Source organism: Lytechinus pictus, chromosome 18 (genome assembly GCF_037042905.1).
Source record: "Lytechinus pictus isolate F3 Inbred chromosome 18, Lp3.0, whole genome shotgun sequence".
NCBI classification, from domain to species: Eukaryota; Metazoa; Echinodermata; class Echinoidea; order Temnopleuroida; family Toxopneustidae; genus Lytechinus; species Lytechinus pictus.
This window is the reverse complement of record NC_087262.1, coordinates 2,304,522-2,376,610: the sequence shown is the minus strand read 5'-3', so window position 1 is coordinate 2,376,610 and position 72,089 is coordinate 2,304,522. Positions and strand designations below refer to the sequence as shown.

Sequence of the window (72,089 nt, the reverse complement as noted above, 5' to 3'; positions counted from 1 at the left end):
CACGCTCATGTAATATTCGAAAAATCGCACTCATAAACATTGAATATTTGTATACTGTACAATATGTCGTATAGAATGAACAACAGTACAATTAATCGTTTATACTTGTGTTACGGGAGTACGGGACCCTGATAAAAAACAATGCTAACTATTTAGTGTTAGAAAGAACACCGCTGTTAAATCGTTGTAAGTAACGGGACCGGTGTAACATCTTTGGTGTTAGTAGTAACGGCGTCCCGATATATGTTATTACAAAAGCTACAGGGGCGGATCCAGGATTTTTCGAAAGGGGGGCACATTGCCCCATGGAAAAATTTGACGAGCAAAAGAAGAAAAAAGATAAAAAAGAAGGGTTTTAACCAAAAATTAAGGGTATTTCGTCCACGAAAAAATTTGACAAGGCAAAAAAAGTATTCACTTCCAAAGGGGGGGGGGGGGGCACACTTCTGTTTTAATGGCATTTTTACATTACAAACTTTAATTGTGGCTCTCAAGGGGAGGGGGACGGGCCGGCTGTGCCCCCCCCCGGATCCTCCAGTGAAAAGCTATATGAATGCCATTTGACACTCCTTGGTGTCATTTTCAATCTCTAGGGTGTAATTTTAACACCTCAAGGTCTGGTCCTCTTCGGAAACCACCTTGTGTCAGTTTCATCAATAAAATGACTTATGGTAGTAAGGCAGTAAATACCCGTATAGCACTTAAACATATATATAATAGCTATTTGTTCATGGTATATTCCTGCTAGGAAATAGTAACAGTGCGTTCGCAGTGCGTCGATGCATTAATCGAATCATCAGCCTATACAGTTGAATATGAATATTATATCACCCTGAGTTAATAACGAGAAAAATGTATATTTCATCTTACTACATGTGATAATTTTATAGAACATATTGTTTGTTAACTGTATTTTACATTTCAAAATATCTTTAAACCTGTTTTGAAGGGGCCGCACGAAGTATACAAAGGCGAAATCGTGACTAATTTCGGAATCGAAAGACCGGATCCCAGATTGAATAGTGTTGGGCTAGCAAAGGGCTTTTTCACACGTGAATTTTGAATCATCATTGTAATGATTGCAATTCGTCTTTAAACGACGATGAGTGCATGACAATTAAATTATCTACGGAAGTGATTGAAAGGTCACGTAAGCTCCTCCCTCAAAAGATGTTTTGGAGGTCAAGCCTTTCACACGTAAAATTCGCAATTTGAGTGCAACTTATCTGGAATTCACCTCCGAAGTAGAATTTGAATTCTTGATTGTGATTAGCGTTCGTGATTCTAATCATTTTCTAGTTTGGTTTCACACTTGCTAAAAATTCGCCATTAGCCTTATTTTTCACTGGAATCATCATTCAAATTACGACTTTTCTAACCGTGTGAAGGGCTGAAAGTGTTATGTCAGGTCTATCAAATTGTGTGCAGTAGAAATATATACAGTTTAGTATACAAATGTATGATAAATAATTTGTATGATAGGTGGATTTTAAAGGGTTTTATAAATGAAAAATACCTTTTTAAGAAACGATAGTGTGATAAAACCTGAATCAGTAAATGATACTTGAATACATATAGAAATTTATATATTTGTATTTCATGATCCTGAATTCCCCTTTAAAAGCACGAAGGGATTCGAATGATGGAAACGTTTGCTAAAGATATAGACATGTATATGCATATATATCTTGTTTGAATTTCACACTGAAATGTACTCTTGTGGAAACTTGAACAAATACTGGTCCCTTTTAATTAATACCAATAATCTCCATATTTCACACATTGGAAACCGGATTAATATGTGTACCAAAATGTAAATAAACTAATGATGAATACAAAAACTGTTATTTTGGTCTCACATTTTTTTATATTTCATTACACAATATTTATTACCTCTTACCCCAAAAAACAAAACTACATTGCTATTCATTGACTAATTCTTCTGGTGTCAGTCCTACCTCTTATGTAATAACATGAAGTATGGACAAAACCTGATATTATTTCAGACATATTTTTATTCTAAACCAACTCCCATTGCAGCACATAAGCAGACAAGAAAATATCCATTAATATTCACTGTACTCATTAACTTTTGCATTGTATTGTCGCATATTTCTATGTCATTGGCTTTGGTAAACTTTTAAACACTATTATTGTTTTATTTCAGCTGTCTATAAATTTGTTAAACTGTCTCTTTAGACTGGTCGATAATCCTTTTGACCATATTTACATTTGTATATCTACAAAATATGTACTATTCTACATTTGAAGGCTATTTTCATATCACAATTTGTATAGTCACCCCCTCTCTCTGTCACACACATATACACACCCTCACCCACACCCTTCCTCACATAAACACACACCCACACACATATAGAAAGAAGCACACAATAATGTATCACAAATCCTCATCTTTCCACTGCTCCCCCCTCTCTCTCTCTTTCTTTCTTTCTCTCTCCCCACCTCTCTCTAAATTGTTCACATGAAAGCTGCCTACTCACGACTCGCCTGTTTAATTCTCTCTCTCTATGTTCTTGTCTCTCTCCCCGTCTACCCCTCCTCTCTCCCCTTCTCTACATGCCCGTCTCCATCTCTCTCTCCCTCTCTCAATCTGTCTCTCTCCTATCTCCCCCCCCCCTCTCTCTCCCTCCCCTCGATCTCCACCCCTCCACTTCTCTCTATCTCTCTCTCTCTCCATCTAGCTATCTCCTATACTCCATTCAACTCTGGCACAAAACACAAACACACCAATCGGTCACACGAAAAAGTTCATTCAAGAGTGGTGTACATATCTCTGATCTCGTCTTCGAACGCCTTGGCGATATCTGGTCTCTTGTTTTTGAGAGATGGTGTTAGTAAACCATTCTGTTCTGTAAAGGGTTCATCATGGAGCCGAATGTCCTTCATTTCCTCGAAGCCAAGGAGACCTTTTCTCCTTCCGTACTCCTGGAGCCATGCAAGGAGCGCATCTTTCGCTTTCTGTTTGAATGGAGAAAGAATCACACCATAAGGAAATGAATTGTAGAGTTTCTCAGAGGGTTATTTGTGGGTGCATGGTGCATGTCCGAAGTCTATCTATCTATCTTAACCTTATCCGAGGGCCTCCGAGCCCCCCCCCTCCTCTTAACCGCGCCGCTTGCTGACTTTTTATTTTCAAGTCTTGCGCATCTTTTGAGACGAATTTTGCGACACCCAGGTACGCGATTCCGAAATTACGCAACATTTCGTAAGTGCATGTCAGACCAAAAATTACACAAAATAAATGTAATTGTGTTATCAACCCAAAATCATAAATGTATGATTATTCTTAGTTTTGTTTGTCTAAATGGATTTATTTCATGCTGCCTAAGATCTCAAACGAGTCTCCGACAAAGTCCATCGAAAAAAAAGGAAAAACAGAAGGCTAAAAAACAGAAAAATACATAAGAATTGAAAAAAAAAAATACAATACATACGAAATTGATATGATATCGCACTTTTATTCACGTACATTTGCTAAGAGCACTACAAAGTGTTTCTTTTATATATTTAGGGATTTAGGGAGCTTTATTTACGGAGGAAAATTATGATTTTGCATACTAATTACGCATAAATTAGCATAATCACTAAATAACAATTTGCATTAAAGAAATTACTATACAATTTTGTAGATTATGTCACAGACAACCTGAGTGCCAATCTTCGGTGCAATCTCGATGGCCGAGATCTCAAGGGTGGCCTCGCAGCGCAGCTCCCCCCCGGCCATATGAGCTGCCAAAATTAAATACAAAATCAGTTCCACTTCTTAAATATCAAACTACAGGATTAAATTTCGGATCTGATGCACCGTTATTAATAGGGGCGACTTTGCACCTTTCTAAACGGGAAGGTTTAAAGTTGCATCATTAAAGCAGACCCTGTGGCATTGATAAAAAGACATTGATTTTTAAAAATCATTTGTACAGTTTATGATTGTTTTATCATCATCTTCTAATGTATTTAGAGGTTGTTCTTCGTCAGACCGATTTGGCTGTTGATGGTAAGGGGGGGGGGGGGGGGAATGAGCATTTCAGATGTCTATTCCTTAACGGGCCTCTAATGATTTTAATGTAGAAACTTAACAGTTAACACACTCATGTAACAACATATCATTATTCATTAAGAAACCGTTTGACCTGACAGATGATGGAGCCATACCATAAAGGGCTTTCATAATTAGCCGTGCCCTGATAATATTAGCGATGTTGCAATCGTATGCAAAATATATCATCGCCACATAGTCGCAAACGGTCGTACGACAAAACGTGATATCTTCATCTGCAAGATCTCTATGAATGGTTACACTAACCATCCTCATGTCTATAAAACAGTACCGGTTTGGACAGAGAGTAACGATGATTACATAAATCAAATTTAAGTAATTTCATACAATGACTATAAGATTATTAAATTCATAACTAGGAAATCAGTACAGTATTTTACCTCGTTTTGACAAATTTCAGAGAATGAGCCCTTCACCCCAGCCTTAGCTGCGAATGCAGGAAATGATTCGGGATCAGGAACCACGATACCAACAAGATTAGCCTATAAACAAAAAAAAACAACGGTCTTATTATCTAGACGATTTTTTTCTGAATCAGTATACTAAAGATTATCCAACGTGTTCTAAACAAGACCTAGCAGAGATAAAGTAAGTTATCATTAATAACAAGATCATCATCATCACCATCACCACCACCATCATCATCATTATCATTAACACATTTGCATCAAAATCCTCACCATCATTATTACGCCCATATAATTGTTAAAATAATATCACACTTCTTATAAATAATATTTTTATTTGTGTACCTCACTTATTTTGATGCAAGACAGTGCAACTACCACGAAGATGCAACATTTGAGGATCACCTCTTTCATCATCTACATGTTCCTTATTTTCATCGTCATCATGACCGGTAAAACCATTATCATCATCATCATCATCACGACCATCACCACCACCACTATCATCATCATCACCACTATCATCATCATCATCATCATCATCGTCATCGTCATCGTCATCATCATCATCATCATCCCCACCACCATCACCACTACAATCATCATCATCACCACCACCACCACCATAACCACCACCACCACCACCACCACCATAACCACCACCACCACCATGACCACCAATCACTTACTCTTCTCTTTTCCCCACAATACTCTTCCTACTCCTCCTCGTCTTCATGATATGATTTGTCATCATCGTTGTCATCATCAAACACGTACTCTTCTCACCTTAGTGCTGTCCCCATAGACGAAGACCTGTTGGATCAGTGGGTTCCTAACTAATGTATTCTCAATCTTTTCTGGAGCAATGTAAACACCCTGAGCCATCTTGAAGATGTGTTTCTTCCTGTCTATCAGTTTGAGTGTCCCAGTCTGTTAAATAAACAAATACAAAAATCATGAGGAAAGAAGGTGTTTACAGCCAAAATAAGACCATGGAATGATGAAAAGAGAGATTAATTAAGAGATAAACTGAATAGATACACAAATGAGGAATTTCTTCATTAATCTTATTCAATCAAGAAGTCAGATCATGAATAAGACGTGAAAGATTAAACAAGTTAATATCAGGTTGACTGAGTGGATAACAATATAATTAACACGTATCGTAAACGGAATGAATGAGTGAAATCATGACGGAGATATTGATAAAGAACAATGAATTAAATTAGTGCATATTAATGCAAAAACAAGTACACAATCAAGTGATTAAAACAAGAATATTGCATACCTCTGTCCATTCTCCTATATCACCGGAGTGCATCCAACCATCATCATCTATAGCTTCAGCTGTTAACTCTGGGTTGTCAAGGTAACCATCAAAGACGTTCTCTCCTTTCACACAGATCTGAAAAATAAGTATTATTCGTACTACACATTAGAGAATCGATCACCAATTTGCAGACATCGCAGGGACCGCGGAACGGTTTTGAAAGACCATGCAAAAATCACAATCAAATGGTCATGTTTACGTTTTTGTATACGGTTTTGGAAAGGGAAAAAAAGTTTTCGTGGTCCCTGAATTGGACGTGTTTACATAATAGGGACACTAACGAGAGCCTTTTACAATGTATCACATACATACTTGAGTGAAATATTCCGTGTGTGCAATTAAGATAAAGTTTCCCGGGTAGCTAGCGCACAGAGTCATCATTTTCATCATCATGATCATTTTTATGATCATGATAATCGTATTGAAGAACATTTCCTCATCGCCATCATCACATCAACATCAACAACAAGGTCTTCATAATCCTCATCAAATAATATTACCATGATCTCGACCATTATCGGCACCATCACTATTGCCATAACCACCATCACCACCACTACTACCGCCACCACCACCACTACCAACATCACCACCACTACCACCATCACTACCACCACTAATACCACCACCACTACCAACAACAAGGTCTTCATAATCCTCATCAAATGATATTATCATGATCCCTCACCATTATTATCATCATTATCGGCGCCATCACCACTATTGCCATAACCACCACCACCACTACCATCACTACCACCACCACCACTACCATCACTACCACCACCACCATCACCACCACCACCACCACCACCACCACTACCACCACCACCATCACCACCACCACCACTACCACCACCACCACCACTACCACCACCACCACCACCACCACCATCACCACCACCTTCACCACCACCACCAAAACCATCACTACCAAAGCAACTAACATCATCTCTATTGCCATCGTCAGTTCCTCACCCCTCATTCTCTCCATTATTTTCATCATCAACCCTGGAGAACTGCAACCAGAATCGTATAAACTACCATCTCTTCAATCTTACCTCTCCTTTGTTATCTGCCGCATAGTAGTTCAACTCTGGTACATCGACGAGTTTGACCTCCATCCCAGCCCCGGGAGGCCCGATATGACCGTTTGTCATATCACACGGGAGGGTATGTGAAATACAGCTTGTCGTCTCTGTCTGACCGTAGGCTTGCACGAACTGTAGATAAAACCAGGTGACTTCAATGATCATGTGATAAAAGTTTTAAATCTAAAACAGATACACAAGGGACTGACTGCTATCAGTCCTCTCTGTGAGAATATGTAAGGATATTAGTATAAAAAGGAGGATCAAATATACTATACGGGAAGCCTAGCGTAAACTATCAGAGATCGATGAGACAGCGCCATAAACCCTAAAAACAACAACACCAGCAACTATTTCAATGAGGAATTCTATCACAGCATCTTGAACTTGTTCATGAAATCAACAAGTGATTTTCACTTGCAACTCTTACTGGAATCCTAGCGGAGCAAATTTGTCAGTCAGTTTCCTGAAACACTTTTCCCAGTTACGCTTAATTTGTTTTGAAATGTAGAGAGTGGGCAATAGTAAGAAAAAAGAAAAAGTAAACAAGGCAAATCATTCTATTCTAAAATGTATTTGTTCTACAAAAGAAGAATTCCCCCTTTCTATCTCTTTTCCTCTCTATATTACTACAATTGAACGAGTGTAAATGCAGATGATAAAAAGAATATGATATTACATTTTTCCTTCCTGAGTATTTCATTAGAGAGGCTTCAATAAATAAATAAAGTATACAGTGCGTCCCAGAAAAAACGAAACCGAGATTAAGCGATGATTTATCATAACTTAATCACAAATACAATAGACAAATGACCTACCAACGTAAAGCTTAGAATCCCATCTTTCATCTGATATTACTTAGATTATTCCTCATAATAATAATAATAATCCGTTTTTTTATATAGCGCTTAATACATCGGAACGACGTGTCTAAGCGCTTTACAGATATATTATTACCCCGGTCATCGGATTCAATCAGTCATTCCCGCACACAATATGTGCACATCCTCCACTCCCTGGGGAGTATTCCAGTCAGTCGCCGGTGAGGCGCACACAGTACTGGACAAGCTACAATGACTTTCACATCCTACCGGGTACCCATTTAGCACCTGGGTCGAGAGTGGCAAAGTGTGGATTAACGCCTTGCCAAAGGACGCCAGACCGCGGTGGGATTCGAACACACGACCCTCTGTTTACAAGGCGAGAGTCAGAACCACCACACCACGGCTCATCCACTCATTCACGCATGAGTGAGCAAAAACAATTTGAAGAAAGGATACCAAAAACTCATTTGGCGAGGGGTATCTGAATTTCAAAAAGAAAATCACATGCCTAAAAAGTTCAATATCTGCTCTTTTATTTGATACCTTAATCACAAAAAATGGTCAAGAAGTAAAAAAGTTATGTTCCCTCGAAATAATGCTTGTATTTCCATAATTTCATAAAATAAACGTGCTTTCACCGGTTTCCCACAGAAGCTATCGCATGGTTATCAAAAGACTTAATGCATGGCTGATCGTCAACAAAACGGAATGTCGAGTGAGTTTGAATGAAAGCCTGTAAAACCTCATTTCATTTTATGAAATTATTGAAATTCAAGTCTTATTTCAAATAACTAGAACTTTGTTATTTCCTGACCATTTTCTGTAATTGAGGTATCAAATTAAAGAGCAGGTATTGATCCTTTTTAAAATGTGGTTTTCTTTTTGAAACCCAGATACAGCCCGCCAAATGACTTTTTGGTATCCCCTCTTCAAATTGTTTTTGCTCACTCATGCGTGAATGAGAATAATCTCAGTAATTTCAGAATTTAAAATGGTAGGTCATTGTATTTGTGATTAAGATGATTAATCATCGATAAATCTCGGTTTCGTTTTTTGTGGGACGCACTGTATAATAATATTTTTTAAATTGTTGGCATGTCCCTTACCGTGCAGCCAAAAGCACACCGGAGGAAGGTGATAACCTCTCCAGATATCGGGGCACCACCTGTGTACAATTGCCGAATCCGTCCACCTAGAATATCCTAAATGATCCGAAATATATCATTCGTTCAGTACTATAACGCATATTTCGAAGAACAAAAATCCAATGCAAAGTCTGTTTCTACCCCCAAATTCATTACTGTATCATTATTTTTCCTTTTACTGATTTAAATCAATTAATATCATGTTGTTTATGATCGGAATAGTGTAGCCAACAAACAATAGAAAACAAAAAGTCGAAAATCAAGAAACATGAAAATAAATCATATAAGAGAACATCTGGTACCGATTTTTTTTTTTGTGCATTATTTTATCAGAAACAAACAAAAAATAAGCATTTCTGGGGCTTTGTTTGTTAACTCAAAAAAGTTTGGAAATCTGACTTTGATCCATGATCCCTCCTTAGTTTTAGTAAATATTAATGTGTGATTGATACCAATGAATAGATCATTTAATTCTCTTTAAAATGATACCCTACATGATATGATTATGGTTCACATGGAGGTGCAGTGCCTTGAAATGTGGGGCAAGGTCAAAATTGAAGTGGCAAAATGACACAATATTGAAAGTCACTGTTCTTTTTTCCGTGGTGATGAGCGAGTTTCTCAGCGCTTTCTTTTGTTTTCATGTATCAACATTATAAACATGGAATCAAACACACCTCTGCACAAGCAACAAATAACAAACATGCATGGGTATTTCAAACCGCGACTCAAACCATGTTATCTCACAGAACCATCACTACATAAACCACAACAAAACATGGACAAGTGGAATGCCTCTGGCCAGTGGCGTAACTACGGGGGGGGGGGGCATGGGGGGGCACGTGCCCCCTCAATTGGCTGGCAAAAAAAAACGGGGAAAAGGAGAAAAAAGGGAAAAAGGAAGAAAAACGTAGTGGGGAAAGAATTATTGTTCATTATAATGTTATATTATATATATATATTTTTCCTCGCAATTCGAGTTATTGTTTTATGTAGTGACATATTCTTCTTTTTTATGACTACTTAAAGTGATTGCCCTATTGTAAGGTCTTAATATAAAACATTTCCTGTCCGTGCTAACGTTCGCATTAGTGGATTGGTGAGATTTCTGCTCTTCATGAACTCCTAAAATCAGTCCTTAAAATGACGATTTTTCTGATCTGAATATCAAAATTTTTTAGCTCGCGCTTCGCGCTCGCATCATTTGGTTAGTGAAATACGTAGGGTCTTAGTGAATTCCTACAAACAAGCCTTAGAATGCCCCTCTTCAGGACTGAATTTCCTAAATTTTCAGCTCGCGCATCGCGCTCGCAGTATTTGATTAGTGAGATGCGTATGATAATCATGATTACAATGACTTCAAAAAGTGCGTCATGTGTTTAGATGTAATTCTAATTTCTAACAAAATCAGCAAGCGCTTGGCACTCGCATTAGATGACTATGGTGAGATATGTATACTCTTAATGGATTCCTAAAAAACATAGTCCTTAAAATATCCATGTTTGGGGTCAATATATACAAAATTTTCAGCTTGCGCTTCGCGCTCGCATTATTTGGTAAGTGAAATACGTACGGTCTTAGGGAATTCCTACAAACAAAGCCTTAGAATGCATCTCTTCAGGTATGAATTTCCTAAATTTTCAGCTAGCGCTTCGCACCTGCAGTATATGATTAGTAAGATGCGTATGATAATCATGATTACAATGACTACAAAAGGTGCTTCATGATCTGTGTTAAGATGTAATTCTAACAAAATCAGCAAAGGATGGCACTAGCATTAGATGACTATGATGAGATATTTATACTATAATAATAATAATAATAATAATATAGGTATATTTACCCAGGGTAGCCACTTCAGTTTCGAAAACTGTTCTACCAGCGGGCCCTGCTATTATTATTACCCCGGCTTTAGCTGAGCTGCCTAGGCGCACAAGCATTAAAGGAATTTCTTCCTACCGGGTACCCATTCACCTCACCTGGGTTGGTGCAGCACCATGTGGATGAGTTTCTTGCTGAAGGAAATTACGCCATGGCTGGGATTCGAACCCACGACCCTCTGTTTCAAAGTCAGAAGACTAATCCACTGGGCCACAACGCTCCACTCTTGGATTCTAAAATATAGTCCTTAAAATTTCCCTGTTTAGGGTCAATATATGCAAAAATTTAGCTCGCGCTTCGCGCTCGCATTGTTTGTTTAGCGAGACAGTTATGTATCATGATTACAAAAAATTGCTTATAATGTCCCTTTTTAGCTCTGAATATCTAATATTTTCAGCTCGCGCTTCGCGCTCGCACTATTTAATCAGTGAGATACATATCCGTTTAATGGCACTGCATGTCCTTAAAATATTTCTATTAGGTCAGTATACCTGACAACTGAGCGCGCTTCGCGCGCTCCCTAAGTGACTCGAAATTTTTGCTGGTGCCCCCCCCCAATGCCGTGACCCACGGTACGCCACTGCCTCTGGCGGTCTCACCTGCATCACGCGATTCAATATAGCAGCAGTGCTGACTTTGAAAACTACTATAAAATAATTATTCACAAAAACACCAGACATATGATACAATACTACGTTCATTGATATTCGACCTTGATAATGTGACCTAAAACTTGTCAGTGATACTTGATTACCCCTATATCCACATTTTATACACTATATCTAAAAACTTTGAAAGTTATGACAGCAATCTAATAATTACCTCTAAAATGGCCAAAGTTCAAAGACCTTAAATGACCTTTGACCATGGTCATGTGACCTGAAACTCGCATGAGATGTTCAGTGGTACTTGACGACTCTTATGTCCAAGTTTTATGAACTAGACCAATATACTTACAGATATATGATGGTAATTCAACAAATACCCCCAACATGGCCAAAGTTCATTGACCCTAAATGACCTTTGACTTTAATCATTTGACCTGAAACTTGCACAGGATGTTCAGTGATACTTGCTTACTATTATGTCCAAGTTTCATGAACTAGGTCCATATATTTCTAAGTTATGCTGTCATTTCAAAACCTTAACCTTCGGTTAAGATTTGGTGTTGACGCCGCCGCCGCCGTCGCCGTCGGAAAAGCGGCGCCTATAGTCTCACTCTGCTATGCAGGTGAGACAAAAATGAAGAAGCAGGGGCTTAATTTTGCATGGGTTTTCATCTTTACTGACACAGACAAAAGAATCATGTTTTGTATTGACCCTTCATGACTATTTCTGCTCGTTTTGCAGCTTTTCAAATCAGACATCATCCAACACTCTTGAATCCTGCTCTTTCCGTGATGGCATGATCATAACAAGCATGGTACCATTTTAAAGAAAATGAAATAATCTTATGAATGATGTCAAATTTGCATTGTGTAAACTTAGGAGTTGAGACAAATGAATGGCCAAACTCAGATTTCTAAACTTTTTTGAGGGGTTTAGATTAACAGCCAAATTCGAATTTCATTCATAAAATTGCATAATTAATTGAAAAAATAAAGTTGAATAATTTTGGAACGAACAAATATACAATCTTGTAGACTATGTTATGTGGTTGACGTATTTGTCGATTTTGGTAGCGAGATCTTCGGGGAAAGGGGGATCTTTCCAGCCAAATTAAAGAGTCTTTTAAACACAATAAAGAAGGAACAAATCATCTGAATAAATCCTTGAAGGGCACATCCCCGCCCATTTCGTAGTTACTTACCTGAACCTTTTTAAAAACTAGTTTGTCCCAGATTGTATCTCGGCTCAGCGTACCCCTTTGATAAAGGAAGAAATTCAAGACATTAAATTTTTCTTTTACTGAAATCATGATTTAATGAAATTTTCATTGACCGAATATCAACGGGGTAATAATAGCAGGGCCCGCTGGGAGAACAGTTTTCGGAACTGAAGCGGCTACCCTGGGTAAATATACAGCTATTATTATTATTATTATTATCTTCAAACACGTGAGACATGTGAGTTAAGACTAATTTATTTCCTTCGTGGCATTTATCATTTATATATACCGTATGTGGAGCGTTGTGGCCCAGTGGATTAGTCTTCAGACTTTCAAACAGAGGGTCGTGGGTTCGAATCCCAGCCATGGCGTAATTTCCTTCGGAAAGGAATTTATCCACATTGTGCTGCACTCGACCAAGGTGAGGTAAATGGGTACCTGGCAGGAATTTATTCCTTGACATGCCACCGCGCTGTAAAAGGCTGCGGGGCTAAAGCCAGGGTAATAATATCCAATTAAGCGCATAGGGACGCATTTGGCAGTGATATGCGCTATCTAAGCATGTTGGTATTATTATTATTATCGTAGTTAAAGGGATGGTCCGGGCTGAAAATATGTATAGCTTAATAATTAGAGTAGAATTCACTGAGCAAAACGCCGAAAATTTCATCAAAATCGGATAACAAATTACAAAGTTATTGAATTTTAAAGTTTAGCAATATTTTGTGAAAACAGCCGTCATGAATATTCATTAGGTGGACTGATGATGTCACATCTCCACTTGTTCTTTTGTGTTTTATTATATGAAATTAGTTTTATTCAAATTTTTTCCTCCAAGAACTAGAAAAATTGGATTGACAACTGAATAGTGCTTTAGATATTTATTGCTGCAACTTATTTCATTATAAGGGAGACACGTTATTCACATAAGTATGTGAAATAATGAAAAAATTATGATTTTATGTAATAACATAGGAAAACGGAAAGTGGAGATGTGACATCATCAGCCCACCTAATGAATATTCATGACGACTGTTTTCACGAAATATTGCTAAACTTTAAAATTCAATAACTTTATTATTTGTTGTCCGATTTTAATGAAATTTTCGGCATTTTGCTCATTGAATTCTACTCTATGTATTGAGATATAAATATTTTCAGCCCGGACCATCCCCTTAACTAGAAAAGGAACAACTACATATCAATCAATTTTGTGTTTAAGAACACGCAATTTTCATGTACGAAGATGTTCGTTAGTCCGAAAATGAAAAGGGGTTCGTTAATCCCGACATCGGTAGCATTATTCAAAAGGTTCGATAATCCGAAAATAATTTTTTATTTGTTATTCTAAAAGTTATTTGATCTGTCAATTAAAATAAGGTTTGTTTTTACTGAAGGTTCCATATACTGAAAATGAAATTTTTATTCTTTGGAATAACAAATATTCGGATTAACGAATCTTCTGATTGTAATGTCTGAATCTCGAACTTTTGGAATGACGAACCTTCGGAATAGCGAACTTTCACTCCCCCAAACAGATCTTACCAAAACAATACCAAACCACTAGTTATGTAATTTGTCGATTTACTAATTTAGATATGAGTTTTTCTCTCGTGCGTTTCGTGATTTCGATGAAGTAACATATTCTGCAAACCAATATGAAAAAAAAGAAAATCTACTGTGCACTTACTGTTCTAAATCTTTCATTTTCTGATTAAGAGCGTAGTTGAAAACTGCTTTTTTGATGGCGCTGCCATTATCAACAGATGTCCTGATCTGAAAAATAATGCGTATTAGATGTCTAAAAATCATTTTTATTACTGTTTTATTCTTATTCTTGTCTAGCCTTTCAAGTCGCATGATACGCTTCGCATACTATGTAAATGTATTTCATAATTTGAGAATTTTAATCCAAAATATGATTTTCATAGAAAATTTTGAAAGATCGAGCCATGGACGCTCTTCGCGTCATTCAAACTAGCAAACAATCTACTGATGAACGCAATATAATCATTTTGATAACTTTGTTTCATCTTTGCATCTATTAAACATTACCTCTGCTCACAAACTAGAATAAACTCGACACCAAAATATTTTGGTATTGGAATGTTGATGTATATGACGTTTCCACCCCTCAGGAAGTAGTGCGATTTTTTAGGGGGGGGGGGCAATAATAGAAAATATGTAAAACTGGGCCCCCACGATAGATGTTATGATTTTATTTTGCTTGCAGAAAAAAAAACTATACGGGAAAATGCTCCCTCCTGTCGACAAGTGAAGATAATTTCTTTTGTTGCTTGTTGTCACATATTTGGAAAATAGGAGCCACTATGATCAAAATCATAAATGACAACAAAACTTGCAAATTATCAATGCATTAAAATCAAACACGGTTGACAATACAAACTGTATCATTCTACTGACCCGATCGAAGAGTCTATTATATAATCTTGGTACTGCAGTAAAGACTGTAGGTTTCAACTCCTGTGCATCTTCTACGAGTTTTAACATGTCACCGCTAAAGTACCCGATCTGCACACCCTTTATCATGATATTGTACTGCAAAGAAAAGGAAAGGAAGTCGGGAAATAATTATGTCTTCACAATTTTTTCGTAATCGTCAGTAGATATCATCAAATAGAAAAAAATTAAAAGCTAGCAGTCCCTTTACTGAATCAATATCAGTCATTTTCTGATTCTGAGCTAGTTAAATAAATGTTAATTATGTATAAAGTTTCAAGTTAATTTCATTTCAAGTAAATATCAAGGCAAATCTTTTAAAATCAAATATCATAAACAAACAAATTTTTGATACCATAACTATATACACAATTAAAACGTTGAGCAACATACTGTCCACTGTGTTGGGTAATGTATTGTTGGTAAAAAAAGAAAATTCTGGGCAATTATTATCCAATTGAGCAAATTTATTAAATTATTAGTTTTTATTACCCAATCTGGGCAGATTTTAACCAATAGTTGTGTGGACATTATGTTGGCCAGAGTTGATTAAAAGTTGATCATTTTGCCCAACTATTTTAAGGGTGTAGTCATGAAAAAGAGGTTATCAATAGCTGTAATTTAAATTAGAAATACAGCTGAGGAAATGGGGATTGATAAGTATCGATACCACGTGACCTATACAATAAACTTCTCCGCCCCCTTCCATCTCTGGCGGAGGAAAAGAAAAACAAGAGAGAGAAAAAAGTCTCGAATGCGCCATCGAATTGAGATAATACCACAGTCTTACATCAACATCCCGTAATATGGAGTTTTTGCAATCACTACGCATTCTACGCGCGCAGAGAATATTTCGCCACAAGCCTTTCGATGGACAAATCCGCCTCGGTCGAAATCGGTGAATCAAATCAGCAGAGTCGTCCTGGACTCTGGACTGTCGATATAATTATTTGCAATTTTTCGTCTGGGTCCGAATCTTCGGACGATCAGCTTGTCCGCCTGTCCCGGTCCACCAACTTTCGACAAAAACATATCAGCCGTCCATGGTGACCTGACGTGCATTTCAAGGGAATTGGTGCGTTGTACAAAGCGTCTACGTAGCGTTTGCGAAAATTCCCTATTAGGTGTCGACCAACGAACACAGAGGGCGCAACAATACTGTAAAGTGTAGTAGTAAAGTGTTGACACTCTTTCCGTTCGTTGATGTCGATATATCGTTATCACTTATGATGTTGGCATATACTTACAATGTTACCTCTTTCATAGACATGTGGACATGGTAGAAGGGACAGATGAATGTCATTAGGATCCGCCAATTCATGGTCCTGTTTATCAGAAGAGAAAGTATTTATTTATTCATATAATTATTTATTGGTTTACTTCTTACTTTATTTACATATTTCTTTATTCATTTATTTACTTATTTGTTTATCTATTTAATGATTGATTGATTTGTGTATTTATTTGTTTATTTATTCACATATTTTTTTCATCTAGTATTTATTCGTTTATGTATTTTGGGGGACATATCTATACAAGTACAAAAGATCGGCAATGAATATTTTTCATCATCAGTGCCCTGTGCAAAAAAAATATTACAATTACAACATCGACAATCAATATTTTACATAAATATAGCACTGAAAAAAATATTAACCAGGCAATAGTAGAGAAATTAATAAATAAAAAGTTTTACATAAACGATGAAAATAATAAAATTAATAAAGTGTTTCAGCTTTCACAACGAAAAATATTTTTGAAAAAGCATTTATTTAAGTGAAGTTATGATGCGCTTTGAATTAATTTGGTTTTAATTATATTTTTAACAAGTGGAGCGCCTCTGGCAGTCTCACCTGCATTACGCGATTCAATATAGCAGCAGTGCTGACTTTGAAAACTACTATAAAATAATAATTCACAAAAAACACCATTCATATAATAATACAATACTACGTTCATTTCAGGACTGGTTCATTTATCCTAAATGACATTTGACCTTGATCATGTGACATAAGACTTGTCATTGATACTTGATTACCCCTATGTCCACAATTCATAAACTATATCCATTAACTTAGGAAATTTTGACAGCAATTTAATAATAACCTCCAATATGGCCAAAGTTCATTGACCTTAATGACCTTTGACCTTGGTCATGTGACCTGAAACTCACACAGGATGTTCAGTGATACTTGTTTACTCTTATGTCCAAGTTTTATGAACTAGACCAACACAATTTCAGTGTAATGATGTTAATTCAACAAATGCCCCCAAAATGGCCAAAGTTCATTGACCTTAAATGACCTTTGACCTTTAATAGGGGCTCTTCATCTATAACATTCAAATGGCTCTATAACGCACCCCCCCCCCCCCCTGTATGAACCCTTCCTACATTAAGCTTTACGTTCAATCACTGGCATATAGGCACGGGGGGCCTTGGTTCCACACCCAAGAGGAAATAATTATAGGAGACAACGTATAATGAAATTAATGGAAACAATGAAATGTGTTATTTGCAGAATGTAATGGAAAAATCTATCACACAATTAGAATTTAATTTCAATAGGCACTTTTTTTGCAGCTCGCTTTGCTCGCTAGCGACTTGTTACAAATTTTCCCACATTGCTTTGTTTTGCCCCCTTAAAATATTTGGTTCATTACGCAACTGGGTTGAATAAATGTGTTGTGTAAAAGCTATATTCTGTATATACCCGCGATTTGATTAAAAATAGCGGCAATCTGCGAGGTTTAAATGGCTTTGATATCAAGACCCCAACCGCATTGCACTGCCATGGCCACAAAAGTTCTACAACCAAGAGCAAAAAAAAAAGGAGGAAAGAAAAGCAAAGGAAAAGTGATTTTCTTTACGGAATATAATGTCAAAAAATATCTCAAAGTAAGATTCTCATGAAAAGGTGATTTTTTCCTCGCTCGCTTCGCTCGGGACTTATATTAAGCAGCTTTTTAGCACATGCGCCATACTGTGCCCCTCGTTTTTGTACTCTTCACGCTACTGCGGCAACGAATCCTGTTCACAGTGGGGTACAGACCACAAAAAAAGGAATGGAAAGAGAAAAGAATGATATATTTTATTCTCTGGAAATCATGTCGAAATCTATAACAAAATTTGATTTTTTTTTGGTATTTAAAATGTCCAAAATTTTTTGCTCGCTCGCTCGCAATTTTTGAAAAGATAAATTCTGCCCGATACGCAATATCTGGCCTTCTCAAAATCGTTGCATCATTACGCCTGTTCATATCACGATATGATCGGGAAAATTTTTGCTCTTGCCCCCCCCCCCCCCCTGGCCACCGACCCTTTTTACGCCGCTGAATTTCTCTATTCCCCGTTCGGAAAATTCACAAAATATCTCGATTTACCTGAAAAGTACAGAATATTGCTGCATGGTTAGCGATATGATTCTTGTGACTGAGAGGAACACCTTTCGGTAAACCTTAAAACAAAGAGAAAGGAACAAGATGGATTTAAAAGGAATCCCGAAAAAATGCAAGTTAATACAAACTAACTTAACTCTTCTGCTATGAATATATTTACCGTTATGATTAGATTCATCATTCATCATTCATTCATCATCATCATCATAACCATCACCACCATCATCATCTCTTCCTCTTCCTTTTCTCCTCCCCCTCCTCCTTCTTTTTCTTCTCCTCCCCTCCTCCTCTACCTCTACTTCTTCCCCTCCTTCTCATTCTTTTTCTTCCTCTTCTTCTCCTTCTTTTTCTTCTTCTCCTCCTCCTTCTTCTTCTTTTTCTTCTTCTCCTCCTCCTTCTTCTCCTTCTTCTTTTTCTTCTTCTCCTCTTCCTTCTTCTCCTTCTCTTTCTTCTTCTTCTACTTCTCCTCCTCCTCCTTCTTCTTCTCCTTCTCTTTCTTCTTCCTCTTCTTCTTCTTCTCCTCCTCCTTCTCTTTCTACTTCTTTTCATTCTCCTTCCTCTCCTCCTCCTACCCCCATCCTCTTCTCCTCCCGTTGCTTCATCTCTTTCTCATCATCCCATCCATTCGACTCCTTTACCCTCCTCCTACCCCCATCCTCTTCTCCTCCCGTTGCTTCATCTCTTTCTCATCATCCCATCCATTCGACTCCTTTACCCTTTTTTAAAAATGTATTAAGTTCGACCTTACCTGTAGTCCCACTGGTAAAGCAGATTGTGTTGATATCACTTGGTGAAGGAAGCTGACAAGGAAAAAAATTAAATACTAATAATAAATATGTTTTAAACTGTGTTGTTTTCACATCTTTTTAATTAAAAGTCACATCCTCGCCTTTCAACCTAAATGTACCAATCTCAAACCCCCTTCCTAATTACATGCACCATCCCTACTTCTACCTCTCGTGTACAAATAAAAAAGTTCAGTTATTATTTTTCCCAGACTCCCATTTAACCTCCCTTTTACCATTTCATCTTCCCCATCTCTCGTTGCTTTGATCAGAATTTGTTTTTACTTCTTTCAATCTATCAATTTTTCAACTAAAAATATTTTAAAACCATGGAAAACCATTCAAATATACCCATTCACATAGGCGGATCCAGGTGGGGGGCAGGGGGCCCGCGCCCCAATTGGCGGAGCAAAAAAAGAAAACGAAAGAAAAAGAAAAAAGAAAGAAAAAAGAACAAGAACAATAAAACAAAGGTAAAAGATACGAGAAAAAGAAAAGGAAAATAAGAGGAGGAAGACAAGTGAATAAAATGAGATGGGGGGAAGAATTGGAAAAAAAATAATGTCACTATATAAAATTTTCGCTCGCTCTTCGCGCTCGCCTTGCCTGATCGATGATAAATATCTTGCTCAATAGGCTTATATAGAGCTTAAAGTATTAAGTCAATATACAAAACATATTTAAACTCGGACATCGAGCTTTCATTATTTATTTAATTTACAAATTGATTTGAAAAAAAGTTCTTTATAAAATGTCACAGTCATGGTCTGAATATCAATATTTTCAGCTCGCGCTGCGCGATCGCATATTATTTAATCTGTCAAGTACCTATCCTCTTCGTGTATTCCGTAAAGTTCTAAAAATATCCCATTTCAGGTCTGATTGTCAGGTCAAAACATATCAGCTAGTGCTGTGCGCTCACATTTTGATTGAGTTATGTATACCTCTATAATAATTATATAACAAACTTCTTAAAATCCTCTTTTCGTGACAGCTTTTCAATGAAATATTTCGGCTCATGATTTGCGTTCGCATCAAATGTTAAAAATATATTTACACATGCAATACATTCATGATTACAAAAGTGCTAAAAATGTCTAGTATTCAGGCCTTGATAACAAATTTTGCGCTCTCATTAGACTTATTTGATTAATTAATAACATAACATTTTTATGAATTCCTATATAATTAAAGTGCCCCTTTTTCAGAATGGAATATCGACAAATTTCAACTCGCGCTTAAAATGAGGAATATCATTTTCATACGATGACGATTGTTCGGTCCTATGTCAAAATAATAAGAAAAAATATCAGCTCGCGCTTCGCGCTCGCATCTTTTATTAAGTCCAATCCATATCCATTTTACAATTTTCCTAAACAGTGCTTGAAATAGTGCGTAAATTTGCCCTTTTTTCAGATCGGAATATCAAATATTTTCAGCTCGGGCTTCACGCTCGCATTATTGATTTTTATGATGAAAAATTGATTTAGAATGCCCATATTCTAGGTCTTAATCTTAAACACGCACACGCATGTTTATTGAGATAAGCAGCTTGTTCTTATTTCAGATCAGAATATCAAAAATTTTCTGCTCGCGCTTCGCGCTCGCATCAATCGTAGTTATATACATGTACCTATCCTGTTCATGATTACAAAAAAGTGCTTAGAATTCAATTTTTTTAGGTCAGAACGTCACAAAAATTTCAGCTCGCGCTTGGCGCTCGCATTATTAGATTGTTGAAATATGTATTGTCTCCATGGCTAACTGCAAAGAGTCCTTAACAGGTCCCTTTTCGATCAGGCTAGAATATATATTGAAACTTTCTGCTCGCGCTCGAAGTAATTATTTACTTACATACGCATCTTGTTCATGATCACAATCATTGCCAGGAATGTTCAATCATCAGGACAAAATACATGAAAATTTCAAAAAAATTAGCACGCGCTTCGCGCTTGCACTATTTAAATAGGGCTTATGAGATTATCATGTTGTTTTAAAAGAATAAAGGTATATAGTGACTATTAGGACTATCCCTTCAAAGAAACAAATAAAAACATATTCTTTGCCCCCCCCCCTATTGGCGAAAGCTGGATCCGCCCCAGCATTCATCATGTCTTTGGGGAGACCTCTTCAGACGGTTGTCGACCCTAACATCATGATTAATATGTTGTCATTATCCTACAGTTAATGTTAACAGCATGATATCTGCGCTGCTCAGCCAATTAAAGCCACGGATAGTCCAATTTGTCAGATTTTTATATTTTTGTATACTCCCATGTGCGGCTGAAGTATAGTTTCCGTCAGTGTTACGGTCTCCGCACACCTGGTCCACGATCCAATATTGGAGAAAAAAAACCGCATTCTGCTTATTTCCCGAAAATGGGAATGAATATCATCTCTTAATTTGCGAGTTAAATTAACTGAATGAATACTAATATAAATATTTTGGATGATGCAAAGACCTTATTTAGGAATAAAGGCCAAAATGGTTTTATATCGTAGACATAGCCATCGTGCGAAATCTGTGACGTCATTACGACTAGATATTAAATTCTCTATTATTCTAAATAAGGATGGTAGCATGTTCATAAATTTGATAATCAGTCTTCTTACGATGATTTAGAACTTTACAGAGTAAGAGGTTTCATGCCTCAATATTCGCATCTAATTTCACCAAATTTTACTCCAAAATCAGCATACTTATCGCAAGGTGTGTGCCTGTGTAGTGGCCTTTACAAATAGATACCATACAAAGTATTTTTTATCCTAACGGCACCGGTTGCCTGTTTCATTTTGCTCCGGCAGTTGCTCCGCTATAAATTCCACACACTTCCTAAATAACTCACTCCAGCACTGGATTCGATATTGTACTCTACCTTCATCCTGACATAAAATCCCGTTGCAACCCTAACCTTAAATATACGACAAAATAAAACCCAGAGAAATTGTCGCAGAAGCAAAAGTCTGTCACCCCCTTGGTCATGTTGGTTGTCCCACGGGTTGTCCCTATATATTGTAATAGCGCCACTTACGATGACATCGGAAAGATTTTGTGCTCCGTGTCTCAAAACCTCTTGGAACGTACATAGCTTGATGCCTTGTGACGTGTATCGTTGTCTGATGTCACTCGTACCCTCATCATCGAGGTCCATGACGACTACGACCCGCAAAGAGGGCATTGCATCCACGTGATCAATGATGGACGTCGCTTTGTCCACGTTGTCGACGATCAGGGTCGACATTAATGCTGTGAAAATAAGGGGGAAGCTAATGAAAGTGGTTGACGAGTGGATACCATGCGCGACCACGGGGTCTTGAAAAGCACCCTAAACACGTAATTTCCATATTCTGAAAATGCACCCCTTAACAAGTATTGGCGTGTGAAACCTTACCCTTAACTAGTATTGGAAATAAATACTATTGGCAAGTATTCCCAGAACTGAGCCCCTAAACAAGTACAGCGATGTATTTTCCATATTCTGAAAATGCACCCCTAAACAAGTATTGGAAACAAAACGATACTCTTAGCAAGTATTCCCTGAAATGAACCCCTAAACAAGTACAGAGATATTTTATTGTTATGTCACGCGTCCGTCGGTCGTCGGTTTTACCTTTAGACACCATTATTTTGGTTTAGTACGGCCCCACCTTCCACACCTCGCGCAAATCGGACTCTAAACACGTAGTGTTGAGGCAAAAAGGACATCCTTTATAAAACATTTTGATTTTGTTTTATCATCCCCGCATATTTGACCCTAAACACGTATATTTTTCCGAGCGAAATAGATACCCTTTTTTCAATATTTTTGTGTTTTTGACACCCTTATCACGTTACGTACGTAACGTGCCCTATCTTGAAAAATCCTTTTTACGTGTTTTTTTTGGTCGCGCATGGTATCCACTCGTCAATGTAAGTGGCCCCCCCCCCCCCGGGCCTCAAGCAAAGGATTAACAAAAAGGTGAAAATATTAAAGAAAAAAGGGAAATTATTACTTATACAGGGTTCCTTAGGAAAAATAAGACAACAACGATTTGAGAAAGAAGAGGCAGACGGAGAAGAAAATAAATTTATTGTGGTGATGATAATAATGAAGAAGAATAGGATTAGGGGCGTAGTGAAAATATATCCAGGCTGTATATAGCAAGGAACGTGGTTCGAATCCTACCACGGCACTGTTGTCTTTGAACAGACCATTCACCTTCATTTGTAACACTTGGCCGAGATGGCCATTTAAAATTTCGGTGAAACAGTTCTATGAGCTATATCATAGCCGGGGTGATATTAGCCTGCTATGCAGACTCTGAATGGCTCATGAGGTGGGATCTGCTGGTTTGCGAAGCAAACCAGCCTGAAAGGGCGAGCGAAGCGAGCAGCCTCAGTATAGACCTAGTCTGCTATGCAGACTCGTTGACTCAGCTGAGGTACACACACTGCAGATGTGGATCTACATTTGTAGACTAGGGTGATATAGAGTACGCCATTGAATAGGCAAATGTATAATGACGCCTCATAAATGCTATATATAGTATTATTATCATTATGAATGTCTTCATGAATATGCAATGGGCAAACGAATGATCAACACCAATGTCAAGATAAATAAGACAACGTTGATTCGAAATATAAGAGTTCGAGGACGAAGGAGAAGAAAAAAGAAGAAGAAAAACAAGGATAAATGAAGTTAAAGTTAGTAAAACAAGAAACAAAAACAACAAAAAATTAGAGGGCTTGAGAAGAAGAAAAAGAAGAATAAGAGGAGGGGACAAATTGAAGAAAAAGAAGAAATTGAATAAGAAGAAGAGATATTATGATAAAGAAAAGAACAGACGAAAGGAAGGAATCAAGAAATTAAAGATAACCTATTACTACCGGCACTAGCATATCTGATTTTTTTTATTTTTTTATTCTATTATTTTTTTGTAGGGGGGGGGGGGAAGAGAGCCATCTGACAGAAGATTGATGACCTTTATAATGCTTGTCAAATTTGACGGGAAAGTGATACTGGAAATGGGGGTAAAATTTGCCCCTCCTTCGGTGTTTCCAATACCACACTGCCGCTCAGTCTACCATTCGTTACATCTTTCATACCCCACTCAATCATCGTAGCCCCGTCTCACAAAGAGTTGCTATTGATCCGATCAACCACAACTATGGGAAGCCAGCAACGATTAAAGCGTATGTTCAACATATTTTATTACTATCATTGTATATTCATACATTAATCGTTTTTTTCAAAATCAAGTGTGCTACTTTTCGTTTACAAAGGACATTTTGCAAAGTTCCTGTCGAAAAAAATTGACATTGATGGATTTCCATATAGTTGATTGGATCAATCGTAACCCCATTGTAAGATGGGGCCCGGATTTATATCATACGAAAAAAATGCGATTTATCTAATTTATGCAGTAAAAAAAGATAAAGGAAAGGGGTCACTTGCAATATCAATCCATCGCAACTCCTGCAAGTTGTGACCTTGATCATTCCTTCGCTACAATACGAACTACTCGAGATCAAACTAAAACCATTACCTTCAAACACCACGCACACAATTCTTCACACACTCCAAATAATATATACTGTATGTACACACACTATTATTATCCACCAACATGCGTCGCATTATTCTTGACCCTTTCTTCAACTTTCTGTACACTCTTAAAAAAATCAGTCAAATTGACTAGATCAGTAGTCAGCTGGGTGCAAATGATGTCTAGTCACACTTCTGACGTATATTCTAGTCAGAAATACTTACAACTAGAAAATAGTCAAATATGACTAAAATAGCAGTTGCACCCAGCTGACTCGATTAACTAGTCATTTTTGACTGATTTGGTTTAGAGTGTGTAAAGAAATTGCTTCACGAATCCCTTCATTCCAAACTCAACTTCGTCAAATATCACTCAAAGAAGTATAAGACAGTACACAATTATGGTGAGATTGTATTGCCAGTTATATTTTGTTGTTCGATTGGCTCTTAAAAACATATTTTACTGTTATGTCTTTTGTTACCCCGTAATGGATTCCGTAAAGTTTATATTGCAAGTATCACAAAAGTATTGCAGGTCGATGTACGCGTTATTCGTATGAAAAGACTCCAATTTGCACAATGTTTGCTGAAAGGACAAAAAAAAGGATTCATGCATTTTGGCATAATTGCTTTTCGATAATATATATTACATGAATGGTTGAGTTTGATATTGGCTTTGCATTCCGCTTAAGTGTTACCTTGAATGTTCGTTTACTAAATCGGGAAGATATGCAGGATTAGTTAAAAATATTATTAAGTTTGACTTTGAAATCTTCTTTTATATTCCGATAAAAAGTGTGTCTTCAGATTTTTTGTGTGAACTATTTACGGTTTGTTCGAATGTTGTTAAAAAGTAGAGTCTATAAGGCATTAATTTCTAACTTTTGTAGAATGTTGTTTGTCAAAATGGCTTGTGGTTCTGGTATCGGCACTCATGGCCGATGTTGAGGTTTTCAGAGGGGTTTAGTATTCCTCTTCCTCATCTTCTTGTTCGTCAATGGAGTCTACTCCAACCTCCTCGTAGTCCTTCTCAAGGGCCGCCAAATCTTCACGAGCCTCGGAGAACTCTCCTTCCTCCATACCCTCTCCGACGTACCAATGGACGAAAGCACGCTTGGCGTACATCAGATCGAACTTGTGGTCGAGACGAGCCCAGGCTTCAGCGATGGCTGTAGTGTTGCTCAGCATGCAGACAGCACGTTGAACCTTGGCCAGATCGCCTCCAGGTACAGTGGTTGGTGGTTGGTAGTTGATGCCGACCTTGAAGCCAGTGGGACACCAGTCGACGAACTGGATGGAACGCTTGGTCTTGATGGTAGCGATGGCAGCGTTGACATCCTTGGGGACGACATCACCACGGTAAAGGAGACAGCAGGCCATGTACTTGCCGTGACGGGGATCGCACTTCACCATCTGGTTGTTGGGCTCGAAGCAGGCGTTAGTGATCTCTGCCACGCTCAGCTGCTCGTGGTACGCCTTCTCGGCGGAAATAACCGGAGCATAGGTCGCAAGAGGGAAATGGATACGGGGGTAGGGCACCAAGTTGGTCTGGAACTCTGTTAGATCAACGTTGAGGGCACCGTCAAAGCGCAGAGAAGCGGTGATGGAGGAGACGATCTGGCCGATGAGGCGGTTCAGGTTCGTGTATGTCGGGCGCTCGATGTCGAGGTTGCGACGGCAGATGTCATAGATTGCCTCGTTGTCGACCATGAAGGCGCAGTCGGAATGCTCCAATGTTGTATGGGTGGTGAGGATTGCGTTGTAAGGCTCCACCACAGCAGTAGCAATCTGAGGAGCGGGGTAGATGGCAAACTCCAGTTTGGATTTCTTTCCGTAGTCGACCGACAGACGCTCCATGAGAAGGGAGGAGAACCCTGAGCCAGTGCCACCACCGAAGCTGTGGAAGATCAGAAAACCCTGAAGACCTGTGCATTGATCAGCCTGAAATGCAAGAAAGATTACACAGAAGTGTCAGGTTTTTAACCCACAACAGTATTACAGACAAAGAAAATCAATCAACTACCTACACTCTTGTGGCGATTTCACTCTTTAGAAATATTAATAGATTTGGAATAATATCATAATCCTTCCCCGATTTAATCTCAGGCTTATATTCTCTAAGGAAATCATTGCTGAAAGATTTGTCATCAATTACACCTCTCTCTCTCTCTGAAATAAGATCAAACTAATTTGATTTCCAACAAATCTGAAGCACCTATTTATAAAGTTTTATACTTTTGTAGTTGTGTCTGAAGCAACTCTCTTTGCCATGGGCCCTTACTGAATTCTAAACTATGTTACCGTCAAGGGTTGTTGAACCTACCAGTTTTCTGATTCTGTCCAGACAATTGTCGATCTGTTCTTTGCCGACTGTGTAATGACCACGAGCATAGTTGTTAGCAGCGTCTTCCTTGCCGGTGATCAGCTGCTCAGGATGGAACAACCGACGGTAGGTTCCAGTACGGACCTCATCTTAAACAAGAAAGGAAAACAATAAGTGTGAGAACATAAATACGTATTTAATTTCGATTTAAGAATGGGATCCTCTGCAGAGCAAGAAAATATTGGTTTGATTGGCAAAGACCATTTTACCCGTGACAATGACATTCTCAATCTTTTTGTAGAAGTTATTATCCAGACTTCAAAGGAAAAATGGTTCTTATACTCTGGTAAGTACTTGAGCCACGCCTCCATGATATATTAACTGTATTTTTCTTTAATCTTATAAAATCAAAGGAGAACATTATTTTTTGTTGTTGTTTTACAAAGCGTTTATTAAAAAGATTTGTTCCCAACTACAACCACTAGAATTCAGTTTGACCAGAAATACAATAAATTCTAAAAGAATGAAAATTTTCCTGGCATCCATAGGGTTAGGTTTTTTTTTTTTTAATCTTCCACAATTGTTTCTTTGTAAATCAAAACATAGATTAATTTTGTATAGATTCTGCCACTTTCTGAAGCCCAGTTTAGCTGTCAATGATATTTATAGATTAAACCCACAATGCTCACTGACGAAGTAAATTGTACAATATGCCCTGCTTGTCAAGTTTATCTATTTATGTTAGACTTTATGAAAAGAATACCGTTAGGAAAAAAATGAGCATAAACATACCAACTACAGTGGGCTCAAGATCAATGAAGACAGCCCGAGGAACATGCTTGCCAGCTCCAGTCTCACTGAAGAAGGTGTTGAAGGAGTCATCACCACCTCCGATGGTCTTGTCTGAGGGCATCTGACCATCAGGCTGGATGCCGTGCTCAAGGCAATACAGCTCCCAGCAGGCATTGCCCATCTGGACTCCGGCTTGGCCGACGTGGACTGAGATACATTCACGCTGAAAAGAAACAAGAAAATAGGAATTACGTTTGAAGTTAATGTACTGATTTGACGAAATCAAATTATTCTGATTTGTTTGAAAATACTGAATAACTGATTCACCTCTCATACCGAAGCCTACACGTTCCCACAAAACTGCCCAAAAAGGCAAGTCTGCACGAAGACATTTAAAACAAAAACGATTTTGTTTCAATTTGCTACTGTTGTGATTTTTATTCTACAAAAGTGTACTTCTTTCTTTTTATTTTCAATATTTATTCGAGTATTCATTAATCTTTATATTTGCATAATGTATTGGTTATGCTATTATGAATTTCAATTTGGTGGCCCTTTTTAGTTTTAAATGTTTATTTCAGAGTCAAACAATATTACTGTGAATGAGAAATTTATTTTCATGAAATTTATTTGATTAAATTCCTCCATGATTTTGCCTTGATGCCTGGTTAAATGATTTTGATAAAAATGGCAGGAATATATTGTATTTCCTGCAAAAAAAATGACCCTGCTCAGAATATCAAACCACATAAAATTTACATAGCACACTTTCCATCTTAATAAGCTTTTTAAGCCGCTTCAGGGTAAAATACATTTTGAATTATACATTAATATTAAACATTTTCCAGCACTTTATAGAGTCTAGAGAGGCCTTGACACGCCTTAGTAATATCATAGAGCTAGTTCCTACAAATTACTGTTGATGAGAATTATGTAGGTGAACGTATCACGCGCTACTACTACACGATACTCCTGAGGACCCCAGGACATAAAGTAGTAGCATGCAGACAGACACCATTCTCTCTATGCCCATTACAGCCCTAAGACTACACAGGAACAGTAGCTTTAGGAACGCCTAAATGGGCAACATGTGCCGCAACTTCTTTTTTTTAAACACAAAAAAAAGAAGGAAGTTCAGTCCCCCACTTCAAATTGAAGTGGGAAACGGAATATAAGCAAAGAAAAAAAAATAGATGGTCATTTTCATATTTTGTTTTTGTACACTTTTACTGATGTGTGTTATTTATTTATTATTATTTTTTTAAATTTTATTATTATGTCTTTGCAAATTATTCCATTTCAGTTCACCCTTCTTTTTTTCCCCACTCAAATCACTCTTTGGACAGCAGTAAATCTTTCCAGAAAATATGAAATTTAAAGCTCCACCGAAAGGAAGCTGCATCTCCCATTCCGTTCACTGAGAATCCACACTGCAATAGTAACAAAACACGCCTGCTTTGAAACAAGGCTAATATTACCGTATCAATGTATAAATAAGATTTGCAGTGAGACTAACTGATAATTTACAAGCATAATTGATAGTTGTGTTTTCGATTCACTTAAAGCGCAAACAATAGCGCTGCATAACGATGTAAATTACATATGGTTCGATATTGAAATTTACTATACTGGTAGCAGATGTTGTTTATCGACTAGACTAGTCTTCAAATTCCATGTCGATGACTATAATAATAATTCAAACAAGCTTGATATTTCAACGCTGTTCTGGCTATAGCAGTGAAGCCTGATTATAATAAATACGTAACACAGGGCGCATGGGGTCTGAGACTGTGGGTATAAACTTACTGTTTAATTTCATTTTTAATAAAAGAGTTATCTTAATTTTACAAAATATGTGGTCAAGTCAGCATCTAATTTCTGGAGGATAATTCGTTTTACTCTCAGTAAAGGAAAATTGTGTTTCATATTTTTATGACGAAATTGAAAATGAATGAAATAAATATGTATATGCAGGAAAATCGGTTCTCATATAGATGGGTATAAGGATAAAAAAATTACTTAGTTTGAACGCGAACAATATGCGTTACTATTTTCGGTTAGCTCTAATGTTAACTTCTTCACATGGGAGCTATAAAACTTAATTTACATGAGGCTAGGCATAAACATCCTAATACCCGCATAACTTATGGTATAAATATCATAACGGCTCTTGTCAGATTACAGGCAGTCACGAGAGAAATTTGGCGCGAAATTTACAACCGTTTTTATCGTGTGCCATGTGCAAATTATTATATTCCTGTGAAGAAAAAAAAAATAGTTCAGATTTCCATGTATTTCCTGTTTATGCAATCCTTTATCATGTTCATGATTTCCTCATTCCAGTGCATGGGAGGGGAGAAGTGTACTCAACGGCAGGACAAGGATTTCATAAAGGAGTGTGGACATATTTTTCTTATTTTCTTAATAAAAAAAAGTCAACCCTTCACCGTTTTTTTCTTAATCATTATTTGGAAGAAATCACAATTATACTTTAAGGAAAAAATTATATGGGGCCGAGGGCGATTTAGCCACCAAAATGTCCAAAAAAGCCCTGGAAATCCCTGGGTTAAAGCTTATCCAATGTTGCGGATGTTGACAGTAAGTTGTAGCCCCCGAAAATATTGTTTTCTTTGCCTGCAGTGCAATTAGATTTCTGATTGAAACAAAGAGGTAAGTGGGGTGGGGTGGGGGCATGGGTAAGGAAAGTGCCGATCTGATACTCTAAAAACAGACACCAGTATGTAAAATGATTAATTTTGGGGAATCTTTCTTGTCGCTATTTGATGAGGATTTTCTGAATATAATTACTCATTGCTAATTAGGGCTATTATAATTCATGGATATGAATTATAATTCATATCCAAAATTTAAAATAATTGAATTAACCGAGAAAACCATGACCTCCTCCCCCCCAAAAAAAAAAAATCGAGCATGGCATGATTAGTGAGAGACATTAGGGTCTGAAAACCTAGACTAGAAGCTAATGCATGCTTTCATATGCCAGCAAATAAACCATGGTGATTTTTATTCGTGAGTAATTCAATTTCTTTTATGAAATCGAACCACATTTGGAGCCCATACATTTTGCGTCCTTGAATAAACAGACTGGTTAAAAATAGTTCTTTAGAAATTCCCATGGTTGGTTTCATGCTTTGTTCGAATTCAGTCTTTCTCACGTATTTTTCCCCATTTTTGTATCAAAATGAGCATACATACGAAAGGCATTATTTGCACATCGCTCTTGGCATTGACGTCGCTCAACGGCGGAAAACAACAACAGTCGAATAATTGTACAAAGAAAATGTGATAAAGGGAGAGAGAGAGAGAAAGAAAAGAGACGCCTACACCATATTTGGATTAGAATTTGCTCTTTTCCAAATTCAAATGAGTTATCCGTCTGGTTTTTTTTCTGGCGGTTGGCCTTTAAACCCACTCATCCAAACCGTCTCGCCAGCCCATGCAAGACGTTTTGTAAAACGTGGCAATACAGTATATTGGCTTATTATTGCCACTAAAAATTCCAATGCATGAAGGCCTACTCCTATATTAGTATTATTGTGTTTTCAATTATGATCGAACCATTTTTATAAACTGGCTATTTAGTATTAGAATTCAAACAAAATGTGCAGAACAAAGTCGCTAAAGCAGGAAGAGCGAAAAATAACATATTGATATTTATTATTGAAGCGAAAGTGGTTGGACTTCAGAAAGTTGATTTCTATTCTCAATCTTTTTCTTTCTGCCCCACCCTTTCGAAATAAACAAAATGCAGTAAAGTCTATCGGCATGCATCGAAAGTTGATTCCAGTACTGGCTATTGATTATCAGATTACACATCGAATATGATATCACTCAGCTGAGTGCTTATCACGAATTCAATAAATAAGGAAATACTCCATTATACTTATAGTCTGTGCTAAAGCGCTTTAAAATCTGTTCATGGACAAATTAGATCTGAAGAGATCATCTCTAGAATACTAATCATAATAATTGTCAGTGATATATCATGGAGTAGCTCCACGCATGATATATATACATTTTATTTTACTAGGGGGCGGGGTATAAATGCATCCGAGCTTTAAACAGAATACATTTTATCATTATGATTATATGAATACAAAAATATAGAACTGCTTAGTTTGAAACACCCGCGTTAAGTATGTCAAGAATCATGTCATCATGTTCAACATTCATAATGTTCAATGTGTATCTAATGACCCCTCGATATAATACATAAAGGCCCCAACCTTTTGATCATCAACGAACTATACTACTATACATAAATATAAAGAACATTCACGCGTGAGATATTGCAACATGCACTACGTATGCAAGGTATGCGAATCATTTCTCCCGCTCTTATCCAATCAATCCTCCCTTTCTCCTCCATGTGATTCTAGCATTCTCCCTCCATTGAAAAGCAAGCACCGACACACCCAAAATCATCTCGCTCCATCGCTCACAATCTCTGCGCACTCGTTCAAAATATGCATGGTTAACAAAATGTCTTAAAACCACGATTTCTTTTCATCATAAGGGAATAGATCTTAAAAAATATCATGCCAAAGATTAACAAAACCTCTTGATGTTATAACAAGTGTGGAAAATGTTTTAACACTTACCATTTTGGTAAATTTTTGTTGAGATGAGACAACTGCGCTGTCGTAAGGTGAGCTTGCAGACGTCGTATGATACCGATAGATGAATCACTACCGCTTTTGTATAAAATTTCCTCCGCTCTCAGCTCTCTCCGCCCGCGCTTTTTTTTCCTCTCGAAACTAGTCTTCACACAGAACCACTTTTACGGCAACATCAAATTTTCCGTTTATATTCAGATTATCAAACCATAATCATTATGGTGTTATAAATATCATTTTCGCAGTCCCTCGAAATGTGTCTTTATTTCATGAAATTTGTATAAGATGAATGTAATTGCGGAATTAAACGGCAATCAAAAATGGCTAGACTGATATCACAATAAAATCAGGTCTGGAAATGGCAACTAATAATGATATTACCATATCACAGACCACCTGCTGGTAAAAAAATTATGCGTGTACATTCGAACTGCCAATTACCTCGGCCGTGGTGATCTTGCTAAGATAAGGAAGTAAATGCTGTATTTGAAATATTGGCGGGAAAAGATAACAGAAGTATTGCATATTACTATACTCCATGCGATAGAAACCGACAGAAACAAAAACAATGTGTGTGTGTGTGGGGGGAGGAGGAAAAGGTGTGGGTATGTTTATGGGGGAGAGGGGCTGGGAGGGAGAGAATGGGAGAGATTATTCTTTAAAAAAATGAAACATTATATTGTGGGCTTCAGTCCAAGACTAATGAACTTTTGCTTCTCACTAATCTCATCAACATTCGTGTATTATCAAGTCAAAATAAAACCGCAGCTTGAACGAAATTGAAACTTGAAAAGATCAAAGAAATCGTGTGAATTTCAGAGAATTGTTATTTATTCTCCTGGTTCATGTAGTGGAGTGGCACATATAATTATAGTGCCTAGCAGAAAACACTCCCTCGTGTGTAAATCATGTACGAATGATAGAATATAACTGTGCAAAACGAAAAGTCGTGCAGTAATCACAGTTATATTCATGAGAGTTTCCTTCAGAATCATTCATTGTATACACACACAAACCATCGGTAATAAATCACTATAGTCTATGGATAAATACACACCATTATGAATCGTCAACGGTGCGATAAATGCAGGATAAATCTAGTCATATTTCAGATGTGCATTATTGCGTGAGCAGATATTTAGAAAAAATATAATATTGCCCGCATACATTCGTAATTCCGAAGCTTCGTTATTCCGAAGGTTCGGATATTCCGAAGATTCATTATTCCGAAGGTTCGTATTTCCGAAGGTTTGTAATTCCGAAGGTTCGTTAATCCGAAAACGAAATAAGGTTCGTTAATCCGAAAAAGAAATGAAGTTCGTAATTCCGAAGGTTCGTTAGTCCGAAACTAAATGATTAACTAACCTTATTTCGTTTTCGGACCAACGAACCTTCGGAACAACGAACCTTATTTCGTTTTCGGATTAACGAACCTTCGGAACATCGAACCTTATTTCGTTTTCGGATTATCGAACCTTCGGAATAACGAACCTTCGGAATAACGCCACAAATGATCGGATTAACGAACCCTTTTACGTTTTCGGATTAACGAACATCGAGGTATAGGCAATTTGCGTGTTTCGGAATTACGAACCTTCGGAATAAAGAACCTTCGGAATTACGAATCTTCGGAAATACGAAGTGTAACCAATATGCCATAGTAAAGACTTATGGGGCGTTGCAAGAAAGTTACGTTGCAATCAATTGCAACGTAACTTTCTTGCAACGCCCCATTAGTCTTAGCTCGCAAATTTTTCAATACATCTACAGGAATGGAGCAATGAATAATACACCTGGGAAATAATATAAGTGCTTCATGTAAGAAATAGGCTATAGTGATTTTTTTTTTCACTGACAAAATCGCCATGAGCCAATCGGAAACAAGGATTTCGGTAGCTTTTGACAGGAGTCAGTGAAAATCAGTAAACTATTGATACATATCGTTTTACATGGCATGCACTCATGCTCATGATGAAAGAAAACAAGAGGAAAACTTGATATATTTCCCCTTCCTTTTTCGAAATAGTCACCAAATTAATGCGTTTCTATCAGAGGCACCTGTAGTTCGATCCCTTTCCAATAACTTATAAGGCATGTCATACATAGGCGGCGGAAGCGGGGGGACGGGGGGGGGGGACCTGTTCCCCCCCCTAAATTTTTAGTTGAGAACCTTTTTTTTTTTTTTGCTTTTCATTTTTTTTTCCTGCGTCCCCCCTAAATTTGTTGTTGTCCCCCCCCCCCCTTAAAATTTTGGTTGATAAACTTTTTTTTTTTTGGCCTAAATTTTTTGCCTTCCGCCGCCAATGATGTCATCACTCAGATTTTTAAATGCTATACACATTCCACGATCCTAATAAATCTGTGTGCATCTATGTTTATCATTATTTTATAGAATTGCCTCTCTGTTATTTCACATCAAATTTCGGTAAATTTCGAATTCTCTGCTTGTTTCAACCATGGATCCTATGTTTCAACATAACGTAGTTGATAGCCCCGGACCGTATTTACCATGTTTCCTCTCTCTCTCTCTCTCTCTCTCTATTTTTATTTGCCTTCACTTCTCCCCTCACAGTCATTTTTTTCTTTAAAAAAAAACCTGAAAAAAAAAATCAGATAAGTATGATTATGTAGCCTACATAGTAGGATAAAGAGGAAAAGCATGCATAGGTAGAGATAGATCTATTTTATTATTCCATGGGCTGCTCAGTGTAGACCATTCAATTTCCTCATACTTGCAATTCTTCTCCAAGTCCGCTATTCAGTATACAAGCAAACATGGAGTATCAATGGATTTGTAAACTATGTCACAAACCTAAAAATAAACCATGACGTATTCATCAATACCGAAATACTATCAGTGTATTTTCTGGTCTGATTCAATCGAGAGCTGAAGTGATCAACGATAGTACGCCATCTACGACGATCTGCGCACAGCGTCGAGATATTTCCTCGATCTTGATGCTCAATCGTAAACTCGCAAGTCGTTTAATCGTTTAAGATCATGATAAGTCACTCTCTGAGCACCATCATCAGGAAAATATATCGACATACTGTCATATCAATCTACAAAGTTACATACAACATTCGAGTTGCTAGCATATAATTACATAATTCTAGTAATGGTAAGTTGTGAGTTCATATTTCAACGAACCTCATATCATACTTCTTCTCCAGCTATCACGCTGCAGTGAAACAAACGAAGTTTTTGGAAGATGAATAATTTTTACTCACTTTTGTTGACGATGTACCTGCATGATTCCCATCCAAGACTATTATATAGAGGAACGGATACCAGTGAATAATGAACGCAAGCAAGATCGCTTATAGTCCACTGGAATGAAAAAGAAATGTAGATGGGATTACTCAATATTTTACATGAGTATAGCCGAATTTAATAGCAATAATTTTTGGTTTTCCAAAATATATGTTTGTGTTTCGTCTACGTCATCATCACCATCATGGGAGATGGAGAAGAGAATGATCTTTTGTATGGGGGGGGGGGGTGCAAAAATAGATGTCCCCCATGAACAAAGGATAATCCTCTGCTCCGTCGCCAATGATCACCATCATCTTATCATCGTCGTCATCAACATCATAACCTTTGTCATCATCATTGCCACCACTACCATCATGATCATTATCGTCGTCACCATCATCATCATCATCGTCATCATCATTATAATCATCATAAACGTTATCTTCATCATCATCATCATCATCATCATCGTCATCATCATCATCTTGTCATCATCATTATAATGATCGTCATCGTCATCATAAACGTTATCTTCATCATCATCATCATCATCGTCATCATCATCGTCATCATAAACGTTATCTTCAGAGCTGCCAAGTTGTATTTTGCATTTTCAGTATTCTTATCCCCCAAAATCAGTATTTTGACAAAAAAATCAGTATTTTTACCGTGTGAGATAAATATTTTGTATTTTTCCCCAAAAAAGTGTATTTCATAATAAAATGCTGGGCGCACTCGCCCATCACGGCGCTCAAGCTGCATGCAAGCTAAAATGTGCACTGCTCTTGCAGATGAAAAAAAAAAACATTGAAACTTGTGTATATCTCACCCTGGTTTTACAAAATGATTGAAAAAAAAACAAACAAGTTACCTGAAATTACATTGATCTAATTACCATATTTGTGTACGTTTTATGAAATAGAGACATATAGAGATGATTTTTCTCAATAAATTTCGATTTTGTAAAAAAAAAAATTTGGGTTGCAAAAACGTACTAAATGCGGAAAAATCGTACTACTTGGCAGCTCTGTATCTTCATCATCATTATCAGCAGCATCCCCAACATCAAAACCACCACTACCACCATCATCATCAAAATCGTCCTCATCATCATCACCATCATCATTATCCTCCTCTCCATCATCGAATTTTGATTCTAATCATCACGATCGCAATCTTTTTTGCCAACAGACCGCCCCCTACAGACACTCCCTCTTCCACCCATCCTGCTCATATTGACCTACCTCTGGTCTATTTTGAGAGAAGATACCAACACACGACCCGGGTTGGTTACCATGAGCCAGTAGACCAGAGCCGAATAGTCGAGCTTTCTCCCCCACCTGACAGTAAGTGATAAATTAATGAAAGTGAATAAAATGAATACATTTTAATGCTCACCAATCATATCCGATTCAATATAAATTACGGTAGAGGAAGTGACCAACTGTTGCAAGAATGCATTATGTCAAGAACAATTCATATAAGTGGAAAAATTGTCACGGAGCCCCCCCCCCCCCCTCCCACTTCTCCCGGGAGGATAACTCAACTACAATGTATATTCAGTGTCCCTTAAAACGCGTCGGTAGTTTTAGTGGGCCCATTTTGGTTAAACACGGGTGAGGTTAAGATTTCAAAAAGATACCAAAAAAATCGGAAAGGAGCTACCAGCATGATTTATTAGGGGTACTTCACAGGGTTATATTTTTCTTGGGGGACAATTTTCAGAGAAAATTCGATAAGGTATGAAATTCGTCACTAGGCCTTGATTTTTAAAAATTTCTTCACAGATGTGGATAAAAATAAAGTAAAGTACCTGAAATTTTCTCCCAATCAATTTCCCTTGACCACAAAAATAAAATTCTACATCGGGCAAAAATCAAATTAAGTCTAAGATACTCATCAGTTTTTTTTATCACTACTATTATTGCTACCAAAAATACATGAAGTTACAACGTCCCAATCGCTCCTGTCATACATGACTGTGTAGCCGGCGTATACCGACTAACGTTTGGCAAGTCATTTCATGATTTATTCCATTTCTTGGTATCAAGAATTCCATTAGCTAATACTACAAAACAAATTATTGCTTGCCATACACACGTTTACATATACGCTGGCTAAACATTGAGGTGTGGCAATCCCTTTACCGCAGGTTTATTTTGACATAATGACCTAATTAATAGCATGGCCCCGGGAAGTGGGGGTGCTGAAGAACCCCCAAGATTTTCCTTGGGGGCGCTGCTGCATGCTTGTGTTATTTCCCATAGGCAGCACCCCCTGGAATTCTGGAAGCTGTGAAAAAAATAGATAAATATAACCCAAATAACCTTCATCTTTTAGTGAAAACTTTTTTCTTGTCTTTTTTTTTCTATTTGCTTTAAAAAAATTTCGGGACCAATATGACTTCCATTTTGTAGTGATAACATTGTTGTTTTTTTTTTGCTTTTAAAATTTACATCAGAACCCCAACTAAAAAAAAAAAAAAATTGTTCCAAGGGACCTGTCTATTAGAAGTAACGTACTCATTTATTGGCACTAGGCCTATTTTCTTCTTCCATTTCAAAAATTTCTACATTTTTCGTAAATATGAATTCGTACAAAAATCAGTTTGTTATGAGGAATATAAATATGTACATGTTAGGTTTATAGAAGAATGCGTACACCCTAAAAGCAAAGGCTTGTGGCGGGATACGCCTATAGACATAAATACAATAAACAATACAAAGAAAAGACGAAGGGCTAGAATAAGGGCTGGTATGAACATTTGCTTGAATTTCATACCTGTGAGTACGTCATCCATTCATATGATCTATTAGGACCGGTCCGTGCTCCTAAAAAGTTACCATCATCTACAGAAATACAGAGAAAAATTAAGAATGCTTTATCATGAAACAGTGGTTTTAACCATATTACTAGTACCGTGTAAGAGATAGAGAAAGAAAGAGATGGGGGGGGGGTGCCGTGGGGGCGGCACGGGGGTAGTTAAAGGTGTGTAACTTCTATCAACGAGTATGGCAATCTTGTCAAACCATTTCGGATTTATGAGCGCTATAAAGTTACCAATGTTTATTGTTGAAGGGCCGAATCATGAACCTAAATTCAATTGACAAATTTATTTTCATCAAGTGGACTTATTATCATGATAATATCTAAAAATAGTGGTTCAAATTGATAACAAATATAATAAATAAATATTGATTTTAAAGTGGCCAAAATTCATTGAGATAAAACTGTATTTGAACTCATAACAAATCGAACAAATAAAACAAATACCATCTAAACCGACTTCAAAGAATCTCCAAGCCTTGATATTTTTAAATGCAAACTAAAAAAAGATGCCAATTTGTCAATACTCCACACCAATAAGTCAAGCTAACACCTAAACCAAAACTATAAAATAACCTAACCTTTAATTACCAATAAATTTGTCAAATATTACTTATTTAATTTTTATTTAAAAAAATGACACTACAACATGCTACAATTGACTACGACATGTGCACATACCATCAGGGAGGGATCCAGGATTTTCCAAAAGGGGGGGGGGCACATTTTTTCGGAGGGAAAATTTGACAAGCAAGCAAAAAAGAAAAGAAAAAAGAGGTCTTCACTTCCAAAAGAGGGGGCACACCTCTGTTTTAATGGCATTTTTACCCCCCCCCCTGGATCCGCCAGTGCCTACCATGTTCCTCTGTTCATTTTGAGTTTTATTTGCACCTCCCTTCTCTCCCTCTTTCTTTCCTTTGCCTCTTTTTCCCCTCCCTTTTATAATTTTGTAAGTACTTTTTTTTTTAAATTCATTATTATTATTTTTGTTATCTTCGTAATTATTATTTGAACTACTTTCTCTTATTTTTGTTGTCGCTTATTCGCTTTATTTTGATATTTTGTAGATTACTTGTTTTAAGCTCGTCTTTCGTGTCTGTCTCCATTTTTGTATATTGTTTTGTATATAATTTGTTAATTAGTATGAAACTAAGTTTAGGGACTTGCCTTTTAAACAAGCTTTGCTTTTCTTGGCAAGTCCCTCCGTTCATTTCCACATTCTTTTCATAGATAAAATAATTGCAACTAAAAAAAAAAAAACACACACAAAAAAAAATGTCATACGCATTTTCAATGTCTAGAATAGATGGTACAGATCAGGGGCGTCAAATATTAATGACGTCAAATATTTGCATACTTTATCATGACTATTAGTAGGCCCTATACAGTGCGTCCCACAAAAAAGTAAACCCGTTTTCAGAGATTGATTTCACAATTATTATTAAACATGTTTTTACTATAAATATGACACTTATGGTAAGAGTGGAATCTCATCTTTAATTTGAGACCAAAGGCATAGCAAACTGTTCACTCATGGCAGACTACAAACAATAAATATTGAGGCTTATCAGAAACGATTTGCGTAGAAACTCACGAGTGAATGTGAATCCACTCTCATTTCAGGGATCAGTGAGATAGCACGGTCGTCGTATCATGAACCATCCTGTCCAATTTTTCTCCACACCCGAATTTAGACTATATAAAATTTCAAATTCGTCTTGCTCATTAATACGTGATGAAGTGTTCGTCTCATGTTAGGTATAAAAATAGAGGAATTGCTGAATTTCATTTACATGAAATATTTACATGAAATATCATTTGAAGGCGAAAGAAATGAGAAACCGGGTTTCCTTTTTTTTTCTGGGACGCAATGTATATTTAAAGTGTAGTACGAACTTTTTGTTGGACCTGAACTCCATTCATTCTTGGCCACTCGTTATACAGGGCAAAGAGGGAATTACATTTGAAAGTTCACGATTAGCAGATGGTTCCCTGACATTTGCTCCGGCGACAATTGCTCCGCTGTAGATTCCACACATTAATGGAATGACCAACTTCAACCCTGGATTTAACACTAGTATACCCTATCCTAAACCTAACATAAAAACCCTATTGCAAACCTAACCCTAACCCTTTATCTTAAGACGATATAAATCCCGGAGCAATTGTCGCCAGAGCAAATGTCGTGTCACCCGGTAGGGGTGAGACGCCATATCCATCGTAGGTTCACGACAATTTACGTTGTTTGCTGTGTAAACATGGCAGCAGAAGTTCAAACATGAACACGTTTATGGAATGATAAATTTTGATAATTGACCCGCGCTTATCATTGCAAGTACAGGTATACGATGATTAATCATATTTTCAGTAACTGCAGCAATATATATTAATAAAATAATACAAGTAGAGAAAGGAGCATCGGTAGCAAGATGAACCAAATATAACTGACATTTGTTTATTTTATTTGATTTTGCTACTATTTTTATTTTATTATTTTCAAGGGGGGTGATTCTAACTCGTTAGTATGTGATAAGGGGAATCTGACAAGAAAAAATACAAATCTCAAGTCCACAATACTTTGTGGGACGAGTGAATAGCATTGGGGTATTGGAAAGGGTTGATACACAAAGTTTGCAGTTAATCCACAGAAAACAGATATGTCAAAAGGACTTACAAGGACCAAAAATGAACACATATTCTAACCCACATTTAAATCTATCACTCTTCACTGCTCATTGGAATGTTTATTTCTAATAAGGAGCTGCAACAACTTGCTAGATATAGGGGTATATACAATTCACGCAGATCGCAAGACAACCGCAGTCAGAATGTTCAGATGGGGGCTTGGGCCGCTTGCAAAAGAGAAATGGGAAGAAAAGAAAAGGGAGACGTGTGAAATATAATATATTTCGTGGAGCGTTGTGGCCCAGTGGATTAGTCTCCGGACTTTGAAACAGAGGGTCGTGGGTTCGAATCCCAGCCATGCGTAATTTCCTTCGGCAAGAAATTTATCCACATTGTGCTGCACCCGACCCAGGTGAGGTGAATGGGTACCCAGTAGGATTTTTCCTTGAACGCTTTAGCGCCTATTAATATGGTGGCTCAGCTACAGCCGGGTTAATAATATGATACCAAGTATCAAAGCGCAGGTGAGTATATGTACATATATAGTAACTACGCTTTATAAATGGACATATTATTATTATATAATATATTTTTTTAATATTAAAAATAAATTCCAGTTCTGTTAACGATCTCAAAATAACTTTTTACAGAATCTAATATAATGACCACCCAAGTGTCTGTTTGTATGAATAAAAAATATGTGCCAAAGGATTCTGGAAGAAATTGTGTAATTGCTGAGAAATAAGCAAAATAAGCGCGGATTCGGTCACTTCCGTCGGGTCTTTATTCCAGCAATAATAATACACTGTCCCACGTGTGCCTATCTGTGTTGGTGATCTTCAGTGTGAACATTTTTCAGCGTAGATTTCAAGATTTCACAAAGTTAAGTTTATGTAACTGTACCAGATCTAGATCCGCGATGATATACTGACAATTGAGCCTGGTTTTACAGACTTTCTCATGAAATCAGTGTTTACTGCAACTACTGGCATTTCTCTTTAAGTCAAAATCTATCACAAAATGTGATTTTTGCTTCCCTCGCTCGCAATTTTTTAAAAGATAATTTTTGCCCGATACTCCATACCTAACCCTTTCAAAAATGTTGGCTTATTATAAGCCATTGACAGCAGTTAAACCGGCGAAACGTAATAACACCGTAATGGATCATTTACAAGCAGGCGCGGTAGAGCAAAGTTGAAAAGGGGGGGGGGGGATAATAATAATAATATGTCCATTTATATAGCGCAGTTACTATGTGCATGCTCAACTGCGCTTTGATACTTGGTATCATATTATTGCCCCGGCCGTATAGCTGAGCCGCCATATTAATAGGCACTCAAGCGTTCAAGGAATAAATACCGGGTAGCGAAATTATTTTTCCCACCGAGTTCTGGACCAACATATGAATATTCATGACTTGCGTCTTCGGATTAAGAGTACGCATGCGCGTGGACTTTGCCTCGACCAGTGCCGGTCGTAAGCATTCACGTTCAGTTGCTCAGAATGAATTAGCATCGCCAAATCACCGGTAAACTTACATAGTTACATAGGCCTTATAGGCTTAGATCTATATATATATATATATCCAATTCTTAAACTCTTATCAAACTAGCTGCAATGATTGGCAAATGGCAAGACATGTGCTAGGCTAGGGCTAGCTTGGGCTAGCGCATTAACTTTATCTCAAATCTGGACCTGTCTAATGCCTAATACTAATAGCCGACTAATGCCATGGTTAACTTTGATCCGGTAAATTCAGAACTTTACGTTTGATTTTATTTACCATGGTTTAATATGTCTAGTCCGTATACAGAACCAGTCTTAGATCTAAAAAAAAATACATTAGTTCTAGTCTAGTCTAGTCTCTAGATCTAGACTCTGATCTACGCTGTATCAGCATGGAACAACTAGTGTACCAAAGGGGGGGGGGGCAGACTGCCCCCTGACGATTTACAACTGATCCAGGGGACGTGCCCCCCCCCCCTTTGAGAAGCCAAATTAATAACTTGTAATGTCAAAATGCAACAAAAAAAGACTTATGTCCCCTCTTTTGAACGTTAAAATCTTTTTTTTTTTTTTTTTTTTTCAAATTTTTTTCAGCTTAGAAATCATTAATTTGGGGTGAAGACGGGGATCAAGATCACTGACTTTAGTTTGTGTCTGACGTTAGAATACGTTCCATGCACTGCAGTGGTGTAGCTAGGATTTTTTCCTGGGGGGGGGCACTGGGGGGTCCTTGCTTTTTCAGAAGGGGGGCACCGGCCATTTTTTCCGGTGTGTGTGTATGTGTCACAAGTGCGGATCGGACTTTCGCCAATAGGGGACGGGGCCCGAAATTATCTTCACCTATATTTTCCCCGATCAGTCACTTCTTAGTTTTATTCTTATAAAACAACATAAACATGAAATAATCTCATAAGCCTTATATTATTATGGGCAATGGTATGTGTGATCCTCAACAAGATTCGTATGTAACAAGATGGTTACTGCAAACGCCAAGCACGAGCAGAAATTTGTATTAACTGTTCTAGCATTATCGAAAAGGGACCGGTTAAGGACTACTTTCAGTTACCCACGAAGACGGTATATATTTCAATAATGCGAGCGCGAAGCGCGAGCAATTTTTGCCATTCCGACCTAAAAAATTGTCATTCTAAGCACTTTTTGTGTTAATAAATGGGATAGGTATGAAACTAAACAATTGATGCGAGCGCGAAGCGCGAGAGGAAGAAAATTGAGATTTTAGACCTAAAAGCAGGACATTCTATTCATTTTTGTAATCATAAATAGGATATGGTTAATTGGGTATCATTAATAATGCGATCGTGAAGCGTGAGCAGACAATTATTGATATTCTGATGTGAAACTGGATAATTTAAGTACATTTTAAATAAAGAACATGCAGGCTATCGCGCATGTTTTAGATTTAGACCTAGAATCTGGGCACTCTGAATACATTTGTCTAATGGAACATTTATGGAATACACGTAGACATTATGGACTTGGCAAATCAAACAATGTGACCACGCTGCGTGAGCTTAAAATGCTGATATGTAGACCATAAAACATACATTTTACAGAGCACTTAAATTTGTAAATGAAAAAAAAAATAATGAAAGCTCGAACGAAGTCCGAGCTAAAATATGTTTATATTGACTTCAAAACTTGCTCCATATCAGCCTATTGAGCAAGATATGAATCTCATCGAACAGGCAATTCTGGCGCGATGCGCTAGCAAAAATTTTATAAAGTAACATGAAAGATTTTTTTTTCAAGTCTTCCCCTCACATTATTTCATTCACTCGCCTTCCTCCCCTTATTTTCCTCTTCTTTTTTTTTCTTCTGTCTTTATTCTTTTTTTTCTTTTCTTCTTTCTCCCCCTTTTTTTTTTTGCTCTGCCAATTTTTTTCTGTGGGGGGGGGGCACACCAAATCTCAGGGGGGGACACGTGCCCCCAGGCCCTCCCCCTGTAGCTACGCCACTGATGCACTGGCGTACCAAGGATTTTCCAAAAGGGGGGCAAATTTTTGTAGGATATTTCGTCCGCGAAAAAATGTGACAAGCCCCCCCCCCCAAAAAAAAAAAAAAAAAAAAAAAAAAAGATCTTCACGTTCGAAAAAGGGGACATACGTCTTTTTCATTGCATTTTTACATTACAAATTATTAATTTGGCTTCTCAAAGGGGGGGGACCACGTCCCCTTAATCAGTTGTGACTCGTCAGAGGGGCAGTCTGCCCCCTCCCCTTTGGTACACTAGTGGTTCCATGCTGATACAGCGTAGATCAGAGTCTAGATCTAGAGACTAGACTCGAACTAAGATAATATTTGTTTAGATCTAGGACTGGTTTTGTATACGGACTAGACAAACCATGGCAAATAAGCTAACATTTGTCTAAACCTAATTAAACGTAAAGTTCGGAATTAACCAGTTCGAAGTTAACCATGGCATTACTCGGCTATTCAGTGTTGTAGTCAAGGCTCAAACTTCCAAGGCCAAGGCCAAGGCATGGAAACCCAAGGCCAAGGCCTGAAAACTTAAAGGCCAAGGCATTTCAAACTTACTGCGCTAGCCTAAGCAAGTAAGGCCTTTGTAACTATAAGGGTACCGGTAATTTGGCGATGCTTATTCATTCTGAGCAACTGAACGTGAATGCTTACTACCGGCACTGGTCGAGGCAAAGTCCACGCGCATGCGTACTCTTTATCCGAAGACGCAAATCATGAATATTCATATGTTGGTCCAGAACTCGGTGGGAAAAATAATTTCGCTACCGGGTACCCATTCGCCTCACCTGGGATGGCACCTTTTTCTCTTAAAACAAAGAAAAAATGACTTATCTACCACTCACATGACTCATGAAACTCAAGTCGGACTATTCTTACAAGTTTTTTCCTTCATAAGTAGTAACATATAAAAATTAGAATATTGTTTTCTTGTTTCTTACTAATGATGCCGTTTCTTTATGGGAATTTGCCAAAGTATTGCAAACGCTGGCTGTTCCTGTTTCCGAAATCATATAATAGAAACACTTGTTCCAAAGGAAAGGAACGCCATCAGAATATTAACACACTGAACATTTTGAACAAACTAGAAAAGAAAAGGGCCATTTATCAAAAGTAAATGAAGGCATATTAAAATAGGGCATTTAATTAGAGGTAAAAAGGGATGGATTTCATTATCAAAAGAAAAAGAAGTAGCGAAAGGGGCAAATCATATTTTGAAAGGGATTATGCGATTAAAGGATGCATTTGCATCAGGCGCCCATCGGGCAGGAAAATAACTGGCCCATATGAGAAGGTAAAGGGGGCACTCGTTAACACATAAAACAGGCCCTTCTCGGGTGAAAGGGGCACTGAGAACACGTTCGTGAGGGGCACTTTTCTTGGGTAAAAAGGGGCACTGATACGAGAAAGAGCACCTATAAGAAGGCAAAGGAGCACTTGCTAACGGCATAAAACGGGTCCTTCTCAGCTGAAAGGGGCACAGAACACCCTAGAGAGGGGGCATTTTGGGGGTAAAAATTGGCACTTTGTACGAGTAACGGCACTTGCAAGCACCCAAAACAGGTCCTCATCAGGTGGAAGGGGTACAGTACACGTTCGTTAGGGGGCATTTTTCTTGCGTAAAAAATGGCACCTTTTTAGTGATTCAAAAAGTGCGGAGGGCACTGTGCCCCCCCCCCAGGATCGCCGCCCCTGTTTAAAGGCCTACTTACTTGATACTTTCAGGCCTCTTTTGAAGGCATCATACACCGTGGATACCTCGCTGTAGAATTGACTGGGTTTATAACAAGTCTCATTGATGTAGGATGTTACACGGATTCGCTCAGGTCCCTGGTAATATATAAAAATAAATGATAATGTAAATATTAAAAAAAACTCGCTTGCTGAGCAAGAAGTTGAAGAGGTAGAAGAACGGGAGAATTGATTGCGGCCCCTGCATGACTGGTCGTAAATATAGTAGCAGACCATTAAGGAGAAAGAAAAAGAAGAAGAAGAGGAGGAGGAGGAGGGAGGAGAAGAAGAAGAGGAGGAGGAGGAGGAGGAGGAGGAAGAGGAAGCGGAAGAAAAAGGAAAAAACAAGAAAAGAGGGAGAACTAGAAGGGGAAGGGAATAGGAGGAGGAGATTAACATCAGTATAAAATAATACATTGGCATAAAAAAAACTTATTTTATTTTGTTCACACATTTATGCGCTGACTTTATAAAAAAATACATATGTACACAAACAACGTGTTTCACGGTTAGTTGGTTTTTGTGACCGATCGGGGATGTTGATTTTTTTTTTTAATGTGTAGATTTTCATTTTTTTCTCAATTTTGAAAGGAAAATCGCAAATTTTGGAACATTTGAACTCTTTTATTTATAATGTTTGCGTGTCGAATTTTTAAAAGAAACCCTAAGCCCCTTGGGGACTCCTTCCCCTAAGAAAATCTGGATCAGCACTAGCTATTTTCATGTTTAATGGCCAGTTTTGAATACATACACTGTTAGAAAATTTATCCTTAAAATAAAAGAAGTTCCTGCAGCAGAGTCTCGAGAACACCTGTAATCTTACCAGATCATGTTAAATTACAGGAAATTGGTATTTGGTTTATATGGAACCTTACAAATTTCCTTTAATAAAACACCCTTTTCCCCTTTTTAAACAGACCTGTTCTGTTAAATCGCAGAAAAATTTCTGTTTTATGAATTTACAGAATGATTCTGTCATTGCTTTCTGCAAAATCTTCTTTTTTCTGTAAAATCAGTTTTTTTTAACAGTGTATGTAGAAAAAGCCTCCCTTACCGGTAATACAATGGATTGCTGCGAGAGATCAACGGTGTTTCTTTCTGGTGTGGTATTTAACGCGGTAACACTACTCAAAGCAGCACGACGCGGTAAGCATTTTGCCGCGGTTGGAAGAGCGGTAAGTTTGGTGCTATGGCGGGCGGCATAGAGGAGGACGGACGATAGAGGCATGTTGTAGGAACAAACTCCAAGTTCAAGCACTCTAGTTGTCAAGCTAACAAAACACCTGTGTGAAAATATGAAAAATATTAAAATCATTAGAATTACATCTATCTGTACATTTTTAGAATGAAATTCATTGATTTCTTCCATATAGATGGTGATTTGAGAAAGCATCAGCAAGGAAAATGAACAAATCAATGAATATTATTGTCATTATCAGTGGCAGCATGAAGGAGAAGGGGGATGGGGCATTCCCTCGTGAGCTGGAACAGTTCCACCTCTTAGTTGGCCCCCCACCCATAAATCTGAAAAATTGAAAAAGAAAATATACGGTAAACACCCTTGCGGAAAACTTTACTTCGCCCTCAATTTGCCCCCCCTTTCATTTTCAAAATCTTGGTGACGCCACTATTATCAGAATCATTGTTGGAAGAAATGTCTAGTACAAGTTTATATAGTAGATGATGAAAGTTCGTTGTATATCGGCATTTGGGAATATACATCCGCTTTAAGGGAGGTTCTGCATTGTGTTATGTGATAAGACATATCTATTCAATAATATATCAATACCCAATAAAATTATTTAATCAATAATTCTACACGAAGTATACCAGGAAACCATTTTGTTTACCTCCAACTTTCTTCAAAAAGTATATTACACATTCTTAGCTAATGACGCATACACATTTTATGGGTTTTATTCACTACATTTCTCCTTCTCATTATTATTACATGGAGCTAGGTCCACTCCCCCAGTTCAGAGTAATGTTATGACGTACAGATAGTTTTGGTCAAGGGCTCAATATACCTATCTTTTCTATGCTCTTCTTTCTTCTATCCCTTTTCTTCCTCCTTTTTCTCCACTCTCTTTTCTCTTTTCGTTCCTTTTGTTCACTCAGTAAAAAAATCATAGGGGGCGGGTCCCCGGATCGCCCCTTGCGTCCACCCTCCCCCGTGACGCCACCACTAGCCAAATCTCATTATCAATGAAAATAATCTTTCTATATATGCTTAAAATAAAGATACACAAATTTGGCAAATTGTTGATCGACAGAATGATAATAATACCATCAACGCAGATAACGGATTAACCAGAATAACCCCACGCAGCAGCGGTAAAATAGCTCCGATGCGAAAGACAATTTATCATATTTAAACAGCTGATACCTCTGAAATCATTCAAACTAATATATTTCATATCTTTCTGCAGTTCTGTGGACGTTAAACTAAAATCAGCCTAAACTTTAAAAGATATTTTTGTGTATTCCTATTTGCAATTTGCTCCTTTGTGTCTCTAAAAGCCGGGGGGGGGGGGGTGGGGTTCTTGCCCTTCCCCACTCGTGGACCTACCCCAGCATCGCCCGTTGTGTTAATGCTGTTATCAAAGTCAAAGGCATGACAGAGTGAACTAAAAGACTCCCTAAATAATAATTCCTGAAGCAATCTTTATCGGCAAAACGTTTACCCTTGACAGAAGGGTAAAATCGTTAAAAAAAAACACATGAAGATTGTTTTGAACATTGTTAGTAATGGTGGAGGGATGTGCCCCCCGTCGCAACCCCTGACTGCGTGAGGCTTGCCCGAAGTTGCCCCCTAAAAGTGTAAACACTGTGTAAATATTGTCATCAACATGATCAAAGTCATCACAAAGTGAGCCAACTTCCTAAATATCATTATCATATCGATACCACTCCAACCAAATTTGCTCTTAACATTTCCGTCAAGCATAACAAAAGTATGAAGATGTTTCGTTGTTAGCATATGTGATGAAAACTAAACTGACCCGATTTGGAAAAATAAAAGTGAAGGGGAATAGTTACCATTTTCTGCTACAAAATAAAATGTTAAATACAAGCTGAGTTACTGTATGAATTGGTCAGGTATTGTTTGCACGTAGAACTTAAACAAAATGTTCAATTTCTAAAGTGTTGACATATTGCTTAAAACTTGAAAATTGTTGTTTATTTTTGTAAACATTATTTTGTTTAATCTCTCTTTTTTAAATGTTAAAGAACAACATTTCATACAGTTAATATGAATATTCTACATTTGGATTAATTTTGTGTATTTTGTCTATGAACAAGAAATTTTGATGTTTTATTTTGTTCGTACACACGGTCAACGCGGTAAAAATGCTGTTTATACAGATTGGTTACCTCCTCCAAGAAGTAATAATTTCACCGGAATAGTGCGAATCTTTAAAATTCAATAACTTTGTTATTTGTTATCCGATTTTGATCAAATTTTCAGCATTTTGCTCTGTGAATTTTACTCTATCTATTGAGATATAAATATTTCCAGCCTGGACCATCCCTTTAAAATCTGAAGGTCACTCATCATGATCATAATGGTCACAGAGGCATACACTATAAATTCTGTTGTTTTGTAAATCATATAGCAGTCACGTATCGTGTCAATTGTATCTGTCGCCTTCTTATCCATCCTCTTATCTCTTTCCAATGTGTGTATTGTAATCATAATGATTATTTACATTCTTATTCCTTGACATTGTATGTCCTTCTCACACACGACAAAGTCAATGAAGACGTAAAGTTTGTGCTTCAAGTTCATGTGGGCTATGATGACACAGTTACACAGGTGAAGTCGACTCTAGACCGATCAAAGCTTTTATGTTATTTCCAATAACATACCATCGCCTTCGGTCTGACTGGGGTTAGTTTCGTTAAGATTACCAAAACATTTAACAGTATGCAATGTGTTGTTACAGAATTCGACAGTGCTCTGACCCATTGACCGGCCAAGGAATGGCGGCCAGGGGTGGGCCGGTGGCAATTTTTTTTTAAACAACTTAATGATCTAAACCTATTTATAGGCCCTATTTCTGTTTTACAAAGTCACGGGGGAGCGTTTCACGACCTACGGAGGATTCAAGAACATAGAAAATCTATTGTCAAATGTCCTTCATGACAAAGAACTACCTAGAAGTCTTTGTCGAAAATTGGTGAATCAAAACAGCAGTTTCGTCCTTGACAAACGACATAAAAATATTTACAATGTTTCGTCAGCTCCGAAACTAAGGGCGAATCTGCTGTTCCGGTTCATCAAGCTGTTCTTTGTCATGTGACGGGCATTTTCAATACATTTCTGTGTTCTTGAATCATCCGTACGACGCGGAGCGATAACTCCTTATAAAATTGGTAAAACATCACAGACAAATCGATTCAGCAAACATTCCTCAGGAATGGTGTCAGGTGTCGATTCATTTTTTACTTGACTATATTATATGACACTCAACCTATAGGCCTAAAGAAGATAGAGATAAAGTCATGGTCGTATAATTCTTTCTTATCATTTATTCCCTATAGCTGGAGGGAATAATAGGCGTATAAACTGAAATAATGGGTCAATGGTATATAAGTATAAAAGGCACTGGCGTAGCTAATAGATGGGGGCACATGACGGTCTCGCCCCTACACAAACAAACAACAAAATCAGTGTCCAAGAAACAAACAAAAAAAAGGGAAAATAAAAAGGGGGTGTGGGGTGGGTGGAAAAAAAGTTTATCCGCCTATGTGAATAAAACAGGTTAGGAGATTTAATAGAGGTCTCCATATATCATTACCAACTAATTGAATGAGAAAGAGAGACGAGTTTTACGATAGACAGCAAGCTCAGTATGAAACTGTTTTCTCACAATAAAGCAGTTAGTTCAGGCTAGAGGAGGCAATTGAGGCCTTGTTTTTTTTCATATATAGGGGAGACCGGGGTTAGTTGGAACATTTTTGACGAAAATGGCTGTAAAATCCAAATAGACTTTTTTCGAGAAACAATCAATATATTAGCTTGAAGCATATATCTAAGGGCTTCAAATGTACCCCATAAAATGTTTAACTCTATTATGGTTACTGAAAAAAATCCACCTTAAACAAGACCATCGCAAACGTTCCAACTTACCCCAATACGGGGTAAGTTGGAACATGGTATGGGGTAAATTGGAACACTGCATGGTCAATTAAGAATTATACTAAAACTACTTAAAACTGTAATATTACATGGTTTTAGCCTATTTGCTTTATTTTTTTCAAGTTCAAAATATTTAAAGTGTGGATTTGTTGAACTTTATGTTGTCTATTATAGAGCCACTCACGCAAGCAGACTGTGTAGTAGAATTCCGCATATGTGGGTGCGTTCGATTTTACATGCAATTAAAGTGTACTATCAGCAATTTCATGTACTTCTGCATCAAATTTACAAGACAAAAATTAATTGTTTATATTTTTTTCATTAATCAATTATGCAAATAAGCATATGAAATTTACCCTAAACTTTTTTTTGTATGTTTTTGCCTTTAACTCTATTTATTAAGCTAGTAGAATGCTAATTTTTGATGAGAGTATCAATTTTCACATTTATAACAAATATCCACAAAAAATTGCAAAAAATATAATTTCTCATGTATTTTTTTTTATTTGTATTTCTTTGTTTTTTCGAACCTTTGTTTTTTCTGATGAACTTTGTCGGGACTCTTTTGCGATCATAAATAGCAGAAAATAAATCTATTTGAACCAAAAAAAGTAAAAAATAATCATACATTTATGACTTTCAGTTGAAAAACACAATTTGCATTGACCTTGTACATGGAATCACATTTTTTAGCAATTTTGGGTCCTACATGCACGTACAAAATGTTGCGTAATTTCACACAGGCATCGCAAATCTTGTCTCAAATGATGCGCAAGACTTGAAAGTAAAAAGTCAGCGAGCAGTGTAGTAAAAAAAATTCGCACGATGGCGTAGTGACGAAATTTCTCGAGGGGGGGGGGGGGGCTCAAATTGAACCCCACCAGTTTGATAAGGGTTAATGTTGCATTAGGGGCCTACAATAGGCCTTAAGTGCACACTCAGACCTAACTGACAAACAAAATAAGCATGGTATACAATACATAATTTTATTCAGAAGAGTGTGAAATACTTTATATATTTTTTTCTCATATCCAATGTTTTTATTCATAATTATTTTTGGTGTAAGTTGGAACATGTTCCAACTAGCCCCTTCAATTTTGTTCCAACTAACCCCGGAGGCCCATTTGACGTTTATAAGCTTACAGCACAAAAAAGGGACTTCACCATGGCATATTAATAAACTCATTTTTCAGCTTGGTACAAGTGTCTATTATACCCCCAAACTGGCCAACTTGATCTATAAACTTCTCTGAGATAATAAAACATTTCTGAAAGAGAAAAAAATTACTCAGAAGGTCAAAAAACTAAAATTCCTTTCTAACTTCACCAGGGTTGTTGCACATGTGTTGTCCGTAATATGGTGGATGGCTGTTGATAATGACAATAAATTGAGGGCAGTATTGCAGAAATTTATTTAAAGGCGTTAAAGAAAATAACAATGTTTCAACTTACCCCACGTTACAACTAACCCCGGTCTCCCCTACAATATTATATTTTGATGGTTTCTTGACAATTTGAGGGTGCTGATTCCGAATCTGAATGATGCCATTCGTGTAACCTGGCTTGAGCATTTCCCGCAAATTGTCAAAATCCAATATGGCCGCCAAAATATACATACTACCCATGAAAATTTTATTTTTTATTTCATTTTATTAGAACATATTTATTCAGGTACAAAAGATCAGCATAAAATTGTTTTTCATCAATGAACTGATGAAAATATAATACAGAACAACTGGACCTCGAACCTCTACAAAGTATGGTGACCGCGCTTTTTCTTCAATTGCCCCTTCCCTTTGGAATAAGCTACAAAACATCTTACATTCATATAGTGCCAAGTCTGTGAATCAGGCTGCGTTTATGCGACCTCAAGCCAGAATCATGATTTGAATCATGATTTGAATCATGATTCAAAACACAAACATGAATCACAATATCACAGAATCAGCGTTTAGACGACCTTCATTCCAATGCTGTTTCTCCTCAGATTCGGGCCAATCCAGTGCGCATCACTAGTGCGCAGTTTGACAGAGGAAGTTTTTCGCACGTGTTTCGGCTCTCGAAAATTATTTTGCTTCCATCAGAATTCAGTCTATACCTCATTTTGTTTACTTCTATCATAAAGGGTCCATATGCTTCTATTCATCTTGTTAGTTTATCCAAAATGGTGTTCGGAAGTGAATTTCAGCGTAGATCCAATTTGATATTGATACTGTATACTCAACAACAACTGAGATCATTGTCTGTCCAGTTAATTCATTTACTAGAACTTGAAGTTGAAGACATGACCAAAAAATGAAAAGTAGTGGACGATGCGATGACCAACACAGAACTTGAACATGACAAGAAATTAATTCATAGTATATATCATGTACATACAATGAGCATATAGAGCGCCTTGAGCTTGGCAAGAGTCAAACCGAAAGTAGCCCGACACAACAGTGAGGTCATATAATCATGATTGTAATCACGATATCGTTTATTCGAACATTTTCGTACGTGATTCTGCAGAAACGTCTTTCCAAACGCCCCTTTTTTCGTGTTTCATGTTTGTGATTCTAATCATGATTATATTCAATTTCGACTAAACGCAATCGTGATTCTGCAGAATCATGATTCTAGGGTAAAAAAGTGGCGGATAAACGCACCCTCAGTTCAAAACCCTACTCAAAACCTACCTGTGTATGATGTTTCACAGTTGTGGGTCGGTCAATTGGAGGTGCACAACAGTTTTGATTTTTGATTACTAGTTGCATCAGCTGTGTCCTTTTCCCCTGCCTCATTTCTTTCTTTCTTTTCTTTTAATCCCAAGTACAAACCATAAACAGAACACAGTGCGCTTAGAAACACCAGTATAAGCGCTTTATAAATATAATTATTAACAACATAAATCATCATATCATACATGAAACTAAAATCAAAATCTGACTTCCGAGTCAAAAATATATAAGCAATGCTTGGTAACATAAATTAACAAATATTAATACTTAAATGATAACATGAATAAAACTAAAATATTCAAGTTATCAGAACGGATCAGTTACTAATTATAAAACTACTAATTGTATAATTTATTCACTGATAAAAAGACCACTGACATGATAGTAATGAAATAATTAGTGGCAACAATAGGAAATCTACAGACAATTGGGTAAACAATAACAATAATGTATTTCTAAAACTATAAAATATTAAAGAGATTACATCGTTACAAGTAATAGCAATGTACTATCGATGTTATAGAGGAATAAGGGAATTGTATATTACAATAAATAACTTAAGAGTAAGGGTTATAATAGACAAAAAACATTGGATTTATACTACCCGGAAAGAACTGATTCAACTGAAGGGTATAGGAATGTGGGTAATAACATGAAATGTTAGGAAAGATGAAAATATAAATGCATTAATTCATATATGCTCGTAATAATTGTGTATGACAGCCAATGTGAGGTGAAAATTGACGTAGTATTATAATACATTTTTAAAGGATAATTTGAAAGAATTTACTGAAACTGCATAAGTGAATCGGGTAAATCATAAAATATAGAAGAAAAAACGAGGTTTAGTCCATTTTCTATGGGGCCTACTAGCTTGGACGACGTCATTGCCATTCACAGAGGGTAGTAGTATACCCTCTGTGAATGGCAAGGGGCCGCGGAACCGGGAGGGCTGGGGGGGGCTTCAGCCCCCCCACTTTTTTCCAAAACCGTGTACAAAAACGTAAAAATGACCATATCATTGTGATTTTTAGCATGGTCAGCCCCCCCCCACTTTGAAAACCGTTCCGCGGCCCCTGCCAAGGACGTCTACCCTGTGTCAGGCGCGGATCCAGAGGGGGGCACGTGCCCCCCCCCCTTTTGAGAAGCAAAATTAAAATTTGTAATGTAAAAATGCCATTAAAACAGAGGTGTGCCCCCCTCTTTTGAAATTGAAGACTTTTTTTTTGCTTGTCAATTTTTTTCTGGTTCGAAATATCCTTAATTTGTGGTTGAAAACCCTTTTTTAAAGGGGGGGGGGGGTGGGTTTGTCAAAATTTTCCTCCGAAAAATTTGCCCCCCCCCCTTTTGGAAAATCCTGGATCCGCCACTGCCCTCTGTGAATGGCAAGGACGTCGAAAAGGAAACCCTCAACTCTCATTGCTTGCTCCGCTGTTCCTTTGGAGCATTAGTCAACTCAACTGCTTCGAGCAAGCTGTGAAGATCACCTTCATGCATTGAACAGAGTAGACGTCGACGGTAGAAAGTAAAGTATGGCGGTGTGCTGTACTACAGACAACGATCAATGAATCCAGGCTAATAATATTACTTAGGCACGTCACGTATGGGCGTATGGTATGAAAAGAAGAACGGAAATAAATATGGCATATTACATGTACATAACCAAGATTAGTGCGGTATAAAACTTATGCCTGGCTTTAAAGTAGATCTAGGCCTAACGTTACATCTCCATGAAATAACACTAAATAAGGCCCGTAGTGTAGACAGGAGCCTATAATAAATATTATTAATAACAATTCTAAATTAGATCTAGATGTAGGCCTATAAATTATTAAATCTAATATAATATGAATAGTCTTTTCAGAATCTATAATATAACGTCAGCGTGGATATACTAGAGTACCGGTACCGGTATTAGCTTTAAATTTAGACAATCAATCCTGCAACCGTTTACTGCATTCCAAACTCACAATCCAGGCTCACAATCATACTGAAAGTTTGTCTTCTTACTCACTCAGTCTCACAGTACAAAACAAGATTAATTTTCGAACAAAATACTAGGCCTACTACCGATACAACATGATGATCAATTTCAGCTTTCCGGCAGTAGGCCTAGGCCCTAGGCCTAATTTTCGTCAATTAATGGCATGCATTTGGAACTATCTTGCAAAGTTGCAGACGGCTAAATCCTTGACCTTGATCTAACCAAGGATATTTTAGGCGATATCTCCTTGGTCTAACGTTGAGTCTAAATAAAGTAAATTATATATCATCCACGATTAGAGTTTTAGACATATGCTATGACTGATGCTGATGATTGATAATGATATGTAACTGTTACTGTTAGACAGCATGCACTCACCTTTCTCCTTTTTTGGTGGAATTGTGTCACTGAGGGAGCCAGCGATGATTGTATGTTCCAGTGTTTTATATTCGAATGTTTCCAATCTCGGTGTTCAACAAACAAGATGCAAAACGATGAACTTCACTCTTGACTCTCTAACTGCATGTACATGTATCTACAATTGGCAAGGAAGGTTTGAACTTCCACCACGCGCGTGAAAACGAAAAACGTAAATAAACACAATGCAGGTTACAGTAGTAATTTTCTTCGCTGGCCGGAGCTTTGTGTACGTACCGTACACGTGTGTTGTAAGGTATCGACCGTGCCTCCGACGAGCCTCTCTGTAGTCTATGATTTGAGAACTGTTGTTGATGTTCTAGCTTATTATGTATCCTCGGTTTAATATTAAATTACAGTACCATAGAATTACCCCCCCTAAAAAACCTTTAACTCTATGGTTATTACTCAAAACATGTTTTAACGGACTGAGTTTGTGATACAGTACACAACAGTATTTTTTTGTGAGCAAAGCGAGCGCCGAGTGATTTTTTAGTAGGCCTATCTGAGCGTGTATAAGTTCAACCATGACCAACCGCTACCTGTGTTATCCATGGATGGAAAAAGTCAACCAGATATTAATGGGAATATCACTGTGATGTATTTTTTTTCGGAGAGGGTACAGAGTAGGAACTCTATGTCTTTTTTAGGAGAGAAGCGACATGGATGTCTTCTTTATTCAATTTTTAAACCCCAAAGTCGTAGATTTGAAACCCACTCACAGGCGTACTGATGGGGCGGGGGGGGGGGGGGGGGGGGCTGTCTCTGTCTGGTCCCCTTCAGTTATAAGACCAAGAAAAAAATAATAAAAAGGAGAAAAAGAAAGAGAATGGAAAACGAAAGGATTATAATAAAGATAATATCATGGTTAACATTGTGCAAAAATCTATCACAAAAGTATAGATTTCTCATTTCAAAAAGTCAAAATTTTTCACTCACTTTTTTCTAAATTTGTAAACATATTTTGTGTGCCTCGATCCTCAACGCCACTCACCCACTAAATGTAATTTCTCACTATCTTTCGAGGGGGAGGGGTCTGAGTGGGACCACCGCATAATCAAATTGCAGCATTCTAAAAAAAATGTATTACAGGATGAGTTTCCCCAAATGATTGGGGTAGTTGTGCCAAAAAGCACACCTATTGCACTGCCCCCCCCCCACAAAAAATATGCATGGTTTGGCTCCTTATGCATGGGGTCGGCAACTTTTTTTATACAAGAGATATTTTATTCTACATCTTTGATAAAAATATTTTCTCTGATTTCTTAAACACCAAAAAAGTGAATAGGCCTACATATCTCAAAAATATAATTACGCAAGTTGAACATTGAACTCTGTTCCAAAATTTGATTAGATTTATAACGGCCGTGCTCATTAAATTTCATTTCATGGTGGAATACTAATTTAAGTCGATATTGGTGTTATAGCTGATATGCCTATCTAGATTCACATTTCACACGGATCATGTAGACCCGGTCCGTGCCCTTTAACGAGGCTGCGAAAGGAGACTATTATAATGCAGGACACTCGTCCAGGGTTCAAATGGAGGAAGTCGCAATTGTAGATCTCAAAACGGAACGATTTTGAAAGTCAGACCACAGGCGGATATCCAGAGGGCCGAGGGACCCGCCCCCCCCCCCCTCCACCTATTGGCGGAGCAAAAAAGGAAAAAAAGGCAGAAAAAGGGAAGGGAAAAGAGAGGGGGAGGGGAGGAGAGGAATAAAAAAGAGGATGAAGACGAGTGAATAAAATAAGATGAAGGGTGTATAACAAATCGTTTAAAACGTGTATTGCCCCTCTTAATAAATGAAAATCAAAAGGGTTTTTTTGAGAGGACGTTTTATTGGAGAAAACATTCCCTTGCTTTATGATATTATCCTTTACACTGAACTCAATGATATACCTGGTATGTTGTTAATGATTGATTTTGAAAAAGCATTCGATTGTGTATCGCATAAATTTCTATTGAATGTCCTTGACTATTTTTCAATTCGGTCCGATCATTTATGATATTGATATTGTATTTTTTTCAAATGCTTCTTCTTGTGTAACAGTGAATGGTTTTTGTACAAAAAGATTTTTATTATAGGAAGAGGATGTCGCCAATGAGATCCTTTACCACACTATCTCTTTTTACTTGCTAGTGAAATATTAGGAACTTTAGTTAGACATTCCAATGATATTATTGGTTTACATGTAAAAGGAAATATAGTAAACTACAACAATATGCTGACGACACAATTTTTACATTTAACGGTTCAAAAGAAGACTTACTAGGTGCACTGGAAATATTAGGTCATTTTGAAAAAAAATGTCGGGCCTCAAGGTCAATATATCAAAAACTTATGCAATATGGATATAGGGAAAAATTGATTTTGTAAAAAGCAACTTCTTCCTGGGCATAAATTAAATTGGGTATCAGAGGGCTACTCTAGGTACTTGGGTATAGATTTTTTGGTTAATCTAGTAGAAATGGTCGACCATAACTATACTGAAAAAAATAAAGAAATAAAACGTCAAATTGTCTCATGGTCTAAAAGAACTTTAACCGTTCTGGAAAGAATTACTGCATGTAGTAAATCTTTGTTGGTGCCGAAACTAAATTATTTATTGCTTTCACTTCCAGAACCAAGTCAGGCAATAATGAAAGATATAAATCGTTCATTTTATGCATTTATATGGGGAAGCAAACCTGATAAAATAAGTAGAAGGCAAATGTGTCAACTATATGATAAAGGCGGGGTTAAAATAATAGATAATTATGTTTATTTATGCTAAATCTTTGAAGATTTCATGGATAAGACGATTTTTAAATCATTCTCAAAACAGTTTTACTTTTGATAATTATGTTCTGTTTTCTTAAATCAAACATACAACCCTCACTTGTACATGGGCTCACGTACATTATTACCATGGGCGGAAATCCCAGGGGGGACACAATATCAAATGTTCCCCCTACTATTTGTGGTCTTTTATGATGGTAAGAAATACATCATTCAAAATCGAAATAAAACATGTATTTTAGGACGAGATGACCTTACTTTTGGGATGATAACCTTTTTTTTTTTTGCTTGTCAAATTTTCCAGCCCCTTGTCCCCCATACCTTTAGGGAGAGATTTACGCCCCTGATTATTACAGAACATTGGCAGACACGAATTACAATCTATTTTGGAAAGAAGTTTTACTTGCTTGGTCAGACTTGCTTGAATTGTTAATTGATGACATAGCTTGTCGACCTCTCTGGAATAACCCTGGAATAAAAATAAATAACAAACCAATCTATTTCAGGTCTTGGGATTTACGAGGAATACATTTTGTTAATGACATTCTTAGAACAGATGGCACCTTCTTTTCATACTTTGAATTTCAACGTGCTTATGGTATGAAAGAAGCCACTTTTTTGGACCTGCCTTCTGACTGGGGTGGGGTCGAGCAAAAAGAAGAGGAAGAAAAAAATTTAAAAAAAGAAGAAGAAAAAGAAGAAGAAGAAGGACCACTTGCTACATCCGATTTTGGGGCACTCATGGGCCGCAGCCCCTATTCACATGATTCAAAACAGAAAACTAAAGATATCCCTCAATGACGGACGCATAATGTGCCTGTCGTAAAGCTCGAGTTACACCAAAACCGAATTCTCCCGAATAATCGGATCGATTATGGCCGAATAGGGCCTCATTTGGATGGATTCGGTAGTTTCAGATCCTATTCATCTCTGGTTCGTGGAGCTCGCGGAATCGGAGGCGAATAGGTCCGGAATAGGTCCCGAATCAGAGCAGATTCGCCTAGAATTGACTGCCCGGAGTGCCCCGATTTCGCTAATTTTCATAAAATGGTTACATTGAGCACATCCTGTTCAATGACAGAACTGATGACTTCATCCGCTCACTGTTACATTTTGTTTGCAGAGTTCAAGACATACGGAACTTCCTCATTGGATCATATCATAGTCCAGGATAGGCCCCATAGAGAAGGGGTCGAACCTTGTTTTTTTTAGATATACAATGTTTTTTTGTGTGGTTTCTTGTCAATTCGAGGGTGCTGATTCCGAATCTGAATGATGCCACTCTTGTAACCTTGAGCATTTTCCGCAAATTGGCAAAATCCAATGTGGCCGCCAAAATATGCAAATTACCCATGAAAATCATAAAATTGCCCACACATTAACTACAAAATGCATGTAGTTGCTGTGCAGAAGTGAAATACTCGTTGGAAAGCGATATTTGACAAAATGTTTATTTTATTGATATTCAAAATGGCCGCCATAACCCCTGTATACTTTATTATGTAGAATATGAATGGGGAAAATACATTTTAAACAAGAGCACTATTATTGCATGTGATTGTGACCTACGAGTAGACTACTGTCTGAAAACATGATTATTAACAAAACTATGTCATTTGTATACTATCTTATGTGATAAATGCTGTATTATGATATTCAAAATGGCTGTCATAGACCCCTTATACTGTGTACAATATATTAAAGGGGACAAATAATTTTCACAATATTTGAATTTGCTTGACTATAAAATACCAATAACTGCGAAATATTGGTGTAACACTGTCTGACAACAATGATTTCTAACAAAACATAACATTTCCCTTGCAATTTCGGTAATTATGCTGCATTTTGACATTCAAAATGGCTGCCATTGGCCCTATCTGTATTATGAACAAAGCGAATGAAGAAACTAATTTCCACAAGAGTAAGAACAATAAAATGAATGTAATTGTAATCTACGAGTGAAATATTGTCTAAAAACATGTTTTCTAGCGAAACATATCATTTCCTTTTTCATGCATGAGATAAATGCTGTATTGTAAAATTCAAAATGGCCCCTATGGGCCATTACAGTATTATTATCTATTATATGGGGACAAATACTTTTGAAAGAATTAGGATTTGTCTGACTATGAATTCCATGTAATTCTGTTGTATAAGGAATATATTGTTTGAAAACGTGATTTTTTAATGAAATATAGTATTTCCTCTCCCATGTAGGTGATAAATACTGTATTTTGACTTTCAAAATGGCCGCTATACAAGCCCTTACTGAATTATGTAACATGCGTATAGGGAAACTAATTATCACCAGAATGAGAACCAAAAACGCACATAACTATGTGATGTATAGGTAAAATGTGGTCTTGAACATGATTTCTAACTAAATACATCACATATTGGTCGAGAAGGTAATAAAGGCCTTACTTTGAAATTCAAAATGGCTGCCATATAGCCTAAAGTAGTATGTACATTGTAACTGGGGACAGATAATTTTGAAAATTTTTACTATGAAAATTGTTTAATTTTTATGTAAGAGTTAAGTATTGTCTAAACTCAATGATTTCTAACGAAATATATCATAGCTTGTGTCATAAAGGTGATGAATGCTGCATTTTACGATTGAAAAATGGCCGCCATAGTCCCTTATCTTAATATGTAAAATTTTAATGGGGAAAGATAATTTCCACCAAAAAAACATCATTGCAGCCATTTTGATTTTTAGAATATAGCATTTGTCACCTAAATAAAATAAGAAATGATCTATTTCGTTAGAAATCATATTTTCAGACGATATTTCACTCATACATGCAACACCATTTAGTCAGGCAAAGCCAAATTCTGTTAAAATTGTATGTTCCCATCCACATAGTACATAAAAGGCCTACCGTTAGGGCCTGTAGCGGCCATTTTGACTTTCAAAATAAATTATTTATCACCTACCTGGCAGAATAAATGATATATCTTGTTAGAAATCATGTTTTCAGACAATATTTTTCTCTTAAATCACACTTATATGTATTTTATGGTGCTGACTCCTGTGAAAATTGGTTTCCAAGATCGTACATCGTACATAATACAGTCAATGTCTTTGGCGGCCATTTTGAAAGTCAAAATACAATATTTAACAGAAAAATAAAAACAGAATAATGTATTTCGTTGAAAATTATATTTTAAGACAGTATTCCACTAATTTACCACAAAAACATGCGTTTTAGCGCTCACATCGTACATCATAATTTCAGGGCCTTATGCGGCCATTTTAAATATCAAAATACAGGATTTATCACATACATGACGTGTTCAATAATAAATTTCGTTTTAAAACAATATTGTTTTTAGTCAGTATTCCACTTGTTTATCTTAACAAATTGCATTTTAGTGCTCACTATTGTGATTTTTTTTGTCACCATTCACATTGTACATAATAGTGTTATGGCTTTTGGAGGCCATTTTGAATATCAAAATACAGGATTTATCACATAAATGACATAAAAAATGATATACATCTTTAGCAATCATGTTTACAGACATTGCTCCACTCATAGATCATAATTACTTGCATTTCAGTGCTCAATTTTGTGAAAAATAATTTTCCCCATTCATATTGTACAGGGATCTGTGGCGGCCATTTTGAATATCAAGACAATAAATATTTTGTCTAAAATCATTTTTTCAGATATTATTTCACTCCGGCAGCACAATTGAATGTATTTTATATGTGTGGACAATTTTATGATTTTCATGGGTAATTTGAATATTTTGGCGGCCATTTTGGATTTTGCCAATTTGCAGAAATTGCTCAAGGTTACACGAATGGCATCGTTCAGATTCGGAATCAGCACCCTCGAATTGACAAGAAACCATAAAAAAAACATTGTATTTAAAAAAAAACAAGGTTCGACCCCTTTTATCCTGACCTGGACTATAAATGTAATAAGCCTCGGTCACAACAATTGAAATTCCACATGTTCAGGGAGACCAAAAGGAATATTTTAAATATCTTATATGCATATTTCATATAATAATATATGAAAGAAACAGTGACGTTATTGGATCCCTCATTATACCGACCCGAATGTACATGTAACTGTTGTGTGAAATTAAGCAAAAATTTTATGTCTCAACTTTATTTTACGTCCGACTTCGAGAACATTTTCAGCGTTGTGCTCGTTTCGTCGTTTGGTTTGAATAAATGTATTTATTTGATGGACTTGGCCTATACGACACGAACCTCTGGAGAAAAAGTCACTGATCTGTGCCCAGAAAATAAAAGATAGTCTATGGCAAACAACCTCACTGATATTCAACCATAGAGATGTATACTAGTAATGTATTCAACACCTCTACCAAAAATTATTAGAAGCGTGCGACCTCTCAGTATCTTGCCGTTGATGGGGCTATTGCAATTGCAACAAGGCCCTATATAAACTGCAATTCAAGAATAACTATGTAATTCCACCAAGTTTCCGTGGATAGGTTGAAGCAAGGGGTCGAAGGTTAATATAGAAAATTCCAAACAGCACAGACGTGCTTGTCTGCAAGAACATTCATATTTGACACTGTAAGTAACCAATTATAGGTCTTGAGTAAAGACTAGACGCCAAAGGCTCTGTCAGTGTCTGGTAGAGGGTAGAGCCAGCCCATAGCCAGCCGCAGTATATAGTGAATCTAGTCTCACTACTTCAGACTCTGCATTATGCACTATGCGAATTGAGAAAGCCAAAGGTCTGTGTCTGCAGACTACAAGACACACAGACATGCAAAGTATGATCATGGTATTTCCATGGTGTGAGTGCTTGCCCCCCCCCCACCGGTGTTTTCCTTTTATCTGTGAAACACTTCAACACCTTAAATCACTTCAGTACCGGGTTTTTTTTTTGGGGGGGGGGGCGCCGGGGTGCATGGTATTAATTTTTTTTCTCTCATCGCTGATACACTTGAACTTTGATACCCTTCTGGTGTCTTTCTCTATGCCTCCTTCTCTCTCTCGGGGGGGGGGGGGGGGGGGGGGCGGTCAAATATTTTGCTGAACACATTAGGGGGTGTTGGGAAATAATTTGGTCATGCATGTGTACAGCAATACATTTGACTGCCCCCTCCCCCCCCCCCCGGGCTCTCTCTGTACTTCTCTCATCTCTGATAGATAATAATATAAGGTATTTGTATAGGGCATGTATTCACCTTGATAGGTTCTCAAGGCACTCCTATTACCCTGCTAAGCTCGGATACTGATTCACTACAAATCTTGACCCCCTTTTGGTTTCTTAATCTGTCTATGTGTCTCTCTCTATCTCTTTCTCGTCTCTTACACTTTTCCAAGACCTTAAACACTTTCGGTTACAGGGCAAGGGCATTTGGGGTCAAAATTTCAAATTCTCCTTACATTTTAGGAATTTAATTTTCAACATTTAAATTATGTCACAGAAATCCCACGTAGGTTCTTATGAAAAAAATAACACAAACTTGTTGCAATTTTAAATGAACATTAATTACAATCAAATGACATCATTTATTCATAATACTCTTATTTACAGGAATGAATACAAAACGTGGCAAGATATCAAAATATGGTGCTTAAGATTGTAAAGCAGTGAATTAAAAAACAACAACTAAACTATAGAAAATATTTCTGTCAGGCTCAATATTAGTGTATTTCTGGTGGTGGATCAACAAGAATAGAAGTTATAATTGCACCCCCAAAAAATGTTTAAATTGCTGATAATTTTGAATTTATAGGGGAAATCTAATCGACATAAAGTTGGTTGGTTAGGAATAATTTCTTTATTAAAAAATAGAAGCTTAATCCACACTGCAAAAATGCTGGTGTTAATTTAACACCAGCCTGGTATCTATATCGGTCAACACCAGAGAGGTGTTGAAACAAACACCAGTTAAGAATCATTTGAACCAATATTGGTTTAACAGTAAATGGTGTTGCTTAAATGCCAAGTTGGTGTTAACTTAACACCAGCGTTTTTTGCAGTGCAATAACAATGAGTGAAATTCCCCTGAGTGGCAGTTTGTCAGGGAGTATGTCACAAATGTTGTTCTGAAAGAAATGCTTGAAAAATAAATGAGAACCAATATGATCTTATGATAAACAATTATCAAAGTCAAGATGAAATATATATGGATACCTTGCTTTAAGTTTAAATCTCTGAAATCAACAAGAAAGAATAAAATATTAGATAGGTTTTGAATTGAATTCAATATGAATACAAAAGCCCAATATGCTTTGATGCAAGAAAAATCATGTCTATGACAGAATGAACAATAAACTAAAACAACAAACCAAATGCATAGTACATTTATCTAAAAAAAGAATGAAAATACAAAGTAAACCCAGTGTAGATTTTAGGATGAATGTACGCCACTCTGTTAAACAAAATACAGTATTTCAAACTAAACAACAGCAAAGAGAAGCATTTTCATGAATGAATACAAAATCTATGTACAGCAAGGCACAAAACTGATTCTACCATGTAATAACATGACAATCATTATATTGCTTATTGGAATGTTCCCCTCCAAAAAGTAGCACTTTGTTTTCTCCAATCCTGTCCGCTGTGTGTCCTGCACGCTTCGGCCAGTCTCCCTTGACTGCTGGAGACATCCACTGTCCTTTTTTTGCATCAAATACAAAGACTTCATTGACACCGTCCACAAGTCCTCGCACCGACTTCCCTTGTATGAATCCACCATAGATGAGAAGTGTCCCTCCAATGGAGGTAGCACTGTGATAGCTTCGTCCTGCAGGAACGTCCACGGTTTTAGCCTCTTCCAGTACGGAAGTCGGCAATCCTGACTGAAACGGTGAAACAAATGGTGTCTTCACCTTACAGGTTGTGATATGCTCCACAGGATGCCTTTGCCGACCACCGTAGGCAACCGCATAGCTTGTAGAGACACTTGGCAAGAAGTTCAGGGTATGGCCAGCACGCGATATCGTGCTTCCTGGATAGTTGGTCCACTTGAATGTCCGCGTGTCCAGAAAGTCGATGTTGCATCCATACTTCGCATGGGTTCCTGTCTCACCCCGACCCAGTACTAGGATGGTATGGTTGTCCAGGACGGTAGAAGCATGACTGGTGTGGGTATCAATGTGAGTCATCCTTGAGGTGTGATCTGTCCAGGTCTCTGATTCCAAGTCAAGACAGTGTAGAAAATTACAGCGTCTCTTTCCTTCAACATCAAAGAGAGTTAGAAAGGATAAATCTATTTGGTTACTTTCAAAGAAATCAATATAGCTACATGTAGTAACTGTATGCCTGCACAAATGCCTAATGCTACTTTTACTACTTCAACGCTAAATTTTGTTTTACTACTTCTACTACTAATGAAAATCTGTAAAGCATCTATCTCACAAATCACTAAAAGATTAAAGAGTGATTTGGTTGTGACTTGTGAGGAAGCACTTCTGGGGATCAACAGAACTTGGGGACAATCTTCCCTGTAAAAGGCAAATTTGCAGAACAATAAAATTAACATACGCAGAGAATAATAAAAGTTTATCCTACATATATTTTTCAGACTTGAAACTTATTACAATTGAAGGACAAGAAAGTAGTGGTGACTCAATCATACTCTTAACCTTTGTTGTCTATCCTTGGGGAATGGGGACATGTCCCTGACCCCCCCCTCAATTTTTAGTTTTGTAGAAGAGCTTATGGGAGGAGATCGTATGGGGGGGGGGGACTCAAATGACATTTTGATGGGGGAGTGCCTCACGAAACCATGAAATGGGGGTCTAAGGAACTGACCACAAGGGTAAAATATGAGGTCTTGGAAACTAAATACATACCGGGCGGTGTGAAAAACAGGGCCTACGGAATGGTGCACGCTAGCGCTGTGCATGTAAGTGGGCACTAGCAGTGCATGTAACTGCTGGAGGAGGAAGTTGTGAAGCCGTGCGTGCAGCTCTCGCATGCCCTGCTCGCGCTGGACAATTTTGGCAGGGCTAGGGAACTGAGATGTTTTGTAACGGGGGTCTTACGAGCGGGGTGGGGCGGCTTCTGAATAGAATGTTTGTCATTCGGAGTATCTAGAAAACTGAAAGTTAGGTCTGAAAAAGGGGGTCATCAAAGCGGCACGTCCCCGTACCACCAATAGGCCTATATGTGAGTGCCCCCACCCCCCGGATCGTATCCTCCACAAAAAAAATCTCACAAAATCGCCTCCTATGCTCTCAACTGAAGTTTTCTTTCATTATGTAGTCGATGCTCTTTTTAATACTGCCATGTTTAATGCTTCCTTCTTTGAAGCTCCAGTAATTTTCAAGAAATTGTGTCTGAATCATTCCAAACTAATGCCCAGAGAGTGCACCCCCAACCAAATCTATTTCTCAAAATTTAATCCATACGATTTTTTTTTGTTTTTGTCCGTGAAAATTTTCTACTGTAGCTCACCAGACAAAATTTGTCACAATGTATTAGTTTACACTGAAAATTCAAGGGCTCAGTTTATTCATTTTCAGGGTGTTTGTGGACATTTTTTTTGGTCTATTTATTCATCTATTGACTGATTAATTAATGAAATGATTTTACCTTTCTTATTCATTTTTTTTGGTGTGTTTATTTTATTTTATTTCATTCATTTATTTATCTTTATTATTAATCATCATTATTAATCATTTATTATCTCATTATATTATTATTATTAAAACTTTTTTATTAATTTTTTTTTTGAGGGGGGTTATATTTGTGCCTAGCCCTTTGCATATTTCAACCTGTAATGTGATCTTACCAGTCCATCCTCCAAAGACCCAAGCTTTGTTGCCTATGACATCCATTGTATGGTGACAGCGAGCACCTGGTAAAGCTCCATGACCCTTAACCTCTGTCCATGTCATAGTCCCAGTATCCATGACCCATACATCCTCAAGGCAGTTCTGATTCTTGCATGGTCCATTACCACCGTACACAACCAGCTTGCTATCGGCCCAACAGGATGCATGGTTGGCTCTGGGTGCAGGCAGGGAAGCGCCCTCTGAGTTCATCACCGAACATTGGAGTGCCATCGTCCTGGACCTGGACAGGAGCTAGCCCAGTCAAAATTCAGGTCATCTTCTGTCAATTTCAGAGAAGAGAAAATTATTCCAATTAACCATAGTCTGCTACAACATGGTGCTTAAATAAAATGCAACCTCTCTTGTCTAAGCACTTCTTCTTCTTCTTCTTCTTCTGGAAACAGTACAGTCCACCGTCTGGTGTATTGTCGTACTGGTGAAGTGCAGCGTGCAAGTGTATGTACATTATTCGATAAAAAATTGCTTACAGCGTGCAAGTAAAAACAACACTTCAAAGTTCAGAGACACACTTATTTCTCTGGTCATCAGTTCTCACTTGCAGGTGCAGCACACGATATTAAAGGGACGGTCCAGGCTAGAGATACTTATAATTTTCAGCATTTTGCTTTGTGAAAACAGTAAAATTCACAAAGCAAAATGCTGAAAATTTGATCAAAATCGAATAAACAACAAATTTATTTAATTTTAAAGATTTGCATTATTCCGGTGAAACAGTTCTAGGCATGTCTTTATGCATATTCATTAGGTGGGCTGATGATGTCATATCCTCACTTGTTCTTTTGTATTTTATTACATTACCGTACTTAGGCTTAGCCTAGGTTTATTCAAAACTTTTCTACCAAGACTAAGAGCTAAAATTGGAGTGACAACTGAATGTGCAATATTGCCGCAACTTATTTCATCATAATGGAGACACATCATTTACACATGTATGAAATAATGAATAATTTCATGTAATAACATTGGTATTGGTGAGTGGAGCCAACGCGGTTCAGCGGAACAACCAAATACAGAGCCTGAGCTGAAGCTTTTGGTCTATACGGTACCGTATCCGCCTACCGATGCGCCGCGCCCGCAGGCGCAGCAGTTATCAAATAGGCTACCGGTATGTACACATAGCCATAGGCTACAGTATACATTTACAGCAAGTGAAATCTGATGAGATCATAGATAAAACATACTAGATCCTTAATTAATCATAGTTGTAAGTTTAGGAATTCTGTTTGGTTATCTAGATCCCGGGTTCAGATCAGTGTTAATCTTACTTAGTTTCTCACGGTATACCGTTTCTCACCACTCTAGCTCCGTTAACGTTAGGTACTATAACTAACCTCGCATGTTGTGTGAGTGCTCTCGCTCTGGCTCTACTATATACTATACTGTATGTACTGCACTGCACTGCAGCATGCACCGTATAATACGATTACTCATCTAGGACAAATAAAAAAACTAATTTCGGAGGAAGGATATACCAAAGAGAATTGCCGAGATCAGCGTTTGTCAGATCTGCCAACTTTCCAGAAATTCCAGGATTTCGATTGGCTGAGTAGCAATGTTGCTATGGTTACTATCGGATAAAACAGGACTTGCCGGATAAAACGTCTGGCAAGTCCTTTCATGAAACGCTTCCCAGAAGCGACCATAATTATACTCATGGGCGGATCCAGCTTTCGCCAATGGGGGGGGGGGGGGGGCGAAAAAAAAATACCCATTCCCCGATCGGCCGCTCAAAGTTGATTTTTGTTTTATTTTTTTCTTTAAAGGGGTAGTCTTAACAGTCACTTCTTAGCTTTAATGTTCTTACAAAACATAAATAAATAATAATATCATATAAAAGCCCTAATCGAATAGTGCGAGCGCAAAGCGTGAGCTATTTTTTTTTTAATTGACATGTATTTTGTCCTGAAAATTGAACTTTATGACTTTTTCTGAGCAATGTTTGTGATCGTGAACAAGATGTGTATGTAACTAAAATAATAATTACCGCGAGCGCGAATTGCGAGATTTGTAATAGGCCTATACGTTCTGCCTGATCGAAAAGGGATCTGTTAAGGACTGTTTGCAGTTACCCATGAAAACGATACATATTTTAACAATCAAATAATGCGAGCGCGAAGCTCCAGCTGAAATTTTTTGACATTCTGACCTAAAAAAAAAAAATCGACATTCTAAGCATTATTTTTAATGAATATTCATGACGACTGTTTTCACAAAATATTGCTAAACTTAAAACTTCAATAACTTTATTATTTGTTATCCGATTTTGATGAATTTTTTAAATTCTACTCTATGTATTAAGATATAAATATTTTCAGCCCGGGCCATCCCTTTAAATGACATTCGTACCCTCATCATGACTTTCCTGATGAAACATACATTCACACGTTCCTTCTCCGGTCAGTGTAGGCCTATATAAAAATTACAAGTCAAGTTCACCCCAGAAAATGTTGATTTTAATCAACAGAGGAAAAAGAAACAAGCAGAATATACACTGGAAATTTCATCCAAAAAAAATATCACAACTTTCGTATTTTATATTCGGAATATTACCAACTTTTGCTCGCGCTTCGCGAGTAACATCATAAAGTGAGACAGTATTCACTTGAGAAATTCATAAAAGTCCTTAAAATGTTCCTTAATATTCAGGTCAGCATGGGTGTCGATCACGGGGGATGGGGATATATCCAGATATATCCCCCAATATTTCATATGTGTTTGTGGGGGGGGGGCCTGTTTTAAACCATCCCCCAAATAATTATGGTGGAATAATAATGATTTACAATCAAGTATGATGACGATGATAAGGAGCGAGTATATGATGATCATGATCATGATGGTAACATTGATTGTACGTTAATTTGGACAATCATTTTTCCGAAGTTCAGAGTATTTGTACTTTTATATTGTTATTGATTGAATGAAAACATTCCTTTTAGATATTGTTACAAATCGATGAGTGGTGAAATAAACAAAAACAATCAGCCAGGATAAAACAGAATAACATGTTCTTGTTTGTGTTTTATACATGACATTATCTTTTTGTAATTTACCCCTCCCGCAACCAAGAGGGCCAAGAGTAATGAGCCCTTTTTTTTGGTGTGCCCCGGTTATTTTAATACCATTTTCAATGTCACTTCATTTTTGTTAGTATCATGATGTAAAATAAGTGGAGATTAGAACTAAATAAAAATAAAAATTGAAAAATGTATAAAAAGGGATTAAACCTGAAAAATGTGTGTCCTCATCCCCCACCCATGAACACCGATCGACACCCACGGCAGGTCAGAGTAGGAAAAAAAAATCTACTCGAGCCAAAATGGGTGGTTCAAAGAAAGGAATAATATTGGTAGCAAGTTCTCAAGATGAAAAAAAATATTGAAAAAATATTGATGCTTGTAATGCTAATAAATATACAACAAACGAAACAAAATCAATGAAATTAAAACAACGTACTTAAGAACAGTAAGAGAGGGGGAGAGAGAGAGAGAAAGAGAGAGAAGGGGAGTTAGGCCTACCGGGCTGGGGTATACATTTCAAAGAAGCCAGAAAGGCGATGAAGGTATTGTCCCCCTCGGAATCGGGGGGCCGGGGGGTAGGGCTTCACCCCCCCCCATATTTTTCCAAAACCGTGCAAAAACGTAAGAATGACCTTCTGATTGTGATTTTGTTTTCATGGTCAGCCCCCACTTTCAAAACCATTTTGCGGCCTTTGCCCCACGCTCAAGTCTGGATCGACCCCCCCCCCCCATCGCAAAATAGCTTCACTTCAGACTCCATCCG

At 37.3% G+C, this 72,089-nt stretch overlaps 4 protein-coding genes and 1 non-coding gene across 9 annotated transcripts; all 5 read right to left on the bottom strand.

Moving 5' to 3' along the window:
- Positions 1 to 2,454: 2,454 nt before the first annotated feature.
- Positions 2,455 to 22,477, bottom strand: LOC129281327 (long-chain-fatty-acid--CoA ligase 5-like). The gene is made up of 13 exons (XM_064113359.1): positions 22,264 to 22,477; positions 19,195 to 19,246; positions 18,432 to 18,505; positions 16,298 to 16,375; positions 15,015 to 15,149; positions 14,281 to 14,366; positions 12,573 to 12,627; positions 8,843 to 8,938; positions 6,883 to 7,044; positions 5,780 to 5,896; positions 5,278 to 5,421; positions 4,465 to 4,566; positions 2,455 to 2,982 (listed from the first exon to the last, which is right to left on the bottom strand). The coding sequence occupies exons 1-13, from the start codon at positions 22,471 to 22,473 to the stop codon at positions 2,773 to 2,775; spliced, it is 1,521 nt and encodes a 506-aa protein (XP_063969429.1). The 5' UTR covers positions 22,474 to 22,477; the 3' UTR covers positions 2,455 to 2,772.
- A 2,687-nt stretch (positions 22,478 to 25,164) lies between these two features.
- Positions 25,165 to 32,943, bottom strand: LOC129281328 (tubulin alpha-3 chain-like). The gene is made up of 4 exons (XM_054917270.2): positions 32,497 to 32,943; positions 27,875 to 28,097; positions 27,083 to 27,231; positions 25,165 to 26,700 (listed from the first exon to the last, which is right to left on the bottom strand). Exons 1-4 carry the CDS (start codon positions 32,497 to 32,499, stop codon positions 25,723 to 25,725), a joined length of 1,353 nt encoding a protein of 450 aa, XP_054773245.2. The 5' UTR covers positions 32,500 to 32,943; the 3' UTR covers positions 25,165 to 25,722.
- On the bottom strand, positions 28,805 to 28,962 carry LOC129282318 (small nucleolar RNA SNORA17). Its single transcript, XR_008586586.2, has one exon. It is a non-coding gene; the product is annotated as a small nucleolar RNA SNORA17 (small nucleolar RNA).
- A 1,710-nt stretch (positions 32,944 to 34,653) lies between the features above and the next one.
- LOC129281700 (long-chain-fatty-acid--CoA ligase 1-like) lies at positions 34,654 to 56,919 on the bottom strand. The gene is made up of 6 exons (XM_064113360.1): positions 56,679 to 56,919; positions 47,508 to 47,736; positions 46,435 to 46,552; positions 38,549 to 38,616; positions 37,012 to 37,107; positions 34,654 to 35,842 (listed from the first exon to the last, which is right to left on the bottom strand). The coding sequence occupies exons 2-6, from the start codon at positions 47,679 to 47,681 to the stop codon at positions 35,735 to 35,737; spliced, it is 564 nt and encodes a 187-aa protein (XP_063969430.1). The 5' UTR covers positions 47,682 to 47,736; positions 56,679 to 56,919; the 3' UTR covers positions 34,654 to 35,734.
- A 7,940-nt stretch (positions 56,920 to 64,859) lies between these two features.
- Positions 64,860 to 69,725, bottom strand: LOC129281280 (rho GTPase-activating protein gacHH-like). Of its 5 annotated transcripts, none has more exons than XM_064113034.1 (3): positions 69,491 to 69,654; positions 68,246 to 68,568; positions 64,860 to 66,685 (listed from the first exon to the last, which is right to left on the bottom strand). In XM_064113034.1, the coding sequence occupies exons 2-3, from the start codon at positions 68,517 to 68,519 to the stop codon at positions 65,979 to 65,981; spliced, it is 981 nt and encodes a 326-aa protein (XP_063969104.1). In that variant the 5' UTR covers positions 68,520 to 68,568; positions 69,491 to 69,654; the 3' UTR covers positions 64,860 to 65,978. The 5 variants fall into 5 exon arrangements, with proteins under 5 accessions (XP_063969104.1, XP_063969102.1, XP_063969103.1 ...); XM_064113032.1 differs by having other exon boundaries at positions 69,604 to 69,654; XM_064113033.1 differs by having other exon boundaries at positions 64,861 to 66,685; positions 69,594 to 69,654.
- Positions 69,726 to 72,089: the final 2,364 nt, after the last annotated feature.

Coding starts and splice junctions, on each gene's coding strand:
- LOC129281328 (XM_054917270.2), bottom strand. Junction 27,232..27,874: donor TCTTGAGCCCACTGTAGTTG/GTATGTTTATGC, acceptor TTCTTGTTTAAG/ATGAGGTCCGTACTGGAACC. Junction 26,701..27,082: donor TGGACAGAATCAGAAAACTG/GTAGGTTCAACA, acceptor CTTGCATTTCAG/GCTGATCAATGCACAGGTCT.
- LOC129281280 (XM_064113031.1), bottom strand. CDS start 68,519: ATGGCACTCCAATGTTCGGTGATGAACTCAGAGGGCGCTTCCCTGCCT. Junction 66,686..68,245: donor GGTCTTTGGAGGATGGACTG/GTAAGATCACAT, acceptor TTGATGTTGAAG/GAAAGAGACGCTGTAATTTT.
- LOC129281700 (XM_064113360.1), bottom strand. CDS start 47,681: ATGCCTCTATCGTCCGTCCTCCTCTATGCCGCCCGCCATAGCACCAAA. Junction 38,617..46,434: donor AAGAGGCCTGAAAGTATCAA/GTAAGTAGGCCT, acceptor GTATTTCTGTAG/ATGATGGTAACTTTTTAGGA. Junction 35,843..37,011: donor TCTCTCAAAATAGACCAGAG/GTAGGTCAATAT, acceptor TTTTCATTCCAG/TGGACTATAAGCGATCTTGC.
- LOC129281327 (XM_064113359.1), bottom strand. CDS start 22,473: ATGTCGACCCTGATCGTCGACAACGTGGACAAAGCGACGTCCATCATT. Junction 7,045..8,842: donor GGTGTGCTTTTGGCTGCACG/GTAAGGGACATG, acceptor TTTTATCTACAG/TTCGTGCAAGCCTACGGTCA. Junction 5,422..5,779: donor ATATAGGAGAATGGACAGAG/GTATGCAATATT, acceptor TTTATTTAACAG/ACTGGGACACTCAAACTGAT.